Source organism: Neoarius graeffei, chromosome 24 (genome assembly GCF_027579695.1).
Source record: "Neoarius graeffei isolate fNeoGra1 chromosome 24, fNeoGra1.pri, whole genome shotgun sequence".
Taxonomy (NCBI): Eukaryota; Metazoa; Chordata; class Actinopteri; order Siluriformes; family Ariidae; genus Neoarius; species Neoarius graeffei.
The window spans coordinates 28,753,067-28,824,692 of record NC_083592.1 but is presented as its reverse complement, the minus strand read 5'-3'; the positions used below and the strand labels follow the sequence as shown (position 1 = coordinate 28,824,692).

The 71,626-nt window shown below is 41.4% G+C and overlaps 1 protein-coding gene across 1 annotated transcript; it reads left to right on the top strand.

The window, feature by feature from the left end:
* The first annotated feature begins 15,753 nt into the window (after nt 1-15,753).
* On the top strand, nt 15,754-57,042 carry lhfpl2b (LHFPL tetraspan subfamily member 2b). Its single transcript, XM_060906983.1, has 3 exons — nt 15,754-15,839; nt 38,227-38,843; nt 53,977-57,042. Exons 2-3 carry the CDS (start codon nt 38,435-38,437, stop codon nt 54,231-54,233), a joined length of 666 nt encoding a protein of 221 aa, XP_060762966.1. The 5' UTR covers nt 15,754-15,839; nt 38,227-38,434; the 3' UTR covers nt 54,234-57,042.
* The last annotated feature ends 14,584 nt before the right edge of the window (nt 57,043-71,626 follow it).

Below are 71,626 nucleotides of genomic sequence, written 5' to 3'. Positions count from 1 at the left end.
AAACATGAGCTAATTTAATCCCCAATGAGCAAGCCTGTGACGAAGGTGGCAAGGAAAAACTCCCTGAGACGACACGAGGAAGAAACCTTGAGAGGAACCAGACTCAAAAGGGAACCCATCCTCATCTGGGTGATAACAGATAGTGTGATTATAAATAACTCTGTAAGTTACTGTAAGTGTCCAGAGCGTCTTCCAAGTGCGACTTCTGATTGTCCCTATGGGGCCGTCCTCTACAGGAGTGATGTGATGAGACTCCAGCCAAACATAGGGCATGAGGACGGATCAGGCAGGTCTGAGGAGCAGAAAAGGTCAGCACCACTGGCGTCTCAGGATCAATATGTAACTCAGAGAGACAGACGGAGTGAAGGGGGGGAGAAGGAGAGAGAAAGAAAACCCAGGTTGTTAGGTATGCCCAATGTCACCTCATGAGTAAGAACAGTATACATTTTGCGCTGAGTACAAGCAGGGACTCCGGCAAGACTAACTATGACAGCATAACTAAAAGGGAGAGCCAGAAGGTAACACAGACATGAGGGTACCTTGGGATGTAAAGCAGCTGTCAACAAACCTGAGTGAGCGAGTGAGTGGGGGGCCGACAGCATCCATGCATCCCAGTTTACCAGTTTATGTTGTCAACAATCAACAGCCTATTACAAGGTTACGCTAAAATGTACTACATAGTCAAGTGTGATAGCCACTTTAGTCAAGTGTGATAGCCTAATGTCATCCTGTCGCACCAAAATCTATAGTCACGAGCCATAGATTGCTGTATAAGACATACAAATTACAGGAGATTCATACCGCAATACTACAAATAATACAGCAAGTCATGCGATGTTGATTAAAAACAACAGTGCAATGTGCCAGTTCGTCACAGGGCATCGTTTTCCAGCATTGCATCATGAAATGTGTAGCATATTCAGTTGATTTGATTTTATGTAAAATGCCAAAACTTTCACGGTGGTGTAGTGGTTAGCGCTGTCGCCTCACAGCAAGAAGGTCCTGGGTTCGAGCCCCGGGGCCGGCGAGGGCCTTTCTGTGTGGAGTTTGCATGTTCTCCCCGTGTCCGCGTGGGTTTCCTCCGGGTGCTCCGGTTTCCCCCACAGTCCAAAGACATGCAGGTTAGGTTAACTGGTGACTCTAAATTGACCGTAGGTGTGAATGGTTGTCTGTGTCTATGTGTCAGCCCTGTGATGACCTGGCGACTTGTCCAGGGTGTACCCCGCCTTTCGCCCGTAGTCAGCTGGGATAGGCTCCAGCTTGCCGGCGACCCTGTAGAAGGATAAAGTGGCTAGAGATAATGAGATGAGATGCCAAAACTTTATATAATCAGAGTTGTGTTTGTGAAGCTTGTCGAGGACCACCAACTTCGTTCTGATTCATAACAGTTTAAAGGAGAACTGAAGTCGTTTTTAAACTTGCTTTATTTCTTAATTAGCGTGTTATTCAATTACATTTTTGGTTTTAGTAACCTTATATCGTGGCTCGTATTGGCAACTAACTGCAATTAAATATTATACTTATCGGCCTGTTCGGTTTTTAGCCGTGTTGAATTTAGTTCGTTTGGTCCACGGCAGGCGTCACTTACCCGCGCGATCTTCATGAGACTTGTGCGAGACTTCGAAATGTGAAGTGTCAGCCAGGTGTCAGTGCCGCCATTTTGAAAACTGTTTTCCAAACGAAATATTGCACAAAAATGAGTTTAAATGACGATTACTGCCTACTTTTTTAAAACTTTCCTGATTGCTATCAAAACAAACAAAACTTCCGGCTTGATTACGTCAGCATTCGAAAGAGTGCGCGCGCGTCTTTTGACAACGTTGGCAGATGTTGGTCACTTTAATTTCCGCTGTACGTTTTACTTCCATCCTATGATGTCTCATACAGGTCTCAACGCATCTCGTTTACGGCCATCGCTTTGACATATGGACTGATATATTACAGAGCATATTTCAAACACTCATAACTTGCTATAGCAGTGACAAAATAGCTATCGGAAATACATTCCTATATTTAATAAAATGAGATAAATAGAATTTTGATGATAAAAAAATTGCCTTCAGTTCTCCTTTAAAACTTACAACTGCACCATTGCAGAGGAGCACAACTCCTCTCAGCACGGCTTCTTATCAATAGAAGGAATGAATAGGGGGAGCCAAAACCCAGTGTCATACCAATATTCAGATTAATACGGTATCTAATCTTTCATATTTACCTACTTTTTAAAAAATAATATTAATAGTACTATACACATTTTGGTGTTAGATGTGAAAAATAAGTCCAGTTTATTTCTCAGATTAAAAAAAAAAAACCTAAATAAACCAAATTATCAAGGTCAAACATGCCTGGATGTGTCAAATCTGTCAAATCAACATTCAGTTTTATTGATTTAGAATTTTTTGAAATGAAAAAGTTCGAATGAAACCGTTTTCATAAAAAACTGTTATGACATTACAATGTTATGAGGTGTGTTTACTTTTCCCATTATCTGACTGGGGGCGGCACGGTGGTGTAGTGGTTAGCGCTGTCGCCTCACAGCAAGAAGGTCCGGGTTCGAGCCCCGTGGCCGGCGAGGGCCTTTCTGTGTGGAGTTTGCATGTTCTCCCCGTGTCCGCGTGGGTGTGCTCCGGTTTCCCCCACAGTCCAAAGACATGCAGGTTAGGTTAACTGGTGACTCTAAATTGACCGTAGGTGTGAATGTGAGTGTGAATGGTTGTCTGTGTCTATGTGTCAGCCCTGTGATGACCTGGCGACTTGTCCAGGGTGTACCCCGCCTTTCGCTCATAGTCAGCTGGGATAGGCTCCAGCTTGCCTGCGACCCTGTAGAACAGGATAAAGAGGCTAGAGATAATGAGATTATCTGATTGGACTAATTAAGAAGAAGAAACCTTTATTTGTCACATGCACACTTCAAGTATAGTGAAATTCATCCCCTGCATTTAACCCATCTGAAGCAGTAAACACACGCACACACACTCAGAGCAGTGGGCAGCCACACCAGAGCGCCCGGGGAGCAGTCAGGGGTTAGGTACCTTGCTCAAGGGCACCTCAGCCCAAGGCCGTCCCACGTCAACCTAACTGCATGTCTTTGGATTGTGGGGGAAACCGGAGCACCCGGAGGAAACCCACGCAGACACGGGGAGAACATGCAAACTCCACACAGAAAGGCCCTCGCTGGCCACTGGGTTTGAACCCGGAACATTCTTGCTGTGAGGTGACTGTGCTAACCACTACACCACCGTGTCGCCCATTCTTCCATAGAACAATGCAATGTCCATTTTTCTGCAAAGAACAGTTCATATGAAGATGAAAAAAATTAAATAAAATCAGTGACATAATTTACATACAAATGTAAGTCTCATCTCATTATCTCTAGCCGCTTTATCCTTCTACAGGGTCGCAGGCAAGCTGGAGCCTATCCCAGCTGACTACGGGCGAAAGGCGGGGTACACCCTGGACAAGTCGCCAGGTCACCACAGGGCTGACACATAGACACAGACAACCATTCACACTCACATTCACACCTACGCTCAATTTAGAGTCACCAGTTAACCTAACCTGCATGTCTTTGGACTGTGGGGGAAACCGGAGCACCCGGAGGAAACCCACGCGGACACGGGGAGAACATGCAAACTCCACACAGAAAGGCCCTCGCCAGCCCCGGGGCTCGAACCCAGGACCTTCTTGCTGTGAGGCGACAGCGCTAACCACTACACCACCGTGCCGCCCACAAATGTAAGTCTCTAAGAAATTTAAGACTTCTATGAAATATAGTCCTCTAGACAATTTAAAAAAAAACCCTTTTCAATTATGAAAAAGAAAATCCTGTCAAACATGTTCCATGATACACTATATGGCCAAAAGTTTGTGAACACCTGACCATCATACACACCCATATGTGCTTGTTGAACATCCCATTCCAAAGTTGCAGGGATCGAAACGGGAATTTGGGAGCACTGGTCCATTTGGACCAGTGCCTCTCAGAGGTACTGGTCCGAATGGAGTAGCACTGGTCCGTATTTATAATTACAAATTTCAAGCCGATTTTATATATGTATTCATACAACCATATTATACATGAGTGATCAATTTCAACTGTCTATAAACTTCTTCCCCAGTCATCTCATTATCATCACAATCTTCGAAACCTTAGGGCTTAGGTTGATTGATCAGTGTATCCTTGCTGGTGCTAGGTTGATTCGGCTCATTCTGATTCCTAGATGGATTGGTGGATGATTTGGGTGGAATGGTGGATGACTTCTTGTGAACACTCTTGAATAAGGGCCACATACTTGTTGAGCGATATCTGTTTGTTTTGATAGCTGTCAGAAATATCAAGCCAAGGACTTTTAAACTTCGCGGGGGTCTAATCTATCTGACCAATAGCGGTTCAAGTTACATTTGTCTTCACGGGCAGCAACGAAAATGAACGGGAAGAAATGAAACTTTGCGCAGCCATGCTGCATGTAGCAGTGTATACTGCGCACATAAACAATATGGCGGCGCCCGCGTCTATGCCAACTTGACAAATGTCTCACAAAATCTATTGAAATTATCGTAAAAAACGGTAAAATAGACCAAGTTCTGCTTAAAATGGGTGAGAATCATTGATAGAAACCATCGAGGCAGTGAGTAGTTTGATATATATAGCGTGGCGAGCCAGTCGCCCACTCGGTCGAGTACCGTACATGTCACTAGTCGCCCATACCCTTTCCAACTCGCATTGGCGAGTGGGCGACCTCCCGTTTCGATCTCTGAAGTTGGTCCCCCTTTGCTGTTGTAATAAGCTCCACTCTTCTGGGAAGGATTTCCACTAGATTTTGGGGCGTGGCTATGGGGATTTGCTCTCATTCAGCCACAAGAGCATTACTAAAGTCAGGCACTGATGTTGAAGAGGCCTGGGGTGCAGTCAGTGTTCCAGTTCAACTCAAAGGTGTTCAGTGGGGTTGAGGTCAGGGTTCTGTACAGGACACTCAAATTCTTCCACTCCAACTTTGGCACACCATGTCTTCATAGAGTTGGCTTTGTGCACAGAGACATTGTCATGCTGGAACAGGTTTGGGCCTCTTAATCTTAACGGAAAGCTTAATAGAAATCTTAATGCTACAACATACAAAGACATTCTATACAATTGTGAGCTTCAAACTTTGCATCAACAGTTTTGGAAGAACCACATACGGGTGTGATGGTCAGGTGTCCACAAATTTTTGCCATATAGTGTACAACCCTGATTCCAAAAAAGTTAGGACAAAGTACAAATTGTAAATAAAAACAGAATGCAATCATGTGGAAGTTTCAAAATTCCATATTTTATTCAGAATAGAACATAGATGACATATCAAATATTTAAACTGAGAAAATATATCATTTAAAGAGAAAAATTAGGTGATTTTAAATTTCATGACAACAATACATCTCAAAAAAGTTGGGACAAGGCCATGTTTCCCACTGTGAGACATCCCCTTTTCTCTTTACAACAGTCTGTAAACGTCTGGGGACTGAGGAGACAAGTTGCTCAAGTTTAGGGATAGGAATGTTAACCCATTCTTGTTTAATGTAGAATTCTAGTTGCTCAACTGTCTTAGGTCTTTTTTGTCGTATCTTCCGTTTTATGATGCGCCAAATGTTTTCTATGGGTGAAAGATCTGGACTGCAGGCTGGCCAGTTCAGTACCCAGACCCTTCTTCTACAAAGCCATGATGCTGTAATTGACGCAGTATGTGGTTTGGCATTGTCATGTTGGAAAATGCAAGGTCTTCCCTGAAAGAGACGTCATCTGGATGGGAGCATATGTTGCTCTAGAACCTGGATATACCTTTCAGCAGTGATGGTGTCTTTCCAGATGTGTAAGCTGCCCATGCCACACGCACTAATGCAACCCCATACCATCAGAGATGCAGGCTTCTGAACTGAGCACTGATAACAACTTGGGTCGTCCTTCTCCTCTTTAGTCCGAATGACACGGCGTCCCTGATTTCCATAAAGAACTTCAAATTTTGATTCGTCTGACCACAGAACAGTTTTCCACTTTGCCACAGTCCATTTTAAATGAGCCTTGGCCCAGAGAAGATGTCTGCGCTTCTGGATCATGTTTAGATACGGCTTCTTCTTTGAACTATAGAGTTTTAGCTGGCAACGGCAGATGGCACGGTGAATTGTGTTCACAGATAATGTTCTCTGGAAATATTCCTGAGCCCATTTTGGGATTTCCAATACAGAAGCATGCCTGTATGTGATGCAGTGGCGTCTAAGGGCCCGAAGATCACGGGCACCCAGTATGGTTTTCCGGCCTTGACCCTTACGCACAGAGATTCTTCCAGATTCTCTGAATCTTTTGATGATATTATGCACTCTTTGCAATTTTACACTGTCGAACTCCTTTCTGATATTGCTCCACTATTTGTCGGCGCAGAATTAGGGGGATTGGTGATCCTCTTCCCATCTTTACTTCTGAGAGCCGCTGCCACTCAAGATGCTCTTTTTATACCCAGTCATGTTAATGACCTATTGCCAATTGACCTAATGAGTTGCAGTTTGGTCCTCCAGCTGTTCCTTTTTTGTACCTTTAACTTTTCCAGCCTCTTATTGCCCCTGTCCCAACTTTTTTGAGATGTGTTGCTGTCATGAAATTTCAAATGAGCCAATATTTGGCATGAAATTTCAAAATGTCTCACTTTCGACATTTGATATGTTGTCTATGTTCTATTGTGAATACAATATCAGTTTTTGAGATTTGTAAATTATTGCATTCCGTTTTTATTTACAATTTGTACTTTGTCCCAACTTTTTTGGAATCGGGGTTGTACATTCATACTCTGATTTGATGTTTAATCAATTTCAATTTATCATCAGAGTCACACCATGTGTCTCCGAGGTTGTGTGTCTTGCCTCCAACTGGAGCATAATAATAATTCTCATTGTTGTTCTTGGGCATTGTTGTTGATTGTTGCCTTTAGATTGGGTTGAATGGTTTAAATGAATATTTTGGGTGCCTGGGGTTCACAAAGCTTTTGGATATGAGGACGAGAATGCACAATAGCAGGTTTATATTAACATAATATTAACTAGAAGGGCACTCGGTAGAGTGCATACCTCCGCCAAGCCACATATTACCAACATCAAAATCAAATCACTTGAACCGAGGGTAATACTAAAGTTGGACACCAAGTTTCATCAAAATCCGTTCATCACTTTTTGAGTTACTTTGGGAAGAGACAAAAAAAAATCCTGGCTCCCCATACATATCTGGATTTGCATCAAAATCTAATCAATTGTTCCTTGGCCTATTGGTCCAACTTTCCTCAAAATTTCATCAAAATCCGTTCACTACTTTTTGAGTTACACTGGGAACAGACAAACAAACAAACAAAGTAGAAGGGCACACGGTAGGGTGGATACCGCCACTAAGCCACATATTATCAATATCAAAATCAAATCACTTGAACCGAGGGTAATACTGAAGCTGTACACCAAATTTCATCAAAATCTGTTCACCACTTTTTGAGTTACATTGGGAACAGACAAACAAACAAACAAACAAACAAACAAACAGAGGCAAAACATACCCTCCTTCAACAAAGTTGGTGGAGGTAATGAATCTTTAAAGCTAGACGGCCTTTCGATTTCATAAAATCAGTAAAATTTAGTTCCCTTGAAATTTGCTCATTGTGATATATGTTTATTTATGTAATATCTCACAAAATATCAGGCCATTCTGTGGCTGGGAAGTTATTTAATTTGAGGAGATTCTCGAGCAAATAATGTGCATGAAATCGCTCACTTCATGCAGTCAAGCAGACAGAGGAAGTCCGTGTGCGCATGCGCAGGTTTACCTTCTTCTTCTTCTTTTGGGTTTTACAGCAGCTGGCATCCAGTGTTGAATTACTGCCATCTACAGGTTTACCTTGACCGTGCACTGAGAGTTACATCATTCTGTCGCTAAACAAACAGCTGATCACACCGAGGTGCTCGCTGACCGCCGATATTTATTAGTTTGGTCCTGCATTTCCTTTCCTTCACAACATAACGTCTTTTCTTCTCGCTTTCCATTACTGTAGTCGGTCTTTCATATTTCTTTTGCATTCTCCATTCTTCTCTCCTGTTTCAAATTTGTATCCCACAATGCCTTGCGCGAACGGGGAAAGCCCACCACGTGATGCATGACGTAGTATTTTGTATTGGGTCATGGTGAAGCAGGAAAAAAAGAGTAAAGAATTTAGGGCCATGTGGCCCTAAATTCATTAATTGTTCTATTTAAAAAAAACTAACAAAACTGTGATTCGAATTCAGTAGCTTTCAGTCCACTAAACTAAAAGAATTGGGTGTCGGGGAAAATTATTTTTATGACCTACACTTGAAAAATCTGAAAGGCAGTCTACCTTTAATATGCCTTTCATATTTTGTCTAATTGTTCATTTAGCTTCAGGTGTGACGAGTCAGGAATACACTCCGGATGGGGCAGCAGTCATGCACTCACAGAGCATCATTTTGTTCAGCAGGGCATTAATAAAAGTGCAGTGTACTCATCAGGCTGCTTCGCACTGAATTCCGACAGGTTTGCGTATTCACAAAGTTGGACTGAAGTTAAATCAAAGAAAACTGTAACATGTCAGTTCTAAAATTTTTACGTGTTTGGTCATACGATTTGCTGTGATTGAGTAATGTTTGTCTTGAACTGGACCCCTGGCAGGTCAGGACATCTTGGCTGCTTTAAGTTTGGCATGTGGTAAAGTGTTGAATCATGTAGTGAAATCTGTGAGTGCTTAATTCCAGCATGACTCCGGTACATCATGAGGTCATAACTTTGAACATTGTTTTGTCTGTATTGAATTGTTATGTACATAAAGCTGCGTGAACGTGCGCTGAATGTTAATTACGATGGTGTTGAGCAATGATATTGAAAGATGAGTGCTTGCTCTGTTCAACTTATTTGTTTTGGGACATTACAAGTAAAGGAGTAATGCTCCATCAGGAGCCACATTTCCTCTAGCAGATACTTATGTATTCAAGTATGACACACACACACTTAATCTAAATATTTGTATGCTGCCTGTAAACACACTCTGCTCTGCTTGGCCTGATGGGGTATTTTTTCCCACATACTGAGGGAACGTATTGCCATGATCTATAAACTCTTGCTCAAACTATGATCTCATCACATTCATAACTGTTCAGCACACAAGCACGGTTCTCAGAGCTAATGGCAGACTGGTTTCCTTCAGGTCCAATTCGCATTATGGCTTTGACAAGATACACGCTCTTCTCCCTGGATCATAAAACAAAAGCCTTGTGCAATTCATATTTATATAAATTAAACATGGGTGGGTATGACAGCATATTCAGGATGGAATATGACGGAAAAGCAATCAGTATTAATGACACTGTACAGGCAACAATTTCATTTCCTGAAAGCTTCATTCATTGTTCATGTCCCCGTGGTCATTATGAGCTATTTCCTTTCGGGTTTATTGCAAATGCGTGACTTTCTTTCACATCTGATCAACGGTTCTTTAGGTGAAGCACTTTTTGATTGAACACATGATTGAAAAGCATAACTGCAAATAATAATTTAATGTGACTCTGCTCTCATCTTGGTCAGAGACTGTAATTCAATATCGATAATAACAGACTTTAAAGTGTGCTGTTGTACTGAAATACAAAACGGCGCAAATAATTTCGAAAAATTTTGCAAACGTAGAAATAAAATATATTATTCTATCCACATTCACTGGATACGAGCAATCATGCGCTCTGATTGGCTACTCTACTACTAGGATATCAGCTCATATACCGTGAGTAGAGAAAAACTAAATGGCGGCGTGTTGCTGAACCAACCAAGGACGAAATAAAAACTCTATTCGAAAACAAAACCTCAAAAAATAAAAATAAAAAAAGCAACAAAGTATGGAATGAAAGTATTTCATGGTAAGACCGTATCTTTTATTTTTTTATTTTGCAAGGATTATTATTATTATCGCATTTTTCACAAACTGCTCGTCATTTTGCCGGTTTGTTTACATTCTAAGCGGAAATGATTTTGTTGGACATTTTGTATAAAGTTTTTATTTATTGGATTTGCAAAAAATAAAAATGCTCTGTTTCTCAAAATCCAGTGACTGTGGATAGAAAAAAACAGTTATTCCACTCAATCTCGTCATACATGGATTATAGTCGAATCAGCTCATGTACAACGTGATTTTGTGGAATAACTGTTAATTATTGTACCTTTATTGGCTTATCACCACAGCAGGACCCTCTAAGGTACTCATTTGTACCTTTTATATACTGCTTGGGAACATATATGTACCTTTTTGGCCCTAAAAAGGTGCACATATACCCCTTTTCCACCAAATCAGTTCCAGGGCTGGTTCGGGGCCAGATGGTTCGGGGCCACAACTCGTTCAACTTGCAAGCCAGCTGAGAACCAGTTTGCTTTTCCATAGCTCGCGGTGCTAAGTGGAGCCACGTCATTACGTCGCTGTATACGTCAGTTACGTCGCTACGTTTGCATAAACCTTGGCGTGAATATCGAAGCAAAAACAACACGGAAGAAGAAGCAGCAGCAACAACAATAATAATAATAATGGCTGACTTCGCGTTTGTACAGCTGCTGCTTCTCGTCGCTTAAAAATGGTGATCTTTGGTGTTCAATCTTGTTATTGTTGTTGGTCTTAACAACTTCCCCCCCCGCTGACGTAAGCGGTTCTTTCCTCTGGCCCAGCAGAGAGCTGGTGCTAGCCTGGAACCGGTTTTTCTGGCCCCAGAGCCAGTTCTTTGTCAGTGGAAACAGAAAACCCGGTTCCAAACTAAGCACTGGCCCCGAACCAGCCCTGGAACTGCTTTGGTGGAAAAGGGGCAATAGTTACCTTGAGGTCCAATAATGAGCCCACAGGGATACATTAGTGTAGACTGTACCTTGGGGGACAGAACTGGACTCCTACTGCACTCCTATTTCCAACAGTGTAGAATGTCAGTGAAAAAAGAGATATTTCTGTATGTCATGAAAGAAAGTAACCTACCAGCTTGGAACATACCAGTCAATTTCCTTAAGCCCGGCACACATGGGCGATTTTCTGTTGCTTGGTCGTGCAAATTTTTGACACAAGCGAAAAATTGCTTCATGTGCAGATATTTGCGACGGTAATTTTTTGTTGCTTGCGACAGATTGCAGGTATCAAACATGCTTGATATTCTGTGACAAAAAAAATCGCCAGTTTCTGACTTTTTGCAGAGATATTGCTGTGTGTGTGTGTCTTTGCGATCACCTCCTGCGATTGGCTAAGCCAATCCCCGTCCGCGAAGTAGTCACGTGATTTCCACGTGACTTGCATCCCCTTCCCCAAATCGCCCACTGGTTGCAGATAACACGCACACGCAGCTACCCAAGAGGGGAAACTTGCGTCCAAAAATCGCAATATGCTTGTGACAAGAAGTCACCCGTGTGTGCTGGGCTTTATAAAACTGCATAACTGTATTTACCACAACAAATATGAATTTAATCTCATTTTTTGTTTACTGCTTAATGTCCATTAAACACATTTTTACATTTAGAAACGTATCTTTTGGACAGCATGGTGGTGAAGTGGGTAGCACTGCTACCTCACAGCTCCCTCGATCGATCCTGGATTACTGCTTAGGTTACTGTGTGGAGTTTTCCATGGTCTTAATGTGTCCATATGGGTTTCATCTGGGTTCTCTGGTTTTCTCCCATCAAGCAACAAACCTTGTCATGAGGTAGTCTGACTACTCTAACTTACTTCGAAGTGTTAATATGATGTGTATTGCGTTCTGCGATGATTATGTACCCAGATAAGCTCCAGATCCACCGCAACCCTGACCAGGATTAAATGCTTCCTGAAGATGAATGAATTGTTACATATTTCCTTTTATTATTTTTGAAAACAACATCGCTTTGCATGGTACTGAATACGACAACTTTGTCCAAAACAAATTACAAGTGAGAAAACAAACAAACAAACAATCGAAGCATTTAAGTGTTAAAGAAGCTCACATTAATACAGGTGCTGCGACTTTCCACCAACTAATCATAAACAAATGCAGGATAGTTTGAGGAAGAACAGACGGCCCTAACTAATCATGAGGGCAAGAATCAGCGCTACAAACTTTAGTCAAAATACAGGGTTAATCAAAATTATGTTAACACTAATGGATTATTTTTCTCCTGAATGCGTGGTGCGCCGTGACCACTGCTGGCGTAACTGGGCCCTACTTTTTTGACACCCCAACAGTGACGTCAGACGTCTACTTACAGATGGTGCAGCAGTATGCCACTGATGAACTTCCACTGCAGATCTGATTGGGTTCTACCATTTAATAATCCAACTGTATAAGTGAAGGACGACTAACGTTCAGTAGAGTGCCATCACAGAAAGAGAGTGTGAGCATTGATTTATCTGGGGGTGGGTTTCCCAAACACATCATAGCACAAAGATCATTGTTAAATGGTAGAGCGACCATCACAATGATTACTCTCTCTCTCCTAGTTAAGATGCTCTTAGTGTTAAGAGGCTTTTGGGAAACCCACCCCTGTTTAGTAGGATTACTGTTGCTAGCGGCACAGTTTTGTTGTTTTTACCTCTGCAGACTTTTTTGGAGGAGATTATGTTTTTACCTCCGTTTGTTTGTTTCTTTGTCCGTTCCCAATGTAACTCAAAAAGTATTGAACAGATTTTGATGAAATTTTTAGGAAAAGTGAGCCATGGGCCAAGGAACAATTGATTAGATTTTGATGTAAATCTGGATATGTATGCAGATCCAGGATTTTTTTTTTTTGTCTGTTCTCAACGTAACTCAAAAAGTAGTGAACGGATTTTGATGAAATTTGGTGTGCAGCTTTAGTATTATTCTAAGTTCAAGTGATTTGATTTTGATGTTGATAGTATGTGGCTCGGCGAAGGTATGCACTCTATCAAGTGCTCTTCTAGTTTGGTTGCTTGTCTGTTCCCAATGTAACTTCAAAAGTAGTGAACCGATTTTGATGAAATTTTGAAGAAAGCTGGGCCATGGGCCAAGGAACAACTGATTAGGTTTTGATGCAAATCTGAAGATTGGTGGATGTATGCACTCTGCCAAGTGCCCTACAGGTTTGCTTCTGCTTTACAGTTTTTCAAACTTCAAAGTATTTTAGATTTTATTCTGCCACATTGTGTTATTTTTATTCTTCTTAATCTTCAGAAACCACTTAATACTAGTGAGTTGGGAGTTTTGTGGGAAGGGTTAAAACACACACGGGCATTGATAAAGATATTTGTTTGGCATACTTGCGACTTGTTTTGGCTAAGTTTCAGTTAAATCCTTGAAACTTATCTTTGCTCGGGCGTCTGCTCTCTGTTTTTCATAAGGCTACCCTGATCAGTAATTTTCCATCACCCACTAAAGCTACCCTGTCACACGCAGACAACTCGGCTTCCTGAAATCATATCTTCCAATCATATCGCTCCACCACACTCCTGAATGTGGATACACACTTACCGGTTACTTTATTAGGAACACCCATCCACCTGCTGTTTTCTGCAGTTATCTAATCAGCCAATCCCTTGACAGCAGCACAATGCATAAAATCATATAGATGCAAATCACGAGCTTCAGTTAATGTTCACTTCAAACATCAGAATGGGAAAAATTGTGATCTCTCTAGAGTTTACACAGAATGGTGTGAAAAACAAAAGACACTGAGTGAGTGACAGTTCTGTGGGTGGAAACGCCTTGTTGGTAAGAGAGGTCAGAGGAAAATGGCCAGTGCCGAGTTTTCCAAAAGCATCGTAGCAGAAAGATCATCATTAAATGGTAGAGCGAGCAGCACAATGAACACTCTCTCCTAGTTAAGATGCTCTTAGCGTTAAGAGGCTTTTGGGAAAACCACCACAGATTAGTTCGAGCTGTCAGGAAGGATATAGTGATTATCCATCCATCCATTATCTGTAGCCACTTATCCTGTTCGACAGGGTCGCAGGCAAGCTGGAGCCTATCCCAGCTGACTACGGGCGAGAGGCGGGGTACACCCCGGACAAGTCGCCAGGTCATCACAGGGCTGACACATAGACACAGACAACCATTTACACTCACATTCACACCTACGGTCAATTTAGAGTCACCAGTTAACCTAACCTGCATGTCTTTGGACTGTGGGGGAAACCGGAGCACCCGGAGGAAACCCACGTGGACACGGGGAGAACATGCAAACTCCGCACAGAAAGGCCCTCGCCAGCCACGGGGCTCGAACCCGGACCTTCTTGCTGTGAGGCGACAGCGCTAACCACTACACCACTGTGCTGCCCGGATATATATCTCATCTCATCTCATTATCTCTAGCCGCTTTATCCTTCTACAGGGTCGCAGGCAAGCTGGAGCCTATCCCAGCTGACTATGGGCGAAAGGCGGGGTACACCCTGGACAAGTCGCCAGATCATCACAGGGCTGACACATAGACACAGACAACCATTCACACTCACATTCACACCTACGGTCAATTTAGAGTCACCAGTTAACCTAACCTGCATGTCTTTGGACTGTGGGGGAAACCGGAGCACCCGGAGGAAACCCACGCGGACACGGGGAGAACATGCAAACTCCACACAGAAAGGCCCTCGCCGGCCACGGGGCTCGAACCCGGACCTTCTTGCTGTGAGGCGACAGCGCTAACCACTACACCACCGTGCCGCCCCGGATATTTTATATATATATATATATCACTCTTTACAACTGTAGTGAGCAGAAAAGCATCTCAGCATGCAACAGCAGAAGATCACACTGGGTTCCACTCATGCAGCCAAGAACAGGAATCTTAGAATCGAGAACAAGTTCCTATTAAAGTGGCTGGTGAGTGTATTCTCATGTTTATCTTTCAATAAACTGAGGAATATCTCTGAACAGCTGTGTCTGAGTCAGTGTCTGTCGCTCCCGGATCCGTGAGGCAGAATCTCCTCGGTGGGAGAGGACGATATTTCTAGATCACTCAAACTTTGTTAATTCAACTTTCTTCAGTACAGACAAATGAAAATCTATCAGTCACCATGACAACAGGCTACTCCAGGTTTCCAGGTTTGATCCAGAGCTTGGGTGAAATTGCTTTGTGGTGTGAATGAGTGTGTATGGTGTGTGAGCATCTCATGCAGGGTCTTATTCTGCCTCAAGCTAGGTGTTCCTGGGATGGGCTCCGAATCCACTGCAACCCTGACCAGGATAAAATCTTTACTGAAGAATGAATGAAGGAATGAATCACTCACACACACACACACACACACACACACACACACACACACACACACTGTGGTTTTCGAAATATGGTTGTACTCTTATTCCAATAAAGCACATTGAGTTTAACTGTGTCTGTGAGAGAGAAAGAAAAGCAAATGAAAGAGAGCGAGATTGAGGAGAAAGACATCAAGACAACATAAAGACAGAAAAGGAGAGAGGAAGAATAGAAAAAAAGAGATGATGACTGTAATAAAAGGTTAAAACAGAAGAAAAATAGGGGGAGAAATCTAAATAGAAAGATGAGGAAAAGTGATAAAAGAGCAAATTAAAAGTGGGAGAGAATATATAGAGAAAGAAACCAAAACAGAAAAGAGACAAATGAAAGAGTGAGACTGAGAACAAGAAGAAAAAAGTGGGAAGAAGGAGAAAAAAATTGAAGGGTGGGAAGGAGGACAAAAGAGATGGAAAAAGAGAACGGGCAGATGAAAGTGTGTGTGAGTGAGAGAGAGAGAGAGAGAGAGAGAGAGAGAGGAAGATCCTGTTGAAGACTTCCTGAATGGGCCACAATGCCGGAGTGCAGAGGAACAACAGCAGGAGAAGAATGAGATTTGAGCAGCACTCAGGTCAGCTTTAACTTCTACACAACTCAGCAACATTCCTCCATTTTCATTCACTCCACACTGCACACACACACACACACACAGCTCGCGTTTCCTTTCCTTTCTGCATGATTCCAGGTCGTAAAATCACAGGAGCCGCCACACAAAGCAGCAGTTGAGCGTTTCTCTCCGGGATCCGTTAGATTTTCCGGATCCCGCGGAGGTGAAGCGCGGAGGAGCTGCTGCTGGAGCGAGGGCTTTAAACCCAGCCGCATTCGGGTCGGACACACACACTAATCTGCTGGAGGACAGGAGAGGAGAGCAGAGGAGAGGAGAGGAGAGCAGAGGAGAGGACAGGAGAGGAGAGGACAGGACAGGACAGGAGAGCAGAGCAGAGGAGAGGAGAGGAGAGGACAGGAGAGGAGAGGACAGGACAGGACAGGACAGGACAGGAGAGCAGAGGAGAGGAGAGGAGAGGACGGTGGGAGTTGATTGAAGATGAAGTAAGGAAGGGACGGGGATTAAAAAGCCTGAGGATTCCCACTGAACAAAACATGAAGTTCTGTTGGACCTTTTGGATCAAAATATAAACATATAAATTCTACACAGAGAGAGAGTCTGAATCTGTAACTTTACTTCTGTTCTTCTGTTCACGGACACATAAAAATAATATTATAAAATACTAAATACCGTACTAAATAGTGTTCATCCTCTTTCAGTGAAATAGTGTAGTATGAAACCTACCGTACTAAATAGTGTTCATCCTCTTTCAGTGAAATAGTGTCGTATGAAACCTACCGTACTATAGTGTAGTATGAAACCTACCGTACTAAATAGTGTTCATCCTTCTTCAGTGAAATAGTGTAGTATGAATCCTACCATTTTATAGTGTAGTATGAAACCTACCGTACTATAGTGTAGCATGAAACCTACCGTACTAAATAGTGTTCATCCTCTTTCAGTGAAATAGTGTAGTATGAAACCTACCGTACTATAGTGTAGCATGAAACCTACCGTACTAAATAATGTTCATCCTCCTTCAGTGAAATAGTGTAATATGAATCCTACCATTTTATAGTGTAGTATGAAACCTACCGTACTATAGTGTAGTATGAAACCTACCATACTAAATAGTGTTCATCCTCTTTCAGTGAAATAGTGTCGTATGAAACCTACCGTACTAAATAGTGTTCATCCTCTTTCAGTGAAATAGTGTCGTATGAAACCTACCATACTAAATAGTGTTCATCCTCCTTCAGTGAAATAGTGTAGTATGAAACCTACCGTACTATAGTGTAGCATGAAACCTACCATACTATAGTGTAGTATGAAACCTACCGTACTAAATAGTGTTCATCCTTCTTCAGTGAAATAGTGTAATATGAATCCTACCATTTTATAGTGTAGTATGAAACCTACCGTACTATAGTGTAGTATGAAACCTACCGTACTAAATAGTGTTCATCCTCTTTCAGTGAAATAGTGTAGTATGAAACCTACCGTACTATAGTGTAGTATGAAACCTACCGTACTAAATAGTGTTCATCCTCTTTCAGTGAAATAGTGTAGTATGAAACCTACCGTACTATAGTGTAGCATGAAACCTACCGTACTATAGTGTAGCATGAAACCTACCGTACTAAATAATGTTCATCCTCTTTCAGTGAAACAGTGTAGCATGAAACCTACCGTACTATAGTGTAGTATGAAACCTACCGTACTAAATAGTGTTCATCCTTCTTCAGTGAAATAGTGTAATATGAATCCTACCATTTTATAATGTAGTATGAAACCTACCGTACTATAGTGTAGCATGAAACCTACCGTACTAAATAGTGTTCATCCTCTTTCAGTGAAATAGTGTAGTATGAAACCTACCGTACTATAGTGTAGTATGAAACCTACCGTACTAAATAGTGTTCATCCTCTTTCAGTGAAATAGTGTAGTATGAAACCTACCATACTAAATAATGTTCATCCTCTTTCAGTGAAACAGTGTAGCATGAAACCTACCGTACTATAGTGTAGTATGAAACCTACCGTACTAAATAGTGTTCATCCTTCTTCAGTGAAATAGTGTAATATGAATCCTACTATTTTATAGTGTAGTATGAAACCTACTGTACTATAGTGTAGTATGAAACCTACTGTACTAAATAGTGTTCATCCTCTTTCAGTGAAATAGTGTAGTATGAAACCTACCATACTAAATAGTGTTCATCCTCTTTCAGTGAAATAGTGTCGTATGAAACCTACCATACTAAATAGTGTTCATCCTCCTTCAGTGAAATAGTGTAGTATGAAACCTACCGTACTATAGTGTAGCATGAAACCTACCATACTATAGTGTAATATGAAACCTACCGTACTAAATAGTGTTCATCCTTCTTCAGTGAAATAGTGTAATATGAATCCTACCATTTTATAGTGTAGTATGAAACCTACCGTACTATAGTGTAGTATGAAACCCACCGTACTAAATAATGTTCATCCTCTTTCAGTGAAACAGTGTAGCATGAAACCTACCGTACTATAGTGTAGTATGAAACCTACCGTACTAAATAGTGTTCATCCTTCTTCAGTGAAATAGTGTAATATGAATCCTACCATTTTATAGTGTAGTATGAAACCTACCGTACTATAGTGTAGTATGAAACCCACCGTACTAAATAATGTTCATCCTCTTTCAGTGAAATAGTGTAGTATGAAACCTACCATACTATGGTGTAGTATGAAACCTACCATACTAAATAATGTTCATCCTCTTTCAGTGAAACAGTGTAGCATGAAACCTACCGTACTATAGTGTAGTATGAGACCTACCGTACTAAATAGTGTTCATCCTTCTTCAGTGAAATAGTGTAATATGAATCCTACCATTTTATAGTGTAGTATGAAACCTACCGTACTATAGTGTAGTATGAAACCCACCGTACTAAATAATGTTCATCCTCTTTCAGTGAAATAGTGTAGTATGAAACCTACCGTACTATAGTGTAGTATGAAACCTACCGTACTAAATAATGTTCATCCTCTTTCAGTGAAACAGTGTAGCATGAAACCTACCGTACTATAGTGTAGTATGAGACCTACCGTACTAAATAGTGTTCATCCTTCTTCAGTGAAATAGTGTAATATGAATCCTACCATTTTATAGTGTAGTATGAAACCTACCGTACTATAGTGTAGTATGAAACCCCCCGTACTAAATAATGTTCATCCTCTTTCAGTGAAATAGTGTAGTATGAAACCTACCATACTATAGTGTAGTATGAAACCTACCGTACTAAATAATGTTCATCCTCTTTCAGTGAAACAGTGTAGTATGAAACCTACCGTACTATAGTGTAGTATGAAACCTACCGTACTAAATAATGTTCATCCTCTTTCAGTGAAATAGTGTAGTATGAAACCTACCATACTATAGTGTAGTATGAAACCTACCGTACTAAATAATGTTCATCCTCTTTCAGTGAAACAGTGTAGTATGAAACCTACCATACTATAGTGTAGTATGAAACCTACCGTACTAAATAATGTTCATCCTCTTTCAGTGAAATAGTGTAGTATGAAACCTACCGTACTATAGTGTAGCATGAAACCTACCGTACTATAGTGTAGTATGAAACCTACCGTACTAAATAGTGTTCATCCTTCTTCAGTGAAATAGTGTAATATGAATCCTACCATTTTATAGTGTAGTATGAAACATACCGTACTATAGTGTAGTATGAAACCCCCCGTACTAAATAATTTTCATCCTCTTTCAGTGAAACAGTATAGCATGAAACCTACCGTACTATAGTGTAGTATGAAACCTACCGTACTAAATAGTGTTCATCCTTCTTCAGTGAAATAGCGTAATATGAATCCTACCATTTTATAGTGTAGTATGAAACCTACCGTACTATAGTGTAGTATGAAACCTACCATACTAAATAGTGTTCATCCTCCTTCAGTGAAATAGTGTAGCATGAAACCTACCGTACTATAGTGTAGTATAAAACCTACCATACTAAATAGTGTTCATCCTCTTTCAGTGAAATAGTGTAGTATGAAACCTACCATACTAAATAGTGTTCATCCTCCTTCAGTGAAATAGTGTAGCATGAAACCTACCGTACTATAGTGTAGTATGAAACCTACCGTACTAAATAGTGTTCATCCTCTTTCAGTGAAATAGTGTAGTATGAAACCTACCATACTAAATAGTGTTCATCCTCCTTCAGTGAAATAGTGTAGTATGAAACCTACCATACTAAATAGTGTTCATCCTCCTTCAGTGAAATAGTGTAGTATGAAACCTACTGTACTATAGTGTAGCATGAAACCTACCGTACTATAGTGTAGTATGAAACCTACCGTACTAAATAGTGTTCATCCTTCTTCAGTGAAATAGTGTAGTATGAATCCTACCGGTTTATAGTGTAGTATGAAACCTACCGTACTATAGTGTAGTATGAAACCTACCATACTAAATAGTGTTCATCCTCCTTCAGTGAAATAGTGTAGTATGAAACCTACCATACTATAGTGTAGCATGAAACCTACCGTACTATAGTGTAGTATGAAACATACCGTACTAAATAGTGTTCATCCTTCTTCAGTGAAATAGTGTAGTATGAAACCTACTATACTAAATAGTGTTCATCCTCCTTCAGTGAAATAGTGTAGTATGAAACCTACCATACTAAATAGTGTTCATCCTCCTTCAGTGAAATAGTGTAGTATGAAACCTACCGTACTATAGTGTAGCACGAAACCTACTGTACTATAGTGTAGTATGAAACCTACCGTACTAAATAGTGTTCATCCTTCTTCAGTGAAATAGTGTAGTATGAATCCTTCCATTTTATAGTGTAGTATGAAACCTACCGTACTATAGTGTAGTATGAAACCTACCATACTAAATAGTGTTCATCCTCCTTCAGTGAAATAGTGTAGTATGAAACCTACCGTACTATAGTGTAGCATGAAACCTACCGTACTATAGTGTAGTATGAAACCTACCGTACTAAATAGTTTTCATCCTTCTTCAGTGAAATAATGTAGTATGAATCCTACCATACTGTAGTGTAGTATGAAACCTACCGGACTAAATAATGTTCATCCTTCTTCAGTGAAATAGTGTAGTATGAAACCTACCGCACTAAATAGTGTTCATCCTTCTTCAGTGAAATAGCATGAATCCTACCATACTAAATAGTGTTCATCCTCTTTCAGTGAAATAGTGTAGTATGAAACCTCATCTCATCTCATTATCTCTAGCCGCTTTATCCTTCTACAGGGTCGCAGGCAAGCTGGAGCCTATCCCAGCTGACTACGGGCGAAAGGCGGGGTACACCCTGGACAAGTCGCCAGGTCATCACAGGGCTGACACATAGACACAGACAACCATTCACACTCACATCTACGGTCAATTTAGAGTCACCAGTTAACCTAACCTGCATGTCTTTGGACTATGGGGGAAACCGGAGCACCCGGAGGAAACCCACGCGGACACGGGGAGAACATGCAAACTCCACACAGAAAGGCCTTCGCCGGCCCCGGGGCTCGAACCCAGGACCTTCTTGCTGTGAGGCGACAGCGCTAACCACTACACCACCGTGCCGCCCTAGTATGAAACCTACCGTACTAAATAATATTCATCCTCTTTCAGTGAAATAGTGTAGTATGAAACCCACCGTACTAAATAATGTTCATCCTCCTTCAGTGAAATAGTGTAGTATGAAACCTACCGCACTAAATAGTATTCATCCTTCTTCAGTGAAATAGTATGAAACCTACTGCACTAAATAGTGTTCATCCTTCTTCAGTGAAATAGTATGAATCCTACCATAATAAATAGTGTTCATCCTTCTTCAGTGAAATAGTGTAGTATGAAACCTAATGTACTAAATTTTGTTCATCCTCTTTTCGTGAAATAGTGTATTATGAAGCCTGCCGTACGAAATAGTGTACATCCTCCTTCAGTGAAATAGTATGAATCCTACCTACTAAATAACATTCATCCTTCTTCAGTGAAATAGTTTAGTATGAAACCTACAGTACTATAGTGTAGTATGAAACCTACCATACTAAATAGTGTTCATCCTTCTTCAGTGAAATAGTATGAAACCTACTGTACTAAAGAATGTTCATCCTCTTTTAGTAAAATAGTATGAAACCTACCGTAATAGTGTTCATCGTCCTTCAGTGAAAAAGTATGAAACCTCCCGTACTAAATAGTGTTCATCCTCTTTCAGTGAAATAGTATGAAACCTACCGTACTATTTAGTGTTCATTCTCCTTCAGTGAAATAGTATGAAACCTACCGTACTAAATAGTGTTCATCCTCTTTTAGTGAAAAAGTATGAAACCTCCCGTACTAAATAGTGTTCATCCTCTTTCAGTGAAATAGTATGAAACCTACCGTACTAAGTAGTGTTCATTCTCCTTCAGTGAAATAGTATGAAACCTACTGTTCTAAAGAGTGTTCATCCTCTTTTAGTGAACTAGTATTAAACCTACCGTAATAGTGTTCATCCTCCTTCAGTGAAATAGTATGGAACCTTCCATACTAAGAAGTGTTCATCGTCTTTCAGTGAAATAGTATGAAACCTACCATACTAAGTAGTGTTCATCGTCTTTTAGTGAAATGGTATGAAACCTACTGTACTAAATGGTGTTCATTCTCCTTCACTGAAAAAGTATGAAACTTACTGTAATAGTGTTCATCCTCCTTCAGTGAAATAGTATGAAACCTACTGTACTAAATAGTGTTCATCCTCCTTCAGTGAAATAGTATGAAACCTACTGTACTAAATAGTGTTCATCCTTCTTCAGTGAAATAGTATTAAACCTACTGTAGTGAATAGTGTTCATCCTCATCTCATCTCATTATCTGTAGCCGCTTTATCCTGTTCTACAGGGTTGCAGGCAAGCTGGAGCCTATCCCAGCTGACTACGGGCGAAAGGCGGGGTACACCCTGGACAAGTCGCCAGGTCATCACAGGGCTGACACATAGACACAGACAACCATTCACACTCACATTCACACCTACGGTCAATTTAGAGTCACCAGTTAACCTAACCTGCATGTCTTTGGTCTGTGGAGGAAACCGGAGCACCCGGAGGAAACCCACGCGGACACGGGGAGAACATGCAACTCCGCACAGAAAGGCCCTCGCCGGCCACAGGGCTCGAACCCGGACCTTCTTGCTGTGAGGCGACAGTGCTAACCACTACACCACCGTGCCGCCCCTTAGTGTTCATCCTCCTTCAGTGAAATAGTATGAAACCTACTGTACTAAATAGTGTTTATCCTCTTTCAGGGAAGTAAAATTCCCTCAAACCTACCTTACTAACAGTTGACAGACACCTCTTAAAACACCATTATAAAATGGTACTAATTATTATTTGTTTATTTATTAAAAGAGAGAAAGAACCCTACCATACTACAGTTGTGGTCAGAAGTTTACATACACAGACATGAATGCCATCATGGACTTGAATGTCATGGCAATATTGGTCTTTAATTGAATGCGTAGAACTGTTCTTTTTCTGTGGAAGAATGATTGTACAACATCCATCTTTAATAGGAATAATAATAATACAGTGCATGTTTTAATTTATTATAGGTTTCCTGAACACAACGCAAGGTCAGAAATATACAGCACACTGAATATTTGTCCATTAGTAAGTTTCCCTTTGACCAGACGCTTTTGGTAGCCATCAGCAAGCTTCTGGAAGAATTCTGGTTGGATATTTGACCACTCTTCTTGGCAGAATTGATAGAGTTCAATTAAATTTGTGTCGATTTTGGATCAGGGGCTTGGACAGCAGCCTCTCATTCCATGGCAATGTAAAACTCACTCAACTGTGGACAGTTTCCAGTTCATGGCAGGCCTGTGCCTTGGTGGTTTCTGAGTTGTTCTTGACCATCTAAAACAATTTCCTCTCAGCTGATGGTGACATTTTGGGCCTTCTTCTAGCAAAGTGGCTTGGCAAAGTGGCTACACCTCCCAACAACTTGTACTTACATACAATTGAGTGAACTAACGATCTTCAAATCTGCAGTTGTTTAGAAATGGCTTCAAGAGACATTCCTGAGTTATGTAAATCCGTGATCCTCTTTCTCAGGTGGGGTTTACATTAGACCGTATCAGCGGATCATCAGATTAACGTTTTTAAAATGATTAGCGTGCACACAGCAACGCCAATACACGATTCGCGTGCACACAGCAACGCCAATACACGGATACGCTCGGCTCCGCAGGCATCCTGCGCTCCAAATCACTCTGCCCTGAACAGCGAGTGCCCTCTGGAGGGTGCGCACTCCGGCCCTGCGCAGCTCACAGAGCGCGCGAGTGAAGTGCACGAGCAGTGATTCGGGACTGAGGCGCTGTGTGTGTGATTCCAGTGCATATCGGGCATGCGCAAGTCACTTACCACTTGCAAGTGGAAGGATGGCAAGCCTAAAGACAATCATAACTACACAATGGGCAGTATTTGCATCAGTATTTGCAGTATTTTCATACTTTTATACTCTTTAATGAAAGGTGATACAAGGCGGAAGTCCGCACCGTTTTTCGGCAGTCGCGTCACATGACCAACGCCAGCGAATCAGGAAGGTGGATGTCACAGTGACGTTGTCCAATGACGACACCAGCTAGAGCTCAGCACAGCGTATCCGCGTATCCGCGTATTCTCAATGTTTACACAGCACCGGACCAGACACGATCTGGATTGAATACGTGGACCCTGGTGGATTCCCGTTCCCCGGCGTTTCCAGTCGTTTTAATGTAAACGGACAGTTCATCCGCGAAGAAAATGAGACAGATACGGTCTAATGTAAACTTGGCCTCAGATCTGCACTGAGCTCCTTGGACTTTGAAGCCCACCTATTCATACTTGTAACGAGTCAGGCCCATTAAAAAAGATCCCCAATTATTTTGGCTCATCTATTCTATTAGAATCTAATAATCTATTGTAAAGTGTATGAATGGGATGCGACATCACTCCCTTTTACCAGTGGGAGCCCAGGAATTAAATAAGTGTGATAAAAGCAAACTGTTTTTTAATTGTAGGTATTGTATTTAAAACTGTATGGATGTGCCAGAAGCCAACATAAAGCCATGCATGCAGGACATTCTCACTCAAAAGGGATTAATGATCCAAAAGTGGAGTCTGGTCCATTAACACAAGAACTTATTGCCATATTTGTGTCCAGAAAACAAGCAAATTATTAAAAACCAAGAAGTACGCTCAAAAAAAGTGGATATAGAAACCACTCAATGGGATTAGAGCCTTACATGCTAACAAAGAAGGATTTTTCCTATGAGTTGGAAAATTATCCCTCCGTTGAGTTTTTATATGTGGCTGGTTAAAGATCTGGGGATCAGGACACTACAAGATAGACGGCAGTAGACGGATCTAAGCGCAGGAAGAGTGTTTATTAGCAGGCATGATATTTAAGTCAAGTTTATTAGTATAGCGCTTTTAACAATAGACATTGTCGCAAAGCAGCTTTACAGATAATTAAATACTTTAAACATGAGCTAATTTTATCCCTAATCTATCCCCAGTGAGCAAGCCTGAGGCGACGGTGGCAAAGAAAAACTCCCTCAGATGATATGAGGAAGAAGCCTTGAGAGGAACCAGACTCAAAAGGGAACCCACCCTCATTTGGGTGATAACAGACAACGTGATTATAAATAGCTTGCTTCTATAAGTGTGTTCTGTAGAGTTACAAAGTGCAACTGTTGTAAGCAGGAAATTCATTATAGTTTTAACATGAAGCTGGTTTTGTTGAAGTTATAAACTGTTCATTGATGGAAACTTGAGTGCAAAACTGTTCATGATAACTGCAGTCCTAAAGTTAGTAAGTCGACTGTAGTCCTCAGACATAAATGCATTACTGTAAGTGTCCAGAGCAAAACAGTAGCAAAACAAAAGCAAAACAGAAAGCAGAGTATTTAAACAGCGTTATGCTTGCTTGCTTGATGGACTCATCCGATACCTTAAGGCTATAGTGAAACCATGACGAAGTTGGAGCGCCAAAAATTCTTATCAGTCATTGCGGTTTTCAGTTCTTCACAATCAAGATATGTTTCCATTTCTATGATTGTCTTCAAAATCACAGAGAAAAAAAACAGCGTTATAAACATGGCTAGAAACAGACATGACAGTGATAATGATAATACTTCGCAACGCCTCTGTGAAAACACTGTCTGTGTCCATATCTGCTGATTGCGCTCAAATCAGCATCAGGTGTTTCCCATAATGACTGGGTCCCGAGCGAGCACACAATGCGCTCCGTGAGTGTGTGCGGCCGCTCGAGCTGCGCCAGACTCAAACACGCAAAGGCGCGACAGTCACGTGTACCTACTGTGTGACCACAACTTTTAGCTGACGTGTGTATCACCATCAAAATGCCTCATTTTCATTGATAACCCATCACAGAGCATTGCAAGCTGTAGTGTGACCGTAGCTTAATGAGGTGGATGTGATGTTGGCTGCAACCCAGCAATTGTACCCTACTACGAGTAAAAATTATCTTAAACTTGAAAAAAAATTGCAGTCCACTAGATGGCGCTTCGCAGCCCACCCAGTGGTTGAGAAACGCTGGTATATACTACCTTACTCTACTAAATAGTGTGTAGCTTACTGTCCAAAACAATGTATATCTTACTCTACTAAATTGTGTAGAATTTACCATACTATGTAGTATGTAGCTTACTCTACTAAATAGTGTATAACTTACTATAGACCCTTTTCAGTCACGTGACCTTCGTAAACGCGACCGCCATTTTGGACATGTAGTGGACTTCGGCTCGAATCAGTTTGAATGCGAGAAAGGCGACAAACGAAAAACATAAAAGAAAAAGGAGCGAGATGCAGAAAACACCTTCACTATCCAGCGACGTAGGGCATTTACAGGGCGAGCAGAGGGAGAGGTATTTGCAAAAATTGAGGTTAGCAGGCTTAGAGAACGACGTTTACCTGCTTCCACCAGGATTGTTCACTGACGTACGGAAGTACACGAAGCCCTCGTCTTTACCTGACTTCGGCCCACATGATCTGTATACCTATGTCATTAAAAACCCTTCGCCATACACATACACGCCAACGTCTGAGGTTCTGGAGCGCGCTCCGGCTTGCTCCAGGAGTGCTCCGGCCGAGGTTACGGAGCGCGCTGCTTAATTTGAGGGGAACCTCGGCCGGAGCACTCCGGGAGCAAGCCGGCGCGCGCTGCTTAATTTGAGGGGAACCTCGGCCGGAGCACTCCGGGAGCAAGCCTGCGCGCGCTGCTTAATTTGAGGGAGAGCAAGCCGGAGCGCGCTCCGGAACCTCGGACGTTGGCTCCGGCAGCTATTTATACTGGATCCGGTGTAAATAGCTGCCGGATCATAATTACAGTAAACTAGTAAATACAGTAAAGGAAAAACTTGAGACTGAAAGGTTTTAACAGTCATCCAAATGACTGAACGTAAACATTGCTACAGTAACATACTAGCTACTTGTTGCCATTAGCTAGTCAACAATAGCTACTACAGAAGAACAAAGAGGTTACAATGGGTTATTTTAGTCTATTTGGTTACACACTTGCTGCCACAGAATGTTAACAGCAATGTAATGCCTTTTCTGGCTAATTTTATTCGTCTTACCTCCAACAAAGTGGTCACTACACAAGCGCTGGTATGCCGAGGGCTGCCAATCTGTTAATGGCCGCTATCCATCTTCTCCGTCGGGATCCGATAAAATGATAACCCTTGCCTTGTTTGTTGATGGTTACTACATCCAGGTGCACAACAATATAGTGGCATGATGGAAGTCTTGCTGAAAGTAAAAACTTTCTTTGCTGCCGTTCCTCAATGCTGGCTGTGGTAAACTACTGGTAGTACACGTCCAAAATGGCGGCCGCGTTTGTCGTGACGTCACGTGAAAAGGGTCCATACTGTATAGTGTAGCATTTACCATACTATATAGTATATAGGTTACTCTACTAAATAGTGTATAACATACTGTTATGATATAGTGTAAAATTTTCCATACTATGTAGTGTATTACTCTACTAAATGGTGTATAGCTGACTATTCTATATAATGTAGCATTTACGGTAATATACAGTGTATAGGTTACTCTTCTAAATAGTATATAACATTGTATATGGTAATGTATTTGTCATAGATGGGGTTTGCAGTTTGACAGTTATTCTGCTCAAAACATACACTGCAACCCTGCTATAACGAACTCTTTTACTACGAACTTTTGCATATAACGAATCAAGTTAGTGTCCCCCCGCCTTTAATGACAATGGGTCGGCGTCTTCAAAGAAAACATCACTGAGCCATACGCTCCTCTTCCCACCAGAGACAAACAATAATTAATCAAGTCTGCAGTCAAGTTGACAATATGTGCTAACTCCATAAAACAAAGGCTAGCTTAGCTTAGGTGTCAATCACTAACAATTATCGAGAACGGCAATCATTGACTTCAAAAAATCCTTTAAAATGATTTATTTTACAAGCTAAAAGCAGTTTTACTTGAGTCTTTACTCCGTAAGCACTGTTGTCATGGCTACTTGTAAACGTAAGATGCTTTCTGTCAGAAAATGCAGGTGACAGACAGGTGTAATTGCTATGAGAGTTTTATTTAAACACACGCTGGCACACAGATCCCAATCAGAGTCGAGAAATAGGCAATGGTCAAGTGAGGCACAGACAGGATATCAAAAATGGAGACAAAGGGCAAAATACAAAACGGAGTCAGAAACCAGAATATCAAGACAGTGCTACAAAAGGCTTAGTAATGTGAGACACAAGGTACAGCGTGTATACTTTGCAAAATCTGTGTGTAATGAGAGTCTTTATAAGCATGTGCTGTGATTGCGCTCTAATCCGGAACAGGTGCATGGTAATTAGTCTTAATGGTGCTGTGCACGTGCACATGAGTAGCAGTTTGAGGCATGTCTGTTGCTGTGCATGGACATGACACTATCAAAGATAAACTTCATATCTTGGACCTTTTAAAGTGTGGTGAGAAAGCAACGAATTTGTCTAAAGAGTATGATATCCCGAAAAAGTTCAATTTCAACTTTTAAAGCAAAAGAGCTCTGAGACGTCATCCATAACTGCAATCAACATGACGGGCTGAAAAGAAAGGAGATGCAGCAAACAAATGATGCGAGTGTGACTTATTTACTTTACTTAAGCGTGACTTATTTCTTTCATAAATATGTAAAATAATTAAGCATAAATATAAATTAAACAGTTGGTCGTGTTTTATGTAAGAGGAAGTGTTTGGTGTGACAAGTGGGTTCATTTCAGTACTACGAACTTTTCGTTATATAACGAAATATTTGGACGTTCCCTCAAGGAGTTCATTATAGCAGGGTTGCAGTGTATATAGCGTAGAGTTTTCCATACTATATATAGTGTATTACTCTACTAAATTGTGTCGACTGTTTCTGTTAGGGGTCACCACAGCGGGCAATGTCCCTCCACCTCCTCCTGTCCTCTGTATCTTTTTGTGTAGCACCAACCGTCTTCATCTCCTCCTTCACCACATCCATAAATCTCATTTTTGGTCTTTGTTTTTCTTTCAACTCCATCTCCAGCACTCTTTTCCCAATATGCCCTGGATTTCTCTTCTGTTACGTGTCCAAACCATCTCAATCTCGCCTCTCTCACTTTGTCTCCAAGCTGTCCTTCATGTCCTGTCCCTCTAACACACTCATTTCTAATCTTGTCCAACTTTTCCACTCCCGCTGAAAATCTCAGCATCTTCAACTCCGCTACCTCCAGTTCAGTTCAGCCTCCTGTCTTTTTGTCAGTGCCACCGTCTCCAAACCATACTATGCGAACTCTACTAAATAGTGTAGTAATAAGTGTAAATAATAATAGACTAGGCAGCACGGTGGTGTAGTGGTTAGCGCTGTTGCCTCACAGCAAGAAGGTTCTGGGTTTGAGCCCAGTGCTTGACGAGGGCCTTTCTGTGCGGAGTTTGCATGTTCTCCCCGTGTCTGTGTAGGTTTCCTCCGGGTGCTCCGGTTTCCCCCACAGTCCAAAGACATGCAGGTTAGGCTAATTGGTGGCTCTAAATTGTCCATAGGTGTGAATGGTTGAGAGGAGAAAACCTCTATGATAATTAAATAGAAGGCAGCGGGAAACCACTACTCTAATAGTCCTTCTGATGGATGTCAGAGCTGGACCTGTCATCAGGTAGAACACTAAGGAAGAAGAAGAGAATAATAGACTATGCGGCCTGTACTACATAGTGTATAGCTTACTATTTTATATAGATGGCTTGCAACCAGGGGCGGCACGGTGGTGTAGTGGTTAGCGCTGTCGCCTCACAGCAAGAAGGTCCGGGCTCGAGCCCCGTGGCCAGCGAGGGCCTTTCTGTGCGGAGTTTGCATGTTCTCCCCGTGTCCGCGTGGGTTTCCTCCGGGTGCTCCGGTTTCCCCCACAGTCCAAAGACATGCAGGTTAGGTTAACTGGTGACTCTAAATTGACCATAGGTGTGAATGTGAGTGTGAATGGTTGTCTGTGTCTATGTGTCGGCCCTGTGATGACCTGGCGACTTGTCCAGGGTGTACCCCGCCTTTCACCCGTAGTCAGCTGGGATAGGCTCCAGCTCGCCTGCGACCCTGTAGAACAGGATAAAGCGGATAGAGATAATGAGATTAGATGAGATGAGACTTGCAACCACGTGATCAAAACGTGCTACGTTATGAGCGTCCGCTATGATGGTGGAGATACAAAGCAACTAGGACGGCAGCCGTTAAAAGTGTGTCTGTAAACAATGCTGAATTTTCTCAGTATTACCACGATTTGAACGGTCGAGTGAAGATTCGATACAAAGAGAAGATAGATATGTGTGGTTTTGACCTACATTATTTAAAAAAGTCAGACTTTTCTGAAGATAAGACGCTTCTACCGACCATCGAGTACCCAGATATCGCGTTCTATCTAGTTCGGCTGCCGAAGAATCAAGTCTGACCTTGGATGAAACATAGCCCATTTTCTGAGTGGGTGCCCAGTCTGGATTGTTTCTATCATATAATTTTGCTGGCGTGAAATGGTAATCCATCCATCCATTATCTGTAGCCACTTATCTTGTTCTACAGGGTCGCAGACAAGCTGGAGCCTATTTCAGCTGACAATGGGTGAGAGGCGGGGTACACCCTGGACAAGTCGCCAGATCATCACAGGCCTGACATGCAGAGACAAACAACCATTCACACTCACATTCACACCTACGGTCAATTTAGAGTCACCAGTTAACCTAACCTGCATGTCTTTGGACTGTGGGGGAAACCGGAGCACCCGGAGGAAACCCACGCGGACACGGGGAGAACATGCAAACTCCGCACAGAAAGGCCCTTGCCGGCCACGGGGCTTGAACCCAGGACCTTCTTGCTGTGAGGCAACAGTGCTAACCACTACACCACCGTGCCGCCCCGCAGTAGTAAGACACGTTTTAAAATTCTAACAACGACTGAGTGAACCACGACAAGAGAACACTCATTTTATAGCAAAATTCTAGCAACACAAAATAAAATTCTTCCATGATATTATCAAGAAAGCTTTTGAATCTCACCGGAGATAAAATGATTACTGCAAACACGAGCTGTTTTGGTTTTAGCCTCTGTTAGATCAGCCCTGCCGATGTTGTTCAGCCGTGCTCGTCTCCTCTCCGTACTAAGCCTCAGAGTTTCCTCGCCCTCTTTCCGAATCACGGACCAAATTCTAAAAAATTGGAACATGCCACGGTCACGAGTACTGTTGTGACCACAACTATCTACAGCACAAAGATATAGCAGAGCTAAAAGAACGCTTATTGCAGCGGAAAAACGAGAGTTGCGCACGCGTGACTATGTTTTGTATGGAATGTCGCTTGACCCCGCATTTGTATATCCACCAACATGGCCGACATCCGGGTTACTATTTCGCTTTGACGTCACTTGTAAGTCAAGGATAGTGTAGCATTTACACCAATATATATAATGTATAGGTTACTCTAGGGGCGGCACGGTAGTGTAGTGGTTAGCGCTGTCACCTCACAGCAAGAAGGTCCGGGTTCGAGCCCCGTGGCCGGCGAGGGCCTTTCTGTGCGGAGTTTGCATGTTCTCCCCGTGTCCGCGTGGGTTTCCTCCGGGTGCTCCGGTTTCCCCCACAGTCCAAAGACATGCAGGTTAGGTTAACTGGTGACTCTAAATTGACCGTAGGTGTGAATGTGGGTGCGAATGGTTGTCTGTGTCTATGTGTCAGCCCTGTGATGACCTGGCGACTTGTCCAGGGTGTACCCCGCCTTTCGCCCGTAGTCAGCTGGGATAGGCTCCAGCTCGCCTGCGACCCTGTAGAACAGGATAAAGCGGCTAGAGATAATGAGATGAGATGAGAATGAGGTTACTCTACTAAATAGTACGTAACATACCATACTATCTAGTATAGAGTTTTCCATACTATATAGTGTACAACTTAGTGTGCTAAACAATTTAGAGCAAACTGTAGTAAAATAGTATGAAATGTACCGTACTAACTAGCATGTAGCCTTTTAGTATGGCAGTGTGCCACTTCAAAACTATCCAGTAGAGTACGTTTATGTGAATTTTTTAAATCTTGTACACTTGTAACACCATCCATTAATGTCAGTTTAGTCCTAAGTGCAAGTCAGCTTCAGCATTTTAACGTTTCAAATATCCTGAATGTCTTATTCTTGTCTTTATTCAAGGATACACAGTGATTAAAGTAGTCCAATATGGAGCTGCAGAAAGCCATGCGTGCGTTTTGTTAGAATGCTGACCAAGGAGTTTGGGATATTAAATAATGGCTGGGTTTGGACTTCGTTCTTTATTTGGCTCAGTTCACTTTAAAAACGATGCATTCAGGGATCACTTTTTAATTACATCTGGTTTTGATTCTAAAAGCGGACTTCATTTGAGTCGGCCAAACCAAACCTAGTTGTCTTCAGAAGATCATGTCTCTTGTTTCTCTGTTTAGAAACTTTAAGGTTGTTTGCTTTTAATATTGAATAATATTAATAATAATATTCAGAGAGAGAAACAAGGAAGCATTCCTGTCCATGTGTGCGCAGTCTCTGAGGCAACATTTCATCTGTCTGACTTTGAAGCAGCATCTGTGGCACTTTGATCCACATCACTGGGGGTCAGAGAGTCTGATCATCCATGTTTGAGGTCCATGCTGGGACCACGGCAGGAGACGCCATTGTCTCTATGCCTCTCAGCAATTCCTGGCCTGTGAAATTCCTCTCTGATGTCTCTTGAGAATCCGAGGCGCTCTTGCCTGCGTGCCTTTTATTGCAGGGAAGTCATGCGCTCTGATTTGATTAGATTGCTCTTGAGTAAATCTTCCTTGTGTGATTTCTGGGATGGACACATGCGCCTGTCTAGGTAAATGGGATCACAGCATGACTGTATATAATTGCTGTAAATAGGTTTCTCATATAGACAGCAGCTGGGGATCTTTTTTTGAGGGGACAGTATGAGCCGAGGCGTGCTTGTGGACAAATGAGATGTGTGCTTCATATACGGTATGTTTAAGTCATTTTCTTGAAGTGAATCAAATACAGAGAATTGACATGGCAGGGTTTAATGCTTGACACACACCTTGACACACACCTTATTTAAAGAATCATATTTCTAGCAACTTGCCAGACTGATTTAAAAAAAAATATATATATATATATATGGTGGGCGGCACGGTGGTGTAGTGGTTAGCGCTGTCGCCTCACAGCAAGAAGGTCCGGGTCCGAGCCCCGTGGCCGGCGAGGGCCTTTCTGTGTGGAGTCTGCATGTTCTCCCCGTGTCCGCGTGGGTTTCCTCCGGGTGCTCCGGTTTCCCCCACAGTCCAAAGACATGCAGGTTAGGTTAACTGGTGACTCTAAATTGACCGTAGGTGTGAATGTGAGTGTGAATGGTTGTCTGTGTCTATGTGTCAGCCCTGTGATGACCTGGCGACTTGTCCAGGGTGTACCCCGCCTTTCGCCCGTAGTCAGCTGGGATAGGCTCCAGCTTGCCCGCGACCCTGTAGAAGGATAAAGCGGCTAGAGATAATGAGAATGAGATGAGAATATATATGGTGAAAATATACAAGATCTATATGGTGATTCCAAGGTTTAAAAAAATCTCATATGTCAAGACCTTGGAAGGATCAGGTTTTTGTTTATTTTATGGCAAAAAATAGTTGTAAACATGTTAATTACATGCCCAGGAATATATTAAACAATTATTCCACGAAATCGAGCCGTACATGAGCTGATAGTTCATGATAGTGCGTAGTGCCGATTTGGCTATAAGCCATGTATGACGAGATTGAGTGGAATAACTGTTTTATTCTATCCACATTCACTGCCTTTTGAGAAACAGAGCATTTTTATATTTTTATTTTTTATATTTTTATTTTTATATTTTATTTATATTTTTAAAGGACTCTGTCCATCCGTATCTCCGTCCATCCGGAACACCCTTTTTCTCAGCAACCACAAATCATACACTACCGTTCAAAAGTTTGGGGTCACTTTGAAATGTCCTTATTTTTGAAAGAAAAGCACTGTTCTTTTCAATGAAGATCACTTTAAACTAATCAGAAATCCACTCTATACATTGCTAATGTGGTAAATGACTATTCTAGCTGCAAATGTCTGGTTTTTGGTGCAATATCTCCATAGGTGTATAGAGGCCCATTTCCAGCAACTATCACTCCAGTGTTCTAATGGTACAATGTGTTTGCTCATTGCCTCAGAAGGCTAATGGATGATTAGAAAACCCTTGTACAATCATGTTAGCACAGCTGAAAACAGTTTAGCTCTTTAGAGAAGCTATAAAACTGACCTTCCTTTGAGCAGATTGAGAGGCTGTCCACACGGCAACGGATTCAGGTGAATCTGATAAAATTTTTTATCGTTTCAGCCTGGCGTCCACACGGCACCGGTGTTTTGGGTGCCCCAAAACGATATTTTTTGAGAACGGGTTCCAGAGTGGAAAAATCTGGCAACGGCGCCTTTGCGAAGTCGTCTGGATGAGTAGAACGGATTTGTTTACGATGACGTCACAACCACATGACTAGAACAAGCAGCACTCTCGCTGTTTTGTATGAACCACTGCATTGCATTCACTTTTGTATACAGCTTTTCTTTTAAATAAACAAGTAACCGAACCATTTCTTGAATTTCTTTTTTTTAATTGGATAAGACTGCTTTTCAAAATGTTCACACACAATATAAAAAGTTATCTAAATTCTATAAAAATGCTTTTCAAAATGTTCACACACAATAAGAAAATTAAGTTATATAAAACTATGCACACTAATAAAACTAATTTGTACACACAGAAGGCACGATTTCCTCGCGTAGTCGCAGCCATCTTCTTCTTCTTGTTGTTGTGTGTTTGTTCCTGACAGTGCTTCACGCCGGGTAGAAGAAGGGGTTTATGCGCATGCGTCCTACTTCTTCTATTGTTCTGGTGTCTCCGATGGGACCGTCTTACAGCGCACGTAGAGGTGTGGCATGTGTATTGCATCGTTTTCAGCAAGCGTTGCGTTGCCATATGGACCTGATATTTTACTGATCCGTTGCCCATGTGGACGCGATATATTTTTTTAAATAAAATCTCGTTGCCGTTGTCGTGTGGATGTAGCCTGAGTTTCTGGAGCATCACATTTGTGGGGTCGATTAAATGCTCAAAATGGCAAGAAAAATGTCTTGACTATATTTTCTATTCATTTTACAACTTATGGTGGTAAAGAAAAGTGTGACTTTTCATGGAAAACACAAAATTGTCTGGGTGACCCCAAACTTTTGAACGGTAGTGTAGCTACTTGGTACCAAACTTCAGCTTGGGGGTTCTATACCGTGTACACTGTTTTCAGGTCTGTCGCGCATCGACTTCCTGTTTACAAACTGAATGTATTTACGAAACATATGATGGATTTACAAAATTTTCGTAACACTTTTCTCAGCAACTACAAATCACAACTGCTTGATATTTGGTACCGAGCTTCAGCTTGGGGTTCTATACCATGTATACCGTTTTCAGGTCTGTTGCACATCGACTTCCTGTTTACCAACTGAATGTATTTACAAAACATACAGGGTGGATTTTGACGCTATTTCAAGAAGCAAAATGCAATTTCAAAATGACAGTTTACCAGGATGCTATTTGAAATCCCTGGGGAGAGACACTGCTCTTTACTTGTTTCAGGGTTCATTATTTGTTGAAGTCAACATTCATAATAAGTTTCCTATTTCTTCAATCGCTTGCATTCTAATATAAGCGAGAGCGGTAAGTGAGCAGTAGCTCACAGTTGAGCTTGTTATTTTTTGCAAGTTCGATAAATAAAAACTTTATACAAAATGTCCGACAAAATAATTTCCGCTTAGAATGTAAACAAACCGGTGAAATGACAGGAGCAATTTGTGAAAAATGCTATAATAATGATAATAATTCTTGAAAAAAAAGATATGTTCTTACCATCAAATACCATATTTTGTTGCTTTTTTTTGTTTTCGAGTAGAGTTTTTATTTCATCCTCGATTGGTTCAGCAACACGCGCTGCCATTTTGTTTTTCTCTACTCACAGTATATGAGCTGATATCCTAGTAGTAGAGTAGCCAATCAGAGCACGCGATTGCTCATATCCAGTGAATGTAAATAGAATAAAAATACACTAAGTAACTTTAAAAACGCACATTGATAAAACTTGCTGAATTCGTGCTGAGTTTATCTCAAGAAGAAAAGAAATATATCACAATGGAAAAATAACTTCGTTCCACCCGAATAAGTTCCAAATCTGTGCTCAAATCAGAATTTAAGGGAGTTGTACTCAATAACGTACAATATGACTCGGGTAGTCAATGACATGGACAGGCTTTAATTTTCAAACAAATTTTGCATACACTGTACACATACAATCTTGCCTATAAATACCCGGGGAAATGATGGGAAAATTGTCATTATTGAAGATGCCACGCCTAAGCCAAAATCAACGTGAACAGGCCATCGAGATGTTGCGTGCCGGAAGTACACAGACAGAGGTCGCCCGGCACTTCGGTGTTCATCATTCGACCATTTCCCGTTTGAGTCGGCGTTACAGACAGACAGGGAGCACCAGGGATCGTCCACGCCCTGGCCAGCCTCGAGTCACGACGCCAGTTCAGGATCAGCACATCAGGCTAGCTCACCTCCGTGACAGATTCCTGACCCCCTCAGTCACTGCTGCTGAGACCCCTGGACGACACAGACCCAAAATCTCCAGCATGACGGTCCGAACATGGACCAACTGTCACTTTGAATTTTTTTATTGTGAATTAATTCTTGAGTTTGACAATAAATGTCCTTTATCGATGTTTCAAGGTGTGTGTGCATTACATACAATATCATAAATTTCAAATATATGCATGGATCTAAAGTGATATCGTGTTGAATTCCATTGTGCGTTTTTAAAGTTACTTAGTATAGATACAAATATATCTGAGATGTTTTGTACCACAATGTTTAATGAAAGTATATAAACTCGAAAGGCAAAGGTTGTATGTGAAAAGGCCTTTCTACCATGTAAAAATACTTACAGCTACAGTAATCCACTGTGTACTGAGCTCTGAAGTCATTCTTGATAAAGAACCTATATCTGTGATAGCAGACCTCTGTTTCCTGTCATATCATGCCTCATCTTCTTCCATTTTGTTTGAAAGAAAGTACGAGTCAAGCAGAAGTTTAAATTCCATGTTGTAGCATTTCGTGGTCTGTCATGATTGTATTATGACTACCTCGGCACAATTTTCTTCTTTGCGTTGGTTTTCCCTGAGCTTGCCTGCACAAGCTTAAAGCTATGTGTCTGTTACACCATTGATCTGTCAGTGCTTATCTCAATCTGCTTAACGCCCCGAGCTTCCTTTGATGATTCGCTTAGGAACTATCTTTATTCAAATATTTCTTTCAGTGCTTCCTTTCCAAAGCCACAGTGACTTTGGAGAAATACAAACACACTCAAAAAAAATCTCTGAACCCATCTGGACCAAATTTCTGTGGACAATAGTGTTACAAGGCATACCTGGCATGATCCCAATGGGAGTATTGACTGGTGCTTTCAAAAGCTGTGTAGAAGTTATCAGGCCATTTTTAACCAACCAAGAAAACAGCCAGTGGTGCGGTGTTGTATTTTGAGAAGACATTATCATCCCATTTTAGAGAAAACGAGATATAGAATTAGTGTGTGCCTATAGGATTGATTTTCGGAGCCTTGTGCCTGTTCAGACGGGATCCATGCAGTCAGTGTTGCCAGATGCAGATATGACGCTGAGGTCTGACATGCTGATTCATAGCCTTTGAGCAATCTGTCCATGTGCCAATGGGAGGTCCAAACATGAAACTCGCTTTAAATGTCATTCTGTTTTCATCTGTTTATAGGTGCCCAGTTTCTGTTTTCCCAGTTGGATACATTGAGAAAGGATGAGGATTGTGTTGTGCCAGGCACGGATCTTGTCCAGCACGAGAATCTGCTTGTGAAAAGGGATCTATGAAGAAACCACTACAAGTCTTCAGCTGATGCACCTCTACCAGACTTATCTATTAGAAAGAAAAGATCAACCTAAAGTAACTTCATAGGACAGGCAACATGTGTCATGTCATTGTAACGTGCCGGTCTATGCTTTGGACTCTGTTGAGCATTGTGGTGGCATTTGCTGAGCTCGTGGCCATCATGAGTGCTGATTGGTTAGTCGGGGTACGCCACCCTTCTCAGTCCAACGCCTCAGCTACTGGACCTCCAGACCCTAAGCCACCTACACTTGGCCTCTACAGTCGCTGCATCCGAGTGTCGCAACAGAAAACGGTTCAGTGCGGACCATACGCTGCAGACTTTACAGAGATCGCAAGTGGATTTTGGCAGGCCTCCATTATATTCCTGGTGGTTGGAATCTTCCTGCTGTCCATAGTGGGCTTCCTCGCAGTCTTTAGCATGTGCTTTCAGAGTATCCTGGGGAAAAGTATCTTTAATGTGTGCGGCCTGCTTCAAGGCATAGCAGGTAGGAACATCATATTTGAGATTTTTAGTTGATCTTATATTTAACAATTATTCCATGAAATCGAGTCGTACATGAGCTGATAGCCAACGAGGCACGTAGCGCCACATCCATGTACGATGAGATTGAGTGGAATAACTGTTTTATTCTATCCACATTCACTGGATTTTGAGAAACTGAGCATTTTTATTTTTTGCAAATTCGATAAATAAAAACTTTATCCAACACGTCTGACAAAATCATTTCTGCTTAGAACGTAAACAAACCAGCGGAATGACAGTAGCAATTTGTGAAAAATGCTATTATAATAATAATTCTGGAAAAATTTAAAAAAGATATGTTCTTACCATCAAATACTTCTATTCCATATTTTATTACTTTTTTTTTGTACTTTTTGAGGTTTTGTTTTCGAGTAGAGTTTTTATTTCGTCCTCGGTTGGTTCAGCAACATGCTCCGCCATTTTGTTTTAATATATATGAGCTGATAGCCTAGTAGTAGAGTAGCCAATCAGAGTGCACGATTGCTCATATCCAGTGAATGTGGATAGAATAATTACTATTATACTGTATTAAAACATTAATATCAGTATATTTGTTGCAGTTGTGTTAAAATCATGTTACAAGACATGCTTGCTGTGGAATCACTGGACTTTACTAACATACAGCCAGTTATAATTACCTAAATATAAGTGTTAAAATCAGAAATAAAACATTCAGGGATGTTCTGTCAAAGGAAAGTAATCAGTGATGGGGTGGTGTGACGCGGCCTCGCACGAAGTGGAGAAACTCCTAGTGATGGAGTAACTGCTACCAGTGCTTACATTATTGATTAATTAAAGAATGACATTTTGTCTTTTTTTTTTTACATTTAAACAAGTTAATTACTGTTATCACTTGCGTTATAGAAGCTATAAACAGTCATTCCCACACCAGCTTCTCTTTTTCTCTCTCTCGCTTGAAGTTATAATAATACTACTACTAATAATAAAAATAATAATAGTGTAAAAACTTAAAACTCAGAGTCCTCTGTGCTCGGCTAAAAAAGCATTCAAAAAATATTACCTGCAAATAAATTGATGCATTATTCCAAAGTCCCTCCCCCCAGTATATAAATAAACTATAGTTAAGGATACAGTACCAGTCAAAAGTTTGGACACACCTTCAATGATTTTTCTTTATTTTTATAAATGAAAAGACTCTTCATGTCTTAAAGTAATGATGGATGTCGTTTCTCTTTACTTAGTTACTTAGTTGGGAAGTATGGATTACTACAGTTGTGGAATAAGGCTATTTACTGTATTTTTATTATTTACCATTGACTGTTTGATCTCAAATGCATTAAGAAGGCAGGAAATTGCACCAGTTAACTTTTGACGAGGCACAACTGTTAATTGAAAAGCATTCCAGGTGACGACCTCATGAAGCTGGTTAAGATAATGCCAATAGTGTGCAAAGTGTCATCAAGGTAAACAAGAATCTAAACTATGAAACATATTCTGTTTTTTAACACTTTTTTGTTTACCACATAATTCTATATATGTCCCATGTGTTACTGCATAGTTTTGATGTCTTCAGTGTTGTTCTCAAAGTCCTTCCCACACCATTCATGGTGCGTTTGGCGGCGCCGATCTCCGTTGCGTAGCTCTTGAGAGCAATGTTGTTCTACAATGTAGAAAATAGTCACAATACAGAAAAACCAATGAATGAGTAGGGGTGTACAAACTTTTGACTGGCACTGTATATAGTTCTGGAAACTTGGCTTGTTAATAATAATGTGAAGCAAATATATATATATATATATATATATATATATATATATATATATATATATATATATATATATACACAGTGCTGAGCGTAAATGAGTACACCCTCTTTGAAAAGTAACATTTTAAACAATATCTCGATGAACACAAACAATTTCCAAAATGTTGAAAAGACAAAGTTTAATATAACATCTGTTTAACTTAGAACGTGAAAGTAAGGTTAATAATATAACTTAGATTACACATTTTTCAGTTTTACTCAAATTAGGGTGGTGCAAAAATGAGTACACCCCACGACAAAAACTACTACATCTCGTACTTTGTATGGCCTCCATGATTTTTAATGACAGCACCAAGTCTTCTAGGCATGGAATGAACAAGTTGGCGACATTTTGCAACATCAATCTTTTTCCATTCTTCAACAACGACCTCTTTTAGTGCCTGGATGCTGGATGGAGAGTGATGCTCAACTTGTCTCTTCAGAATTCCCCAAAGAAAATAATCTCTTTCCACCACAAAGGTGAAGGCTACAAGAAGATCAGCAAAGCTTTACTTATCAGTCAGAATACTGTAGCAAAAGTGGTACAAAAATTTAAGAAAGATGGAACTGCAACCATCTCACAGAGACGTCCAGGTCGTCCACGGAAGTTAACACCTCGACAGGAGCGTCTTCTGATGAGAAGGGTTGAAGAAAGTCGGCATGCAAGTTCACTGCAGTTATCTAAAGAAGTAGAAAGCCAAACTGGGGTGACTATTTCCCGTGACACAATACGGCGTACGCTGCAGAGGAATGGCATGCGTGGATGCCGTCCACGAAAGAAGCCTCTCCTAAAGCCCAGGCACAAAAAAGCCCACCTAGAGTTTGCCAGGGCCCGTGCTGACAAAGATGAAGACTACTGGGACTCTATACTCTGGAGTGATGAGACCAAGATAAATGTTTTTGGAACTGATGGCTTCAAAACTGTATGGCGTCGCAAAGGTGAGGAATACAAAGAAAAATGCCTGGTGCCTACAGTGAAACATGGTGGTGGCAGTGTCCTTATGTGGGGCTGCATGAGTGCTGCTGGTGTCGGGGAGCTGCATTTCATTGATGGCATCATGAATTCACAGACGTATCGCTCTATACTGAAAGAGAAGATGCTACCATCACTCCGTGCCCTTGGTCGTCGTGCACTTTTCCAACATGACTAAACACACATCTAAGGCCACTGTTGGATTTCTGAAGAAGAACAGGGTGAAAGTGATTCAGTGGCCAAGTATGTCTCCTGATCTGAACCCAATCGAACAGCTATGGGGAATTCTGAAGAGGCAAGTTGAGCATCACTCTCCATCCAGCATCCAGTCACTAAAAGAGGTCATTGTTGAAGAATGGAAAAAGATTGGTGTTGCAAAATGTCGCCAACTTGTTCATTCCATGCCTAGAAGACTTGGTGCTGTCATTAAAAATCATGGAGGCCATACAAAGTACTAGATGTAGTAGTTTTTGTCGTGGGGTGTACTCATTTTTGCACCACCCTAATTTGAGTAAAACTGAAAAAATGTGCAATCTAAGTTATATTATTAACCTTACTTTCACGTTCTAAGTTAAACAGATGTTATATTAAACTTTGTCTTGTCAACATTTTGGAAATTGTTTGTGTTCATTGAGATATTGTTTAAAGTGTTACTTTTCAAACGGGGTGTACTTATTTACGCTGTGTATGTGTGTGTGTGTAATATATATAATATAAATAAAATGTCTTAGGCACCCTATTCTTTTTCATACAAACTTTGTTAAAGATTTCTATTTTATGACTTCTACATTATCAAGTCAGTACAAAAACATTTTAGAATCCAAACGTTCATTTTCCAGCGCAAAGTTAAATGTTACAGGGGGAAAAAAGTTTGTATCTGAGCAGCAGATTCCATAAGAGAGCACTTTTCAGATTAAAAAAGAAAACATAATGAAGGCTGCTGGGTTTTGGTGCAAAATGAAGAAGCGAGTGTGACAGTCAAAGTGTCCAGAAGAACTGGGGCTGGTTCTGTGAGACGCTCAGTAAAACCTACAGCTCATTTCCGCATAAACTGCACTCACTGTACCTCAGACTACTATTTTTTTTAAAGCAAAGGGTCGTCTCACACCAAATACTGACTTTGTTTCATTTTTAATATATTTTTGGTCTACAGCATTTCTTTACATGTGCACAGTACTGTAACTCAAAAGCAGTCAGCGGATTTTGGTGTACAGCTTTAGTATTAGCGGAGCAAAGCTCCATACTTAAAGCGCTAGTCTTATGAAAATGACATCACCCCTGGAAATTATACCTTATAAAACTAGACATGTTAAATAGTTTACTGTCTAAATTGTATTTTAATACCACACTGGGACCGTGTTCTATTTAGCCGGTAAAGTTTGACTCTTTGAGTCTGCCATTACACGAATGCATTCCTGGTAAGTTATTATTAATTCAAAGGAAGTAATGTCATGGGCGCAACGCTTGAAAGTTCGCAGCGTTTCTGGCTTCATCTGCTTTGTAAAATGAAGCATGTTTTAAATTTTTTTTTTTAATTCCAAAACAGGCGTGGTGGTGTAGTGGTTAGCGCTGTTGCCTCACAGCAAGAAGGTTCTGGGTTTGAGCCCCGTGGCTGGCGAGGGCCTTTCTGTGCGGTGTTTGCATGTTCTCCCCGTATCCACGTGGGTTTCCTCCGGGTGCTCCGGTTTCCCCCACAGTCCAAAGACATGCAGGTTAGGTTAACTGGTGACTCTAAATTGACCGTAGGTGTGAATGTGAGTGTGAATGGTTGTCTGTGTCTATGTGTCAGCCCTGTGATGACCTGGCGACTTGTCCAGGGTGTACCCCGCCTTTCGCCCGTAGTCAGCTGGGATAGGCTCCAGCTTGCCCGCGACCCTGTAGAACAGGATAAAGCGGCTAGAGATAATGAGATGAGATGAGAGAAATTCCAAAACAAAATTAAAACCAAAGCATGCCTCCTAAGAGGTGTGTTGTTCAAGGCTGTTCAGGTGTAGGTGATTTAAAAAAAAAAAAGAAGCAGAATTTTGATCCATTATAGCCCAAAGTCGGCAGGACACTTAGGGAATGAATGGGTTCGATTTGTATGGACAAAGAGAGGTAACTTCAAACCGACAGGGCAGTTTGGTATCTGCTCCATACATTTTGAAAAAGATAAATTTGTGAGGCGAATTCAAATAGAATGATCTGAGCGAGGTCTGGTACGTGCAGCAGTTCCTGCGATCTGGAAAAAAAAGTCAGAAGCGTCATCCCAAAGAGCTCACCGCTGCACAGGAAGTGTCAAGCTTGTGTTCAGCCTGTTGCTTGAATTGATTAGTTGTCCTTAGTCAGATCAATAACGAGCTAAGGTAGTTTCTATGTGGTCAAATATAATACTTACTGTAGACGACAGACAGTTACTGATCTAAAAGCAAACCAAAACATGCTTACTGTGAGTCATTTCTTCATCCTTGTTGTCGTAAAGTTGTGTAGAGCACGGGTTCTCAACCTTTTCTGCTTCGAGGCCCACCTATTCTTACTTGTACCGAGTCAGGCCCAATTAAAAAAGATCCCCAATTATTTTGGCTCATCTATTCTATTAGAAGCTAATAATCTGTTGTAAAGTGTATTAATGGGATGCGACATCACTCCCTGTTACAGATGGGAGCCCAGGAATTAAATAACTGCGATAAAAACAAACTGCTTTTAATTGTAGGTACTGTATTTAAAACTGTATGGATGTGCCAGAAGCCAAACCATGCATGCAGGGCATTCTCACTCAAAAGGGATTAATGATCCAAAAGTGGAGTCTGGTCCATTAACACAAGAACTTATTGCCATGTTTGTGTTCAGCAAACAAGCAAGTTATTAAAACCAAGAAGTACACTCAAAAGAAATGGATATAGAAACCACTCAGTGGGATTAGAGCCTTACACATTAACAAAGGATTTTTCCTATGAAAGAAAACATTTGCTAGCTAAATTTGACATTCGTAGAATAAATTTTAATCCTGTTCTAGCCGTAATTAAATACAAAAACAACAGTTATGTGTCCTATTAATTAACTTAATGTGAAGATAATTAACAGATAATCAACAATTTTAAGTTTTTATTTTAAAGATTGTGTATATTTTTAGTCTTTTGTAATTATTTGTATATACACATGCACGACCCCACCAGCTCTGCTGATCAACTTCATCTCATCTCATCTCATTATCTCTAGCTGCTTTATCCTGTTCTACAGGGTCGCAGGCAAGCTGGAGCCTATCCCAGTGGAGCAGTTCCTACGATATGGAAAAAAAAAGTCTGGTCCATTAACACTATCCCAGCTGACTATGGGCGAAAGGCGGGGTACACCCTGGACAAGTCGCCAGGTCATCACAGGGCTGACACATAGACACAGACAATCATTCACACTCACATTCACACCTACGGTCAATTTAGAGTCACCAGTTAACCTAACCTGCATGTCTTTGGACTGTGGGGGAAACCGGAGCACCCGGAGGAAACCCACACGGACACGGGGAGAACATGCAAACTCCACACAGAAAGGCCCTCGCCGGCCACGGGGCTCGAACCCGGACCTTCTTGCTGTGAGGCGACAGCGCTAACCACTACACCACCGTGCCACCTATTTAAAACATGTAAAATTAAAAATTTCTAATTACTAGTAGTCTTGAAATAAGTTTTGCTGCTTGTAAAATATATTAGTGCCACTTTTTTCTTTGAATCTGGAGCCAGGCTGTTTAATGTCATTGTTTTAATAGCATTGTATACCCTAATCATTACTTCTAATCCGATCATTTGCAAGCAAATTACTTGACAGGATACGGTTTACAAACCAGTTGCAAAATGAAAAAGGAATTCAAGTTGTTGAAGTATAATTAGTAAACAAAAAAGTTACAGGAAGCAGTCTTCAAGACCATAAGTAGAGTTAAAGTTGCTTTTGAAGATAAGTTCTCACAAAGTCTAAGGTTATTGTTTAATTCATTATACATGTACCAGGGAAAACCCGTATTGTTTTTGTAAAACATTTGGTGGTTATTAATTTTCTCAGTTGTTTAATTAGTTACATGCTTGTTTTTGCTTGTACAGTATGTTCTTCTGAACAGAACGGAGACCCAGAGAAATATCCTAATCTGAATAAAAGGACCTTATTTTTTAAAATCAATTTTTAAGTAAAGTTGGTTTTGAAAATTCCCGAAAGTTCCCCAAAATTCCCATAAATTCCCATTAATTCCCAAAATTTCCATGGAAATTTTCCACTCTGAAAATTCCCGGGAATTTTGCAACCCTATCAGAAACACTTGAGTACTAATATATAAAATGTGTGCGTGCGTGTGTGTGTGTATAACATTACTGAGATTTAGTCTTCTGCCTTGCCCTCATTATACCCCCGCTCAGAAGGGGGGGGGGGGGGGGGGGGATACTGGTTTTTTACTTCTGTTCATCCATCCGTATCTCCATATTTCCGTCCATCCAAAACACCCTTTTTCTCAGCAACCACAAATCATAGCCACTTGGTACCAAACTTCAGCTTGGGGTTCTATACTGTGTGTACCGTTTTCAGGTCTGTCGCACATCGACTTCCTGTTTACTGACTGAATATATTTACGAAACATATAGGGTGGATTTACAAAATTTTCGTAACACTTTTCTCAGCAACTACAAATCACAGCTGCTAGATATTTGGTACCGAGCGTCAGCTTGGGGTTCTATACCATGTACACCATTTTCAGGTCTGTCGCACATAGACTTTCTGTTTACCAAATGAAACAAATTTACTTATGAAACATATAGCATGGATTTACAAAATTTTCGGAACACTTTTCTCAGCAACTACAAATCATAACTGCTTGATATTTGGTACCGAGCTTCAGCTTGGGGTTCTATACAGTGTGTATCGTTTTCAGGTCTGTCGCACATCGACTTCCTGTTTACCGAATGAATGTATTTACAAAACATACAGGGTGGATTTTGACACTATTTCAAGAAGCAAAATGCAATTTCAAAATGACAGTTTACCAGGATGCTATTTGAAATCCCTGGGGAGAGACGCTGCTCTTTACTTACTTGTTTCAGGGTTCATTATTTATTGAAGTCAACATTCATAATAAGTGTCCTATTCCTTCGATTGCTTGCATTCTGATATAAGCGAGAGCGGGGGGGATACATAAGTGAGCAGTAGCTCACAGTTGATCTTGTTAACCCCTGCTTTTTATTTGAATCCCACAGCATAAAGATATAAGTTCAGAGTGTATATTCAGGTCAGATGTCAAAGCCTCTGTGTTGACATGATAGCAATCCGCACATTCCTGACAGCGTCAGAGGTTCAGGCCTGCCTGGGAAACACATAATGTCTTCCAGGACTTATGGAGTGCCGCAGCTTATCTCCAGCCTTATCGGAGTCATAACATGGACTGTTTCATGACACCACATCTTGATCAGTGATTTAAATATGACAATAAAATATGCCAGTATTTAAACCGTAACTACAGGTGGAATCAGGAATGCTCAGGCCTCGAGAGTTTTTAAGAGAGATCGTAGAGACTCAGTAGACTACGTCTTGCTGTGGGTGCGTGCAAGTCGTAAAATTGCTATGTATTATGTCAGTGGTAAGTAAAGCATGTCAACCACATGTTGCCTGCTCCATCAGCACTACTTCCCAACCCAACCCGCAGCAACAGCACTGTATTGTTGACTATGGCAAGGTCTGCTGTTTGCCAGAACCACCATTCAATCTTTTGCTTTATATCCAGTTAAGGAGGGACAAATCCAACAGCTCTGTAACTTACTATCCTGTCTCCGACCAGCAACTTTAATTCCAGTAATATAGAAAATGCTGATTCCCTGCTCCATATAAGGGATTTTTCATTTCTAAAAGAGTTTATCTGGGGACAAGAGAGCGCTGTAGTTGTGCTGAAAGCTTAGTGAAATATTTACAATGGTGGGATTGAGCAATTCCTAAACAGCCAGAAGAAAGGCTTTTGAGGCAGGACCTTGCATGCCCGATTTGATGACAGAGTGATTGCGTTATGTGGCTAAGAAAGAACGCTGGCCCATTTTGCAAGCTGTAATGACAAATAAATGCTAAATACATTTTTATTTCACTTCTGCAAATGGTCCATGGATAAGAAATTGAAATATTAATTATGATACGGTTTCTTCGAGTGCAAATCATAACGCTGATATACGATATCACATGGCTCAAAGGAATCCTATTGTTTGTAGAATATGGGTGAGGTCTGGGTTTATAAACATTAGTAGTAAAGAGGGAAAGGGAAGCTTGTCAATGTAACAGTATCAACTCATTCACAGGGACTTATAACAGATATTATTCTATCCACATTCATTGCATATGAGCAATTGCACACTCTGTTTGGTTACTCTTCTACTAGGATATCAGCTCATATACCATGAGTAGAGGAAAAACTAGTGCTGTCAAGCGATTAAAATATTTAATCGCGATTAATGTCGCGACAGTCATAGTTAACTCGTGATTAATCGCAATTTAATCGCACATTTTTGTCACATGAAAAACCATTGTAATTCTCTTATCAGCATAAAAAAGTGAATGGGCTTGCTTTGTACCAATGTTTTTTTTTTTTATTGCAAAGCATAACACGTCTTGACACAGCCACTGTAAAGTGAAACCTAAGCCGAGCACCGGCGCGGGGCTAGCAAGAGAACCATGAGTGAAATGATCTACTGTTTGAGTTAGTCTACAACTCTAATCAGAGAGATAGGTTACACAGTGACGGTAGGCTTGACATGCTTGATTATAATATAAAGTACACTATTATATTAACTTTAAGTTGTTCGTTGATAAATATTGCATTGAATCTGATCTTTACTGTTTCAGCTCACTTAACACATTTTGTACTTTTACACTTTCTGCCTGTTGATGTGTCGCGCTGTCCAATCGGAGGCGGCCAAATTTGCATATTACAGGAAGGATTTCTGGGATAGCATTGAGTTTACAGTTCAGAGGGATCTGGCTTCTTTAGACGCTGTCTTCTTAAAACTGAATAAATATTTAAAAAGAGCCAAATGAGCCAGTCTTTTAAACGGTTCTTTTCAAATAACGGATCACAAAGATGCGGATCCCATCAAAGAGCCATAAATCCCATCTCTACTAGCGCACCCTGCCCGCGCTGGTTCTTTGGGGGGCAGAGGACTCTGGCTGTGCGGGGCGTGGCATTACAGTCTAGCTGCTATCGGTTTTCTAAGCAAAGTCTCTGTTCCAAGTTCCTGGCAGTTTCAACAGCTTATGAAAAACCTACATCATGTCACAGAGCGTTAATCTCGCGATAAAAAAATTATCGCCGTTAAAATTGAGTCAAGTTAACGCATTAATAATGCGACATTTTTGACAGCACTAGGAAAAACAAAATGGCGGAGCGTGTTGCTGAATCAACCGAGGACAAAATAAAAACTCTACTCGAAAACAAACCCCCCAGAATTGTTATCAGGTATTTAAAAGAAACAGAAATGGCTAAAAGAATGTAGGTCCCCCAGGATATCTCCTGTTCCACACTCCAACCCAGTCAGTGGCGGTAATGCCAACCACTAAAAAACCCTAAAGTAGAAGAAAACCCCAAAAAAATACAAAAAGGCAACAAAATATGGAATAAAAGTTATTTAATGCATAATATAGACATTGTATATTATTCTATTCACATTTACTGGATATGAGCAATCGCACACTCTGATTGGCTACTCTACTACTAGGCTATCAGCTCATATACTGTGAGTAGAAAAAAACTAAATGGCGGTGCGTTGCTGAACCAATCGAGGACGAAATAAAAGCTCTACTCGAAAACAAAAAACCCCAAAATACAAAAAAAACCCCCAACAAAATATGGAATTAAAGTATTTCATGGTAAGAAAGTATCTTTTTTTTCCAAGAATTATTATAGCATTTTTCACAAATTGCTACTGTAATTTCGCCAGTTTGTTTACATTCTGAGTGGAAATGATTTTGTCAGACCTTTTGTGTAAAGTTTTTATTTATTGAATTTGCAAAAAATAAAAGTAAAAATGCTCCGTTTCTCAAAATCCAGAGACTATGGATAGAATAAAAGTTATTCCGTTCAATCTCGTCATCCATGGCTATCAGCTCATGTACGACTCGATCTCATGGAATAACTGTTCAATATACATAATCTAAAGCTAATAGTAAACAGATATTAAACATGTCATTTAGTAAAAAAAATGCATAATTGTGGATACAGTGATGTTTTCCGTGACCCGTTTATTTAACCTCGATGGAAAGAATTTCAGTTGTCTGCGCTGTTGGTTTTCCACCATGGGAAAGTCTTCAGGACAGAGGGCTTTTCCAGATATTAAGTAACATGGCAAGGTGAGGTTGTTTGTCTCATTAAATTTAATAGGAGAAAAAACAATGGTTAGTGAGGGAACAGCTCTTTATAACCACGATAATGTTAGTGATCCAGGAACTAGCTTTTGATGGTTAAAAAGTACAACCCCGATTCCAAAAAAGTTGGGACAAAGTACAGATTGTAAATAAAAACAGAATGCAATAATTTACAAATCTCAAAAACTGATATTGTATTCACAATAGAACATAGACAACATATCAAATGTCGAAAGTGAGACCTTTTGAAATTTCATGCCAAATATTGGCTCATTTGAAATTTCATGACAGCAACACATCTCAAAAAAGTTGGGACAGGGGCAATAAGAGGCTGGAAAAGTTAAAGGTACAAAAAAGGAACAGCTGGAGGACCAAATTGCAACTCATTAGGCCAATTGGCAATAGGTCATTAACATGACTGGATATAAAAAGAGCATCTTGGAGTGGCAGCGGCTCTCAGAAGTAAAGATGGGAAGAGGATCACCAATCCCCCTAATTCTGCGCCGACAAATAGTGGAGCAATATCAGAAAGGAGTTTGACAGTGTAAAATTGCAAAGAGTTTGAACATATCATCTACAGTGCATAATATCATCAAAAGATTCAGAGAATCTGGAAGAATCTCTGTGCGTAAGGGTCAAGGCCGGAAAACCATACTGGGTGCCCGTGAGCTTCGGGCCCTTAGACGGCACTGCGTCACATACAGGCATGCTTCTGTATTGGAAATCACAAAATGGGCTCAGGAATATTTCCAGAGAACATTATCTGTGAACACAATTCACCGTGCCATCCGCCGTTGCCAGCTAAAACTCTATAGTTCAAAGAAGAAGCCGTATCTAAACATGATCCAGAAGCGCAGACATCATCTCTGGGCCAAGGCTCATTTAAAATGGACTGTGGCAAAGTGGAAAACTGTTCTGTGGTCAGACAGATCAAAATTTGAAGTTCTTTATGGAAATCAGGGACGCCGTGTCATTCGGACTAAAGAGGAGAAGGACGACCCAAGTTGTTCTCAGCGCTCAGTTCAGAAGCCTGCATCTCTGATGGTATGGGGTCGCATTAGTGCGTGTGGCATGGGCAGCTTACACATCTGGAAAGACACCATCAATGCTGAAAGGTATATCCAGGTTCTAGAGCAACATATGCTCCCATCCAGACGACGTCTCTTTCAGGGAAGACCTTGCATTTTCCAACATGACAATGCCAAACCACATACTGCATCAATTACAGCATCATGGCTGCGTAGAAGAAGGGTCCGGGTACTGAACTGGCCAGCCTGCAGTCCAGATCTTTCACCCATAGAAAACATTTGGCGCATCATAAAACGGAAGATACGACAAAAAAGACCTAAGACAGTTGAGCAACTAGAATCCTACATTAGACAAGAATGGGTTAACATTCCTATCCCTAAACTTGAGCAACTTGTCTCCTCAGTCCCCAGATGTTTACAGACTGTTGTAAAGAGAAAAGGGGATGTCTCACAGTGGTAAACATGGCCTTGTCCCAACTTTTTTGAGATGTGTTGTTGTCATGAAATTTAAAATCACCTAATTTTTCTCTTTAAATGATACATTTTCTCAGTTTAAACATTTGATATGTCATCTATGTTCTATTCTGAATAAAATATGGAATTTTGAAACTTCCACGTCATTGCATTCCGTTTTTATTTACAATTTGTACTTTGTCCCAACTTTTTTTGGAATCGGGGTTGTACAATATGTTGTTCATTAATAAATAAAAAAAATTTTAATCACTGGCAAATTGTTCCAGCATTGGGCCATATCACACCATTCCATCGTGGATGATGTTGCTATAACACCCACCATGGCAAATGAATACACAAGATAAGGACAAATATTATTTCTCATATGCGATATGGTACAGTGTTTGTTGGTACAATGTGATGTGATAAATCTGCCTATTACAAACAAAAGATTATTTTTGTGTCACTGAACTAATTATAAACGTATAAACTTGTCAGAGTAGTTCCAGCAAATTTATACATTCATATACATCCAACCAACCAAGAAATGCTTTGTATGTAACAGAATCCAGTGATCAAAAATATGTAGACATCTGACCATCACACCCATCTGTGCTTACTGAACATCCCATTCCAGATTGAGGCTTTCCACTAGATTTTGTAGCGTTACTGTGGGGATTTGTGCTTATTCAGCCACAAGAGCATTAGTAGTAAGGTCAGGCACTGATGTCAGAAAAGGAGTCCTGGGGTGCAGTTGGTGTTCCAGTTCATCCCAAAGGTGTTCAGTGGGGTTGAGGGCAGGGCTTTGTGCTGGTCACTTGAGTTCTTCCACTCCAATTTTGGCAAACCATGTCTTTCTTCAAAGAGCTCACTTTGTGCATGGGGCGTTGTTGTGCTGGAAAAATGTTTGGGCCTTTTAGTTTTAATGAAGGGAAACTGTAATACCACAGCATACAGAAACATCCTAGACAGTTGTGTGTGTCCATCTCATCTCATCTCATCTCATTATCTCTAGCCGCTTTATCCTGTTCTACAGGGTTGCAGACAAGCTGGAGCCTATCCCAGCTGACTACGGGCGAAAGGCGGGGTACACCCTGGACAAGTCGCCAGGTCATCACAGGGCTGACACATAGACACAGACAACCATTCACACTCACATTCACACCTACGGTCAATTTAGAGTCACCAGTTAACCTAACCTGCATGTCTTTGGACTGTGGGGGAAACCGGAGCACCCGGAGGAAACCCACGCGGACACGGGGAGAACATGCAAACTCCATACAGAAAGGCCCTCGCCGGCCACGGGGCTCGAACCCGGACCTTCTTGCTGTGAGGCAACAGCGCTAACCACTACACCACCGTGCCGCCTTGTGTGTGTCCAACTTTGTGGAAACACTTTATGGACCCATATATGGGTCTCATGGTCAGGTGTCCACATACTTTTGAGCATACAGTGTAATTATGACAGAGATTCTCAAACATTTTGCCACCAGGAATGCCTTTAATAGTAAAATATTATATATATATATATATATAGTATAGAACTAGTGTACTTATTTTTGAGTCACTCAGTGTGTTTACATGCACATAGAGAAAATCGAATTTCTGCCGTTGCTCGACTGAAATCGAAGTTGTAAATGCCATGGAAACACCTTAGCTCGGCTGAAATTGAACCGAACTTGATTTCTCGTAACCGAGCTACACGACCTAGATTATGCGATTTTTGCCGAGCTACTTAGTGCATGTATACCCTATCGAGCTACGTAGTCGAGCTACTTACTTCAGCACTGCCCCTTCCGGAAGTGACGAGTGACGAGACCACAAGCGGGGAACACGACAGCCTCGGTCGGCATGACAACAGTAGTAGCGAGCAGCAGAAGAGGTCAGGAGGAATAAACGAAGAAGAGAAAATGGCGAGCAGAAACGTGCACTTCTGGAGCAATGAGGAGACAGAGTTCATGCTCATTCAGCTTAAGGAGTTGAATATATTAAAATTCATGGATGGGAGAAAAACGCGCAATGGAGAACATGGAACTGATAACTTTGTTTACACTCTTAAATAGCTCTTCTTCATGACGACAACCGGAAATGTACCAACACAATGGGGCGTGTAGCGCCACCTGTGGCTCGGGTGCACAATGTACCTCACACAATAGCTCGATTTCCTTGTGTGCATGTAGGATTGGATTTCTCTGGCACCCCTGCTGGGACCCTTAGCTCGATTACCGACAGCAGCTCGATTTGGATGTGCATGTAAACGTACTGATTGAGGTTTGCATTAAAGCCGTTCGGTTTACGTCACCAGTCAAACAGACCAATAACTAAAGTATGTGAACAATAATAATTATAATAATTTGGTTAATGCTGGGATTTCCACAATTGTAACAAAATTTAAAAACAAACAAAAATAAATAAACCTCATGGCCTCACTGGCCATGCTTCACAGATACCTGGGGCTCCCAGAACCCCACTCTGAGAACCACTGACTTGTATCCTTGTAGTTAGTCTTTATTTTTCTGCCCAGGTCTGTTCCTGATGCTCGGGCTGATGCTCTACCCAGCAGGATTCGGCTGTGATAAGGTGGTCAGCTACTGTGGCTCTGAAGCTTCCCCATATAAACCGGGTCACTGTTCAGTGGGCTGGGCTCTCTACACAGCGATAGGAGGGACGGTGCTCACTTTCATCTGCGCCATGTTCTCTGCCCAAGCCGAGATCGCCACCTCCAGCGACAAGGTGCAAGATGAGATAGATGAAGGCAGGACGCTCATCTGTGTGCTGTGAAACGTCTAGCTGTAGGAGAAACGCTTCTCTCAGAGTTACTAGCTGAACAGTTCTGTTGTTTTGCTGTCACCGCCTGCAGGGCTTAATGATAAGGCCATGATGTTTACGTGGTGCTTTCTTTTCAATAGATTCAAGACTGTAGCCAGATGATAGTTGTAATGATAGAAATAATACCCTTTGCTGCAAAATTCTTTAGTTCTTTTTTTACTTTTTTCCAATTTCAGAAAGTGCACAGTTGGCTATAAAAAGTAGTGTTTTGAAAATGTAATCTTGATAATGTCGTAAACCGTATAAAAGGTTAGAATGTTAGGCTATGAAGTATCGAGTGTGAATATAGGCATATGCCTAGCATGTATATCATACATATTAGGACAAAAAATGTTCAAAATCACTTGCCTTGGGAACATACTCACTGGTCACTTTATTAGGAACACCCAGCCACCTGCTGTTCTATGCAGTTCTCTAATCAGCCGATCCCTTGACAGCAGCACAATGCGTCAAATCATGCAGGTACAAATCAAGAGCTTCATTTAATGTTCACTTCAAACATTAGAATGGGAAACATTGTGATCTGAAAGTATGACTTCCACTGTGCCGTGAGTGTTGGTTTGAGCCAGATGGACTGATTTATTTGAGTATTTCAGAAACTGCTGATCTCCTGGGGTTTTCACACACAACAGTCTCTAGAGTTTACACAGAACGGTGCGAAAAACAAAAAACAGTGAGTGAGTGAGCGACAGTTCTGTGGATGGAGACACCTTGTTGATAAGAGAGGCATACATGTCAACCTTTGGTCAATCAAACCTGTATAACCAACCTCCAAAATCCGTATTTCCTTTATAAAATTCTTATAAGATGCAAGTTGAAATAATTTACCTAAAATTTGAATGATAATTAACAATGATATATCCCAGTTACTTTTTATTCAATATTAATAACAACAAACCTTCAGAATGAATACAAAGCTCCAATGTTTGACAAAAACACAAAGTGTCACTCTAATGTTCTGAATTGTACTCCATGACAGCTTTTTTTAGCAGTCTGCACCAATACCTCACGAGGCTGCATGTCACAGCAAGTGTCTGTGTTGATCTTGCCGGAGTGCCCATTCAGAATCTTTTCAGTCTCTAGTGAAAGTCGCTCAGGTGGAAATACGCTTTTCAAACAAAATGTTACTTCCCGGTTGGCGGGATTCTCGCAATGCGGTGTGCGCATGATCAAAAGTGGAACGAAGTCTCGCTACCACAAGATAACGCGCGATTTCATAAGACTCTTTACTGGCTGGCTGTGCTTTCTGTGGTGTACAGTACGTTTGTAAATGTTATGCGCTCTTTTATCATTGTGGGAATTGATTATAGCTCTAAATAAATATTGAAGTTTTTTTAAAGAATCCGTATAACTTTATTTGTACGCCCGTATACTACGTTTATTGAATCAAATCCGTATAAAATACGGACATTCTGTATAGGTTGACATGTATGGAGAGGTCAGAGGAAAATTGCCAGATTGGTTCGAGCTGCCAGGAAGGATCTAGTAACTCATAGCAACTCTTTACAACCGTGGTGAGCAGAAAAGCATCTCAGCATGCAACAGCGGAAGAACACACTGGGTTCCACTCCTGCAGCCAAGAACAGGAATCTTAGAGTCAAGAAGAAGTTCCTATTAAAGTGGCCGGTGAGTGTACTGAGGAGCATTATCTGAGTTGAACTTATGATTCTGGAGGGCTTCATAACCTCAGCATGAAGGAAACCAGCATGAAAATGTTTGTTTTCTGAACTTCATTTACATTCTTTTTATGAACGTGTATTTAGCCCAGATAATCCAGCTCAAGGAGGTACTAATATTTTGTACTGATTGATTGTATCCCACAGTGTTAGAAACAGAGATACAGTTCTCTGTTCATAAAGGTACAAAAGCCATGAATGCACCATCTGTGACGGAATATGTAAGCCCATTTGCTAACATTTTTCTGTTTCGTTCTTTCTTTTCTTTTTTTTTCCATTTCTTTTTTCAAAGAAAAACTCCAGGATTTTTAATCTGAGTCCTATTTCCCCATCTCTTTGGGTCCAAATATTTACTAGGGACAAAAACAATTTAAATCAGTTCAGTGTCGAGTTAGAACCCTTTAATTAGCAACTGCAAAACGGCTATACAATGTAATTCTATGGGGCAATCATCCATGTCAAAGTAAACCACTTGTTTTCGTCACTGACAGACTCATAATGTTATTATAAGTGTCTGACAGCATGGAAAGGATCCGTATGGAGATACAGCTGTGTCTGGTTACTCAATCCAGTCAGTGTTTTACTTTTCTCTTCTTCCGGTCTCTGACGCAGCACCCCATTCAGTGCCTGTAGTCAATTATCGCACAGGAGCTGTTTTTCTAATGTTTAGAAAAGTCACACAGAAATTGTGAAATCTATTTCCAAAGTAATGGCTGAATATTTCGCTGATTACGACGATATGAATGAGTGTCTGACAACATGGAAAGATAAGATGAGAGAGCCTTTTATTATCCCACAAGGGAAAATTTACATTGTTACAGCAGCAAAATATATAAAGAGAAAAAGATAAGGCAGTGGAGTAGTGAAAAAGTACTAAGTATACAAAAAAGGATATATATAAGAAATAAACTACAAATTTAGAGATAAAAAAAATTAACAAATCTGCATAAATTAACAGGTTTGCAGATATATAGTTAACATGAGTGTATTAAAAAGGTGGTATTGCACATGTAACGTACAACCCCGATTCCAAAAAAGTTGGGACAAAGTACAAATTGTAAATAAAAACAGAATGCAATAATTTACAAATCTCAAAAACTGATATTGTATTCACAATAGAACATAGACAACATATCAAATGTCGAAAGTGAGACATTTTGAAATTTCATGCCAAATATTGGCTCATTTGAAATTTCATGACAGCAACACATCTCAAAAAAGTTGGGACAGGGGCAATAAGAGGCTGGAAAAGTTAAAGGTACAAAAAAGGAACAGCTGGAGGACCAAATTGCAACTCATTAGGTCAATTGGCAATAGGTCATTAACATGACTGGGTATAAAAAGAGCATCTTGGAGTGGCAGCGGCTCTCAGAAGTAAAGATGGGAAGAGGATCACCAATCCCCCTAATTCTGCACCGACAAATAGTGGAGCAATATCAGAAAGGAGTTCGACAGTGTAAAATTGCAAAGAGTTTGAACATATCATCATCTACAGTGCATAATATCATCAAAAGATTGAGAGAATCTGGAAGAATCTCTGTGCGTAAGGGTCAAGGCTGGAAAACCATCCTGGGTGCCCGTGATCTTCGGGCCCTTAGACGGCACTGCATCACATACAGGCATGCTTCTGTATTGGAAATCACAAAATGGGCTCAGGAATATTTACAGAGAACATTATCTGTGAACACAATTCACCGTGCCATCCGCCGTTGCCAACTAAAACTCTATAGTTCAAAGAAGAAGCCGTATCTAAACATGATCCAGAAGCGCAGACGTCTTCTCTGGGCCAAGGCTCATTTAAAATGGACTGTGGCAAAGTGGAAAACTGTTCTGTGGTCAGACGAATCAAAATTTGAAGTTCTTTATGGAAATCAGGGACGCCGTGTCATTCGGACTAAAGAGGAGAAGGACGACCCAAGTTGTTATCAGTGCTCAGTCCAGAAGCCTGCATCTCTGATGGTATGGGGTTGCATTAGTGCGTGTGGCATGGGCAGCTTACACATCTGGAAAGACACCATCAATGCTGAAAGGTATATCCAGGTTCTAGAGCAACATATGCTCCCATCCAGACGACGTCTCTTTCAGGGAAGACCTTGCATTTTCCAACATGACAATGCCAAACCACATACTGCATCAATTACAGCATCATGGCTGCGTAGAAGAAGGGTCCGGGTACTGAACTGGCCAGCCTGCAGTCCAGATCTTTCACCCATAGAAAACATTTGGCGCATCATAAAACGGAAGATACGGCAAAAAAGACCTAAGACAGCTGAGCAACTAGAATCCTACATTAGACAAGAATGGGTTAACATTCCTATCCCTAAACTTGAGCAACTTGTCTCCTCAGTCCCCAGACGTTTACAGACTGTTGTAAAGAGAAAAGGGGATGTCTCACAGTGGTAAACATGGCCTTGTCCCAACTTTTTTGAGATGTGTTGTTGTCATGAAATTTAAAATCACCTAATTTTTCTCTTTAAATGATACATTTTCTCAGTTTAAACATTTGATATGTCATCTATGTTCTATTCTGAATAAAATATGGAATTTTGAAACTTCCACATCATTGCATTCCGTTTTTATTTACAATTTGTACTTTGTCCCAACTTTTTTGGAATCGGGGTTGTATTACCCAGGTAGTATTGCAGAAGTAAGTCAGTATATTGCACAAGAGGCATTTTAACCATGTGTAGCTAGCAGTTTGCTGTAAAGTACTAATCCTGATAGTCGGTGCACACCGTATATGTTCAGAGGGGTTTCTATGGATGTAGAAGTGATCTGGACAGTATTGTTCATTTTTGTGAGGAGTGTCTGGTGCTGTGTTTGGTGAGGTGCCAGTTGTACAGCCTCACAGCAGTAGGGAGGAAGGAGCTGCTGTATCTCTCCTTAACACACCACAGATGGAGGAGCCGGTCACTGAAGGAGCTGCCCAGTGCTGCTACTGTCTCCTGCAGTGGATGGGAGGTGTTCGCCATTAAGGATGACAACTTGGCTAACATCCTCCTCTCCCCCACTACATCCACTGAGTCCAGTGCACAGCCCAGGACAGATCCTGCCTTCCTAATCAGTTTGTTCAGTTTTTTCCTCTCTGCTGTTGTGATTCTGCTTCCCCAACAGACAACTCCATAGAATATGACTGATGCCACCACAGAGTCATAAAAAGAGTCCAGAAGTTGACCCTGTACTCCAAAGGCCCTGAGCCTCCTCAGCAGGAGCTCTGGCCTTTCTTGTACAGGGCATGTGTGTGATCAGTCCAGTCCAGTTTATTGTCCAGATGAACACCCAGGTACTTGTAGCTCCTAACGATCTCAATGTCCTTTCCCTGAATGTTCACTGGGGTAGGTGAAGAGAACCTCGTCCTGCGGAAATCCACCACCAGTTCCTTGGCTTTACTTGTATCGATCTGGAGGGAGTTCCGTTGGCACCAGTCCACGAAGTTCCTTGTCAGTTCTCTGTACTCGCCATCATCATCATCTAGGATATAGCCCACAATAGCAGAGTCATCAGAGATCCTTTTTGTAAACATGTAAATACACCCGTGCAATAATCCACAACCCCAATTCCAAAAAAGTTGGGATGCTGTGTAAACTATAAATAAAAACATAATGCGATATTTTGCAAATCATGGAAACCCTATATTTCATTGAAAAGAGTGCAAAGACAACATATCAAATGTTGAAACTGAGAAATTTTGTCTTTTGAAAAGTATATGCTCATTTTGAATTTGATATCAAAGTCTACTTTATTTTCAATACTGCAATATGTACAGGACATACAAAAGATTGAAATTGTGTTACTCTCAAACCCAGGATGCAGCAATAAATATTAAACAAACACTAAGCGTAAAATATAGGACTAATACACACACACACACACACACACACACACATATATATATATATATATATATATATATATATATATATATATATATATATATATAAGTCCCTGATATTGACATCAGAACAATAAAGTGACATAGGCACCTAACAGATTAAAGTCTGTGGGTATGGCTAGTGCAATTATAAACAATACTGCAAATTGGATGAGCTTATAGACTGCCTACAGTGATGTGTGCGTAACCAGTTCTTGATAATGGCAAAGTCTGCTATTGATGGGGGGGTGTCAGGATCCTGAGTTTGTGTATTGATGGGGAGGGATGCAGGATCCAAAGTTTGTGTGTGCAGGGGGCAAAAGGGGGAGGGGGGCAGAGCAGGGAGAGAGTTGAGCATCCTGACAGCCTGGTGGACGGAGCTGTCCCTCAGTCTGCTGGTTCTAGCCCAGAGATTCTGCAGTCTCCTCCCTGATGGCAGCAAGCTGAAAAAGCTGTGTAGTGGGTGGGTAGGATCACCTGCCATGCAAAGGGTTTTCTGAATGAAGTGGGTGCTGTGTATGTCTTGTAGAGAGGGGAAAGAGGTGCCGACAATCTTCTCAGCTGCTCTCATGATATGCTCGAGGGTCTTGTGGCAGGACGCGGTGCAGGCGCCGTACCACACAGTGATGCAGCTGGTCAGGATGCTCTCAATGGTACCTCTGTAAAAGGTGCACATGCTGGAGGTTGGGGCTCTAGCTCTTCTCAGCTTGCGAAGGAAGTCGAGGCACTGGTGAGCCTTCCTGGCCAGTGATGCTGTGTTGTTGCTCCAGGACAGGTCCTCTGAGATGTGCACTCCCAGAACTTGGTGCTGCTCACCCTCTCCATGGCAGTACCATTGATGGTCAGAGGAGCATACTGGGTGCGCATTTTCCTGAAGTCCACAACAATCTCCTTCATCTTATCAATGTTCAGAGAGAGATTGTTGTGTCTGCACCATAATGCCAGGTGGCTCACTTCGCTCCTGTAGTTTGTCTCATTGTTGTTGCTGATGAGACCCACCACAGTCGTGTCATCTGCAAACTTGATGAAGAGGTTAGAACTGTGCGACAGTGTGCAGTCGTGTGTCAGCAGAGTGAATAGAAGGGGGCTCAACATACATCCCTGGGGGGCCCCCATGTTCAGTGTGATGGTGCTGGATGTGTTACTGCTGAACTGTACTGCCTGAGGTCTCCCGGTCAGGAAGTCTAACAGCCAGTTGCATAGTGAGGTGTTCAGCCCGAGCCTGTCCAGTTTGAAAATGAGCTGTCGGGGGATGATAGTGTTGAATCCCGAGCTGAAATCAATGAATAGTATTCTAACATAAGAATCTTTTGTGTCTAAATGTGTGAGGGCTGTGTGGAGGGCAGTGGATATGGCATCATCGATTGAGCGATTGGACTGATATGCAAATTGGGAGGGATCCAGGGAGGGGGGAAGGATAGACTTAATGTGTTGCATGACTAGCTGTTCAAAGCACTTCATAAGGGTGGAGGTGAGTGCCACCGGATGGTAGTCATTGAAACAGGAGGGCGACGCCTTCTTTTGGACAGGGATGATGGTGGTGGCTTTGAAGCATGTAGGGACAATGGCCTGACTCAGCGAGATGTTAAAGATGTCTGTGAAGACAACTGCGAGTTCCCCCGCACAGTCCCTCAACACACGACCAAGTATGTTGTCAGGACCAGGAGCTTTCTGAGTGTTGGTCCTGCTGAATGATCTCCTCACACTGACCGGGGGGGCTTGTAATCTGTGATGGTCTGTATCCCTCGCCACAGGCTCCGTGTATCTCTGCTGTCGCTGAAGCAATGAGCTATCCTCCTGGAGTACTGCCTCTTAGCCTTTCTGATGCCCCGGGACAGGTTGTTTCTAGCTGTCCTCAGGCCCACCTGATCTCCTGCTGTGAAGGCAGCATTCCAAGCCTTCAGGAGCCTATAGACCTCTTCTGTCAGCCATGGCTTCTGATTGGCCCGAACAGTGATGGTCTTGAGGTCAGTTACATCATCAATACACTTGGTGATGTAGGCAGAGACAGTATCTGTGTACTCCTGGAGATCTGTGGTGTTGTTGTAGGTAGCAGTTTTTTTAAACACATTCCAACCTGTGGTGTTAAAACAGTCCTGAAGTGCCTCTGAAGACCCTTCCGGCCACACTCGTACCTGCTTGTGAACTGGTTTGATGACTTTGACCAGTGGTCTTTATGCTGGCATTAGCATAACAGTGATGTGGTCAGAGGCGCCGATTTGGGGGAGGGGAAGGGTTCCCTTCAGGGTGGTGTAGACTTGGTCCAGTGTGTTGTTTCCCCGTGTTGGAAAGTCTATGTGTTGATATGTCTTGGGAAACACACTCTTTGGATCTTGCATGGTTGAAATTGCCAGCCAAGATGAGAAAAGCATCTGGGTGGGCTGTCTACTGCTCACTGATGTGCTGATACAGTTTATTCAATGCTTCACTCCTATTATTGTTGTTGTTGGAGCTCGGAGGGATATAAACAGCGATGATTATAATGGCTGTAAATTCTCTCGGTAGATAGAATGGTGGACTCTTAATAACCATAAAGTCCACTAACAGTGAGCAGTGTTTGCAGACCACAGCAGCATTGCGACACCAGGCATCATTGATGTAAACACAGAGCCCCCCACCGCAGGTCTTACCTCCTTCAACTAAAGCTCTGTCCACTCGATAGCATGTTAGCCGCTCAAGCTGAATGACATGGTCCAGGACGTTGTTGTTGAGCTATGTTTCCGTAAACACAAAAACACAGCAGTATCTCACAGTCTTCTGAGTTGATCATAGTAGACGTATGTAGTCCAGCTTCTTGTCCAAAGAGCGTACGTTAGCCAGTACCATGGTGGGAATGGCTGGCTTGTATGGGCTAGCCGCTAGCCTAGCTCGGATACCTCCATGCTTATCCCTCTTCTACTTCCTCTCACACCGCTTGTGGCACTTCCACTGTGGGCAAGATGAAGGAGTGGGGGTCGGTGATGGTGCCGACCTCCTGAGCAGACCGCAGACTCGTAGCTCTTTTCTGTGTTCAGAGTTTAGCTCTAAAAATGTGGTTCTTCCAACGTCGAGCAGGAACTCACAGCTGTATGTGCACTTCAAGACGTGTAGACAAGACAAAGACGTACAAAAACACTGCGACTCACAGGACAAAGAACACGAAAACATAATTTTGTTGGGAGAGAAGCCTCAGCTTGTGCACGCATTGCCATTTTTCTTTAAACACGTCAGCAACACGTTTCAAAAAAGTTGGGACGGGCATGTTTACCACTGTCTTGCATCATCTCTACTTTTAACAACACTCTGTAAATGTTTGGGAACTGAGGAGACCAATTGTTGTAATTTTGAAAGAGAAATGTTGTCCATTCTTGCCTGATATACAATTTCAGTTGCTCAACAGTTCAGGGTCTCCTTTGTAGTATTTTGCACTTCATAATGCAACAAATGTTTTCAATGGGAGACAGATCTGTACTGCAGGCAGGCCAGTTTAGCACCCAGACTCTCTTACTACAGAGCCATGCAGTTCTAATATGTACAGAAAGTGGTTTGGCATTGTCCTTGCTGAAAGAAGGAAGGCCTTCCCAGAAAAAGATTTTGTCTGGACGGCAGCATGTTGCTCTGAAACGTGTATATATCATTCAGCATTAATGATGCCTTCCCAGATGTACAAGCTACCCATGTCATGAGCACTAATGCACCCTCATACCATCACAGATGCTGGCTTTTGAACTGTGTACTGATAACAAGCAGGATGGTCCCTCTCCTCTTTAGCCTGGAGGACATGGTGTCCATGATTTCTAAAAAGAATTTCTACTTTTGATTCATTAGACCTCTGGATAATTTTCTACTTCGCCTCAGTCCATCATAAAGGAGCTCGGGCCCAGAGAAGGTGGTGGTGTTTCTGGATATTGATTATATCTGGTTTTAACTTGCATTTGTGGATGCAGTAATGAACTGTTTTCACAGACGATGGTTTTCTGAAGTGTTCCTGAGCCCATACAGTGATTTCCACTACAGACACGTGTCTGCTTTTAATGCAGTGTCACCTGAGGGCCTGAAGATCACAGGCACCCAATGTCAGTTTTCAGCCTTGTCTCTTGCATACAGAGATTTCTCCAGATCCTCTCAATCTTTTAATGATATTATGTACCATAATATCATTGATGTGATCCCCAAATTATTTGCAGTTTTACACTGAGGAACATTATTCTTAAATTGTCGCACTGTTTGCCCACACAGTCTTTCACAGAGCGCTGAACCCCTCCCCATCTTTACTTCTGAGAGACTCCACCTCTCTGGGATGCTCTTTTTATACCCAATTATGTTACTGACCTGTCGCCAATTAACCAGATTAATTTTTTTTTTTTTTGCATTACACAACTTTTCAGTCTTTTGTTGCCCCTGTCCCAACTTTTCTGAAACATGTTGCTGACATCAAATTCGAAATGAGCATATATGTTTTTCATAAAACAATACAATTTCTCAGTTTCAACAGTTGATATGTTGTCTTTGTACTATTTTCAATGAAATATCGGGTTTCCATGATTTTCAGACCTTCACATTCTGTTTTTATTTATGTTTTACACAGTGTTCCAACTTTTTTGGAATTGGGTTGTACTGATTGGGGCACTGAATGGGGTGCTGTGTCAAAGACTGGAAGAAGAGAAAGGTAAAGCAATGATTGTAGAAACAGTCGTTTTCTCCAGTTTCTTTACAGTTATTGAGGTAAACAGACACAGGTGTGTCTCTGCAGGGATCCTTTCCATGTTGTCAGACATTTATAATAACATTATGAGCCTGTCAGTGGCGAAAAGAAGCGTTTACTTTGATGATTTCCCTGTAGAATTACATTCTATAGCTGTTTCGCGGTTGCTGGTGACAGTGTTCTAACTCAGTACTGGACCAATTTTCAATCATTTATATCCGTAGTAAATATTTGGACCCAAAGAGATGGGAAAATAGCATCCAGGTTGCAAAATTTCCAGAATTTTCCTTTAAAGGTATCCTGTCATTCCTGAGGTTAAAAGGGTAGAGAGTAGGTCTAATGCTCCAGGCACAAACCATGTGTCTTTAGACTAGGTCAAACATCGTTTATTATTTTTAGCTTTAGCTATACATAGTTCTTTTAGTCGTGATGGCAACAGGCCATCATATGTAGTACTAAAATAATGCTGCATGAACTTCTCATTGTTCACGCATGTTTTTCAAACTCTTTTTTGCGCAGGAGCTCAGTGGCTCTTTCCATGCATTCTCATATAAATCTTTTTCTTTGTCTTTTTTTTCCTCCATGTATTTGTTATATTAACAAACATATTTTGTACATTTTCATATCTGTTGCTGTGCTTTTAGTGAGCAGTATGAATTAAAATTTTAGATGAAAAAATGCCACGAACTGTGTTGTTGTTTCAGTGTAAGTGACTGTGAAAGTGCAAGACACAAGTCAGGAAGCAGATCAGGAAACAGGAAACGCTCTATCATAGCGTGAAGACGGAAAAGGAGGCTTCCTCGCTGTATCGACACTGTTGCAATAACAAAAGCTGTTAAAATTTTCCCTGTACGTGCAAACGACAGCTTCGTAAAAATGTTGTTTAGGAAACAGGACTGATTCTAACAGTGGGAAAGAAAGAAATTAGAACAAATCATTTGGCAACAGCATGTGCATGAGCATTGTGAAGATAAACTCGGGGCGGGGGGATTTGGCTACGGTTTTAAGGTTGTGAGGTCAAATATGAGGACTGCCAAAGTGTGCCCTTGAGAAAGACCCTAATGCTTAGATTAGACTTATGCCTCACTTGAGATAAAAAGTGTCTTGTAAATAAATTAAGGTAAACAACATGTTGCAAAACTCCCAAAGAACTTTCCATAAACTTCATTTGGAAGTGGTCGTAATAAGCTTCATACATAATCAGACCTGTAAAATGTATCTGATAATAACTTTCTGTGATACTTACGATATGGGGAGGATTGTCTGACACCCTTCTCTTATCTGACTGCCAGTCTCGCACCCAGACCTCCGTGGCCTTCCCATACTGATCAGAAATGCACGACAGGCCTCTTCGTCTTGCATGACCATGCAATCAATTTATAATTAGGTTTGCTGTGATTAATGCCTTCTCAATGAAGTGGCCTCTTCTCTGATGAATGTATACAGGACTTCCCACCTAAACTGCTGTCCAAACAGGCATGGCTCACTGTTTCGTCTCATTAGAGCACCGTGTCCTGGTTGGAGCTGCCTGATGTTCTTTTTCTCCATGTTGAGTTTTGGACACATAAAGCATTATTGCAATATGGAAACTTAAAATGAAGCACTTAAGTTAATTGACTTGTTTCCATCAAGGAAGCATTTTAAGCTTTAGTTTTCAAATAAGTTCTGTCTGGCACTTCAGATATTACACTAGGCATGTCTCTGATCTTCACAGTCCATGGGTGTTCAGTGACGGGGAGTTGACTCGCTCAATCGTTTACTTCAAGTTAATGTTTTTTCTAGTTGAGTATTATTTTTCCGTTATTCATTATCAGTATTCGGTTTTGCGTCCTAGTGGAGTCAGTGCTTACCTCTGTCGCACTCGCTGCAAAATGGGAGAATTCACCCTGGATGGGATGCCAGTCCATCTCCGAGCACCCTGCACACACACATTCACGCATTCGTTCATATCTAGAGGCAGTTTAGTATAGCCAGTCTGTCTACCTGTGTTTTTGGACAGTAGGAGTGAACATGGAGTTACATGGAGTCATTTTGAGTTACATGGAGTCAACAGGAAATCTTTTGGTGGAGAGGGTGGAGACCTCGACTGGCTATCGTAGCCTGCAGGGAATCGGCCGTCAGACATTCTGTCGCATGTCCCAGACCCGGTGAAATGTGACTGAATTGTCTTGGCCAGCCCTAAGGGTCCCATCTGCATCTCATCATTGCTGAGGAGTGTGCTCCCATCACCCAATCAAGCATCCAGCCAGAGCAGGTCATGATATATTTTACCATATTAACATGTCATTGTTGTGTGTTATGCCTGATGTAAAGACTCTCGTCTCTGCGAGTCTACCACACAGATTTAATACTTGTCATTTTTAGGGCATACCTAACAACCTGTGTTTTCTTTCTCTCTCTCTTCCCCCATCTGTCCCTCTGAGTTACATGTTGATCCTGGGATTGAGATGCTGGCCTCTTCTGCCCCTCGGACCTGCTTGATCCATCCTGGTGCCCTGTGTCTGGTCGGAGTTTTATCGCCCCACTCCTGTGAAGGACGGCCCCATGAGGACAGTTGAGGGTTATACCTGTTAATATTATAGTCAGGCTGTCTGTTGCTGCCCAAATGAGGATGGGTTCCCTTTTGAGTCTGGTTCCTCTCGAGGTTTCTTCCTCATGTCGTCTGAGGGAGTTTTTCCTTGCCACCGTCGCCACAGGCTTGCTCACTGGGGATAGATTAGGGATAAAATTAGCTCATATTTTAAGTCGTTCAAATTCTGTAAAGCTGCTTTGCGACAATGTTTATTGTTAAAAGCGCTATACAAATAAACTTGATTTGATTTGATTTGAACTGGAGAATCCCACACAAGCCTGAGAAAATAATGTGTCTGCCCACTGCAGCACCATGCCACCCAGTATTATTTTATCAATGCAAAGTTTGATTTAAAAAAAAAAACAGGTTTCAGCAGATACACCTACAATTTACAGCCAAAAGCTAATGTAAAGCCTTGGCATGTGTACATGCAGTGCTTGTCAAAAGTCAAAGAGTCCCATATACGTTTTCGTACGTACGTTGGGGAGTGCCTGTTAGAGAGCACACTCTGTCTAGGCCGTCGGCATGGTGAGGTAGGGTGGCCAGTTCCTTTCCTCGCCACCTTTAACTTCCCCAGTGTTTCCACCAAGTCCCCATTCACTTCTGGGTGGACAGGAGGTGAGCCCCAGACAACCGTCCGAGGCGAGGCTCGAACCGGGGACCGTTCGCTTGGTGGTCAAGCGCTCTAACCACTTGGCCACCTCGCCTCGCAGTGCTTGTATACAGCTCAATCTAAACAGTTGCACGCACGCACCCTTCTTTTGCTTCTGAGTAAAACATACCTCCTATTTTCTACTTATCAGATTGTAATGGTGTTTATCTATTGAAATCAATACTACAGGAGTTGGAGTAAGTCTAAAACTAAGGTTTGTAATGAGTGTGAGTTTAAGGCATAAAAATTGAACAGGCTCAAATTTCCAAGCAATTTGCCGTAAGTGAAGAGTTAACAGGATCTGACAAACTAAGAGAAAGAAACAGAGAGAGAGAGAGATTTACAAATGTGTAAAAAAAAGTATTGCAAGTAAAAGAAAATGGTACAAAAATGATAAGGAATTAGCAATTATGCACGTAGACAAGCTCCATTGAGACATTTAAGATTCAAACACTTACAACATGAAAAAAACACTACTCACATGATCTCCATGTGAAATTTACTAGTGTTTTTAGAAACTTCACATTCTGTTTCACACTTTGTTCATAAGCTGACATGTAGTGCATACATGTCAACCTATACGGAATGTCCGTATTTTATACGGATTTGATTCAATAAACGTAGTATACGGGCGTACAAATAAAGTTATACGGATTCTTTAAAAAAAAACTTCAATATTTATTTAGAGCTATAATCAATTCCCACGATGATAAAAGAGCGCATAACATTTACAAATGTACTGTACACTACAGAAAGCACAAACAGCCAGTAAAGAGTCTTATGAAATCGCGCGTTATCTTGTGGTAGCGAGACTTCGTTCCACTTTTGATCATGCGCACACCGCATTGCGAGAATCCCGCCAACCGGGAAGTAACATTTTGTTTGAAAAGCGTATTTCCACCTGAGCGACTTTCACTAGCGACTGAAAAGATTCTGAATGGGCACTCCGGCAAGATCAACACAGACACTTGCTGTGACATGCAGCCTCGTGAGGTATTGGTGCAGACTGCTAAAAAAAAGCTGTCATGGAGTACAATTCAGAACATTAGAGTGACACTTTGTGTTTTTGTCAAACATTGGAGCTTTGTATTCATTCTGAAGGTTTATTGTTATTAATATTGAATAAAAAGTAACTGGGATATCTCATCTCATTATCTCTAGCCACTTTATCCTGTTCTACAGGGTCGCAGGCAAGCTGGAGCCTATCCCAGCTGACTACGGGCGAAAGGCGGGGTACACCCTGGACAAGTCGCCAGGTCATCACAGGGCTGACACATAGGCACAGACAACCATTCACACTCACATTCACACCTACGCTCAATTTAGAGTCACCAGTTTACCTAACCTGCATGTCTTTGGGGGAAACCGGAGCACCTGGAGGAAACCCACGCGGACACGGGGAGAACATGCAAACTCCGCACAGAAAGGCCCTCGCCAGCCACGGGGCTCGAACCTGGACCTTCTTGCTGTGAGGCGACAGTGCGAACCACTACACCACCGTGCCGCCCGTAACTGGGATATATCATTGTTAATTATCATTCAAATTTTAGGTAAATTATTTTAATTTGCATCTTATATGGATTTTATAAGGGAAATACTTATTTCCCTTTTTTGGAGGATTTTGGAGGTTGGTTATACAGGTTTGATTGACCAAAGGTTGACATGTATGTGTAGTGTAAAGGCTTTTTATTTTTCACGTGTAATTTTTTACAAATGGTTCCTTTTATTCACATGATGATTCATGCATGATATCTCGCAAATAAACAAATTGAGCTAAAAGTCAGTCTTTATGTCTGCCCTTTATAAAAAAAAAGTTGCATTTTGAATTTGTTCTTAACGATATAACCACTAAAGTGAGGAAAATAGACGGGACTATTTTTTCTCAGGGAGGTTGCCATAACTTAGCTTTGCTAAGCTTGTTTACGTGCATAAAGGCTTTTATTTTTCACATGTAATTTTTACACATGGTTCCTTTTATTCACACAGTGAGTCACATCTTGTTTACTTGAGTTCACATCTGCAATTTCAAATGCACTTTCAGATATGATGACATATGATGGAAATACAGAAATAAATCGTAAAATAAATAACTAGAAAGGCACACGGTAGAGTGCGTATCTCTGCCAAACCACACATTCGTCACTGCCGAACCCAATCCAGGATTGAGGCGAACCATGTTTGGTTGACTTGGCCAGAATTGTAGCAGTAGGGTGGCCGGTTCCTTTCTGCACACACAAACACATACATGCATGCACACCTATGGGCAATTTTTAGAGTAGCCAGCTCTAATGGCTGGGATGAATACACTACCGTTCAAAAGTTTGGGGTCACTTTGAAATGTACTTATTTTTGAAAGAAAAGCACTGTTCTTTTCAATGAAGATCACTTTAAACTAATCAGAAATACACTCTATACATTGCTAATGTGGTAAATGACTATTCTAGCTGCAAATGTCTGGTTTTTGGTGCAATATCTCCATAGGTGTATAGAGGCCCATTTCCAGCAACTCTCACTCCAGTGTTCTAATGGTACAATGTGTTTGCTCATTGCCTCAGAAGGCTAATGGATGATTAGAAAACCCTTGTACAATCATGTTAGCACAGCTGAAAACAGTTGAGCTCTTTAGAGAAGCTATAAAACTGACCTTCCTTTGAGCAGATTGAGTTTCTGGAGCATCACATTTGTGGGGTCGATTAAATGCTCAAAATGGCCAGAAAAATATCTTGACTATATTTTCTATTCATTTTACAACTTATGGTGGTAAATAAAAGTGTGACTTTTCATGGAAAACACAAAATTGTCTGGGTGACCCCAAACTTTTGAACGGTAGTGTACATAATATATGTATTCATCCCAGAGAGGTGGAGTCTCTCAGAAGTAAAGATGGGGAGGGGTTCACCACTCTGTGAAAGACTGCATGGGCAAACAGTGTAACAATTTAAGAATAACATTCCTTAGTGTAAAACTGCAAAGAATTTGGGGATCACATCATCTATGGTACATAATATCATTAAAAGATTGAGAGAATCTGGAGAAATCTCTGTATGCAAGAGACAAGGCTGAAAACTGACATTGGATGTCTGTGATCTTCAGGCCCTCAGGTGACACTGCATTAAAAGCAGACATGTACCTGTAGTGGAAATCGCTGTATGGGCTCGGGAACACTTCAGAAAACCATCATCTGTGAAAAGAGTTCATGGCTGCGTCTACAAATGCAAGTTAAAACCAGATATAAACAATATCCAGAAACACCACCACCTTCTCTGGGCCCGAGCTCTTTTACAATGGACTGAGGCGAAGTAGAAATAACTGCATGTCTTTGGGGGAAACCAGAGCACCCGGAGGAAACTCACACAGACACAGGGAGAACATGCAAACTCCACACAGAAAGGCCCCCATCAGCCACTGGGCTCAAACCCAGAACCTTTTTACTCTGAGGTGACAGTGCTAACCATTACACCACCGTGCCGTCCAAGCCACGCGTTATGAACATCAAAATCAAATCACTTGAACCTAAGATAATACTACAGCTGTACACTTAATTTCATCAAAATCCACTCACTACTTTGTGAGTTACGTTGGGAACAAAACAAACAAACAAACAAACGGCGGCAACAGCTGGTGGAGGTAATAAACTGGAACTGGTTAAATAACTGGTGGGGAGGGTTTAGGGGATGGGAGGAGGTTATAGCTAGAGGTTTGCCAAATGCAAAGCAAACATGAGGAGACCTGTAAAAGCCTGTAATCAAGTGGATAAAAGTCCACGTTCATTTTACATTCAGACATCATTCAGAAAGAGCGTCAGAAATCGCATTGATTGTTTCGTTATTAAAATGTAACAAACACCATTTTGCTATTTGTTATTATGAAAGAACATCTATAAAACATCT

Coding starts and splice junctions, on each gene's coding strand:
- lhfpl2b (XM_060906983.1), top strand. CDS start 38,435: ATGTGTCATGTCATTGTAACGTGCCGGTCTATGCTTTGGACTCTGTTG. Junction 38,844..53,976: donor CCTGCTTCAAGGCATAGCAG/GTAGGAACATCA, acceptor TTTTCTGCCCAG/GTCTGTTCCTGATGCTCGGG.